Source organism: Notamacropus eugenii, chromosome 5, assembly GCF_028372415.1.
Source record: "Notamacropus eugenii isolate mMacEug1 chromosome 5, mMacEug1.pri_v2, whole genome shotgun sequence".
Taxonomy (NCBI): Eukaryota; Metazoa; Chordata; class Mammalia; order Diprotodontia; family Macropodidae; genus Notamacropus; species Notamacropus eugenii.
In genome coordinates, this window is record NC_092876.1 from 457,023,301 (window position 1) to 457,095,389 (window position 72,089).

Here is a 72,089-nt window from a genome sequence, read left to right on the forward strand (position 1 = left end):
GAGCTAGCTCGGCTAGCTCGGGTATTTCCGCCTCTCCCCGGGACATACGTGATGGGTGGAGTCTCCCTGCCCTCGAGGTCGTCCCGGATTGGAGCACACCTAGTTACCTAACAGCACGGTATTGAGATGCAAACTGTGTGGCTAAAGGTTAAGTAGGATTGAGGAAGCCTGAAAGCTCTCTCTTAGCACGTGTGGAGCCAAAGAGAAAAGTAGGGCTCCGCTTCTTTTCTTTCCTCTCTCCCCTCCCCCTCTCTCCCCGCTTGTACTTCTACTTCCAATCCCTTAAGCTTAGCCTCCTTAGGAAATCTCCCCCTCTTCCTCCTAAGGAAAACCCCCCTGCATTTGTAACCCGGACCCTGAAATAAAGCTCAACCCCTGTTCGACTCTGGAACGTCCTTTCTCTCATACGTTTATCCGGTTTGGCCAACCGAAGACCTGGGACAGGTAAGGAAGACTCGGGTAGCCCAATACAGGCCTCTAGGCTTGGCAATCAACTATGATTAACTTAGGTCTTCTCAGCAATACAATAATCTAAGATAATTCTAAAAGACTCATAATCAATAATTCTATACACATCCCAGAGAAAGAACTAACGGAGTCTGAATGTAGATCAAAGCATACTATTTTCACTTTGGGTTTTTTTCATGGTTTTGCCTTTTGTTCTGTTTCTTCTTTTTCAATATGACTAATATAGAAATATGTTTTATATGATTGTACATGTATAACCTATATATGATTACTTTCTATCTTGTGGAGGAGGGAAGAAGGAAGGGATGATGAAAGGAAGGGAGAAAAATTGGAACTCAAAATCTTTCAAAAGATGAATATCAAAAATTGCCTTTACATGTAATTGGAAAAAATAAAATATAATTATTTTTTTTAAAATACTAGAGATGTTAAAGTATAAAGAGGCAGGTGGTGGTACAGTGCATACAGTGCTGGATCTGGAATCAGGATAACATGAATTCAAGTCTGGCCTCAGACACTAGCTTATGACATCAAGTAAGTCACTTAAAGTGTCTCAGTTTCCTCATCTATAAAATGGGGATGATAATGGCCTCTACCTTCCAGGATTATTGTTAGGTCAAATGAGAAATTAACATAGTACCCGGCACCTAGTAGGTAGTATATAAATACTAGGGAGGACAAAAAAAAGGAGTGGAGGATCTTATAAGAATGCCTGAGGGAAAGGTAAGATTCCAGTATAGCACAGTGTTCTCCTAACAGCTTTCCTTTGGGTCAGTGTACCAGGAGAAACACATGCTCAAATCAGGGAAGTTTCCTGGGGAATCCAGAGGATGAAAACATGTTCTTCCTGAGCCTCAGAAGTTTACCTGCATAAGAACATCACTCAGCAATCAAATCAGCTAAAAAGCACCAGTTACAGCTAACTTAATTACACAGTCATCATTCTTCTTCCTCAGATATTTCATTTGCAGGAAGTGGCATCATTACAGGTAAATTGCAGAACCATACTTCAGCTCAGCTGCTGACAGTCCTGCTGCTTAGGGTGTCAATCAAGTTTCTTTTTGATACATTGACATCTTGATATTGATCTTGATTGACTTACTGATATTGATCTCAATATTCAAAATACACCTATGGGTCAATATTCTCAGTTTTGTTGCTATCACCAAAATGGATTTGATTATGTTAAAGCAACTGGGAAGATTGCTTATCAATATTTAATCTATTTTCTTCTTTCAGTTAATAAGTGATGCAGGGACATTTTAGATTTTGTTTCAGTGTTAAAGGTATGTCTCCCTCAAGGTTTAATGGCTCCTCTATGACCACCACCCCCAAAGGAAGAAAGGCTAATTTTCTGAATTCCATTTATTAAAATTTTAGACTCTCTGTTATTTCATAGGTTGAAAAACATAGGACTTTGAAACCCTGTGTGGTACAGTGGAAAAATCTGGAGTCAAGGGATTTGGATTAAAATTCCTGTTTTACTACTTACTTCTTAAGACTCTGGAAAGGTCATGACCTCTCCAAGATTTATTCTTCTAATCTGTAAAAAGAGAGGACTGGACTAGATGACCTCTAAATTCTTTCTAGTGCTAAATTTTGATTCTCCCCTTCACTGTCATCTTCAGCTCATCACTTTCACTCACTCCACATATCCAATTCTCAACTCTTGTTGTTTCTGTCTTTACCACATGTCTCGTATATGTCCACCTCTCTTCACTCACACAGCCCTAATTCAGGTGGTGCAGTGGATGGAGTGTTGGGATATTAGGAAGACTTGAATTCAAATAGGCCTCAAATATCTGCTAGCTGTGAGATCCTAGGCAAGTCACTTAGCTTTTGTTTACCTTGATTTCCTCAACCATAAATGGGGATAAGATTCATAAAGCTCTTAGCCCAATGCCTGACAAATAGTAGGTGCTATATAAACATACATTCCCTTTTCCTTCCCATAATGAGAAGCAGTCTCCTTCTAGTTAGATCCCAGCCCCAAAGTGCATGAATGTTAATTCATTCTGTAGTCAAAATCCTTCTCTACTCTTTCTACTTACTATAATCATGACCTATAATCTCCCAAAGACTCCCTATCACTCTATAAAAAATATACACATTTCATGATTGCTTTTAAAATGTCCAGTGGGCTAACCCCATTACATACCTGCCCTCATGACCTGTGCACTACAGACAACATCCCATATCTCTGATTTCTCAAATCTGGGCCTTCTTCTTGCCTCCAAGCTTTTCCACAAGTTAACAGCCTTTTTTTCCCATCTGCCACCAACAGATTCCCCCATTAGCCACTTTTATGCAGACCTTTGTTATCAGCACATTTACTTAAATATTACATCGATACATTCATATTTATATTAATCATTCCCTTGGGGTCACAGAGAGTCAGATATTACTGAAACAACTTAACAAAAAATCTTTTTCCTTAATAGATGGTAATTTACTGGAAAGCGTTGATATCCTTCAATACATGCACCTTACTCTATATCCCTCCAACACGACATAGAACACTAGTATGTACTAAGCAAAAGATCTGCGATTTCCTCAATGTGAGCATTCTGAGTCATGACTAAAAGGACAAGACCTAGGGAGTTACCCAAAGTTCAAAAAACTGAAGTGACTTCCCCAGGGTCACATTATTAATAAATATCAGAGGTGAAATTTAAACCCAGGTCTCCCTGACTACAAAGTGGTCACTATATACAAAAAGCCAAATTGTCTCTGTTTCAATCAATCAAAACATTTATTGAGCACCTACTACATACCAGCTATTGTGTTAAATTCTGAGCATAGAAATACAAATGAAAATAAATACAAGCTGGGTTCTCAAGTAGCTTACAATGGATCAAGGGGAAGACAACACACCAAAGTAAGGGGCAGGAGAGGGACCAAGTACTGGGACATGTTGGAGTGTTTCAAAAAAGTTCAAAGTATATTCAAAAGTATGAACCTTTGAAAAGGTATGAAATTGGGAGAAAAACTGTGCTGAGTTCCCTTTTTAAATAGAAGGCCAGTGCTCAAATAAAACTTGGAGTAATGTTTAGAAGAGCTAGCCTAAGAGTCAGGAAGGTCTATCCATATGAGAATCCCTCCTAATATGAAATTTGTTTTCCTGGGCAAGTGTCCTGTGCTTCTCAGTGCTCCAGACAGCTCTCTAAGGATACAAATGGCAGGAGAGCCACATATGTATATTTGTGAGGTCTTCACTGAGAGTTTCTTACTCTAGTGGAATGACAGGTCTGGAAAACACACACATACACACACACACACACACACACACACACACACACACAATTTCCAGTTTTATCAAGCTCTGAATTTTTAAAGGTCTCTACATTTAATCGAAACTATTTGAAGCATGCACTCATTCAAGTTGTTCCTAATTCTAACATTATGAAAACAAAGAAATTAATTGAACATTAACCAACAGGCTTGTACTTTTTCCAGATAATTTTGCTGTGTGCCATTAAATGTAGGCGTCATTATTATGATCAAGGGTAAAGATTTCTTTCAGGATTTTTAGGAGCAGTAAGGCCTACTTCCAATATTTGATAGGGTAGGCTTCTTTGCTGAAATGATCTCTTTAATCACATGTGTGAATGGGCCCTCAAAGGGGGGAAGATTCATTCATGAGCCTAAGGAAAGGCTAGAATGTGATCAGTAAGGTAGGCCCAACATAATGATAACCATATTCGTTCCAAAATTTCCTCTTGGTTTTCTGAAATCTATTCAGAGAAATCCAGACAAACAAATTCCTTTAGGAAGTCTATTCTCACCTAAATGAATGACATGAGAATCTGCAAAGAAGCAGATTATAATGACTCATGCAATGGGACAGAAAAGGGTTGAGGCTCAGCTTCCAATAGCATATGGTTCCTTTGAAAGTTTGCCACTTCGGCATTTAAATAAACCCCTGAGCAAATAAATCCAGAAGTTGCAACAGTGGCACCAATGCAAACAATAACCAGCAAGGCTGGTGATCCTTCCTGGATCACTTCCTATAATGGGCTACATGAGTTTTACTAGAAAAATAAAGCTGCTTTTAATTGCCGGCAGCTGCTGTGGGTATGGGGAGGAATGTGGTTATTATGAAGCTGACACAGCTCCCAGAATTAGACAATGTGTCCCTGAGCCCTGATGCATTCAGAACAGGGATAGAATCCAGGTGTTGTCACATGACCCTGTCCATGTCAAACTGTGATGCAAATATAAGCATGGTGGTGGAACTCAACCCTCTTCCATAGGATTCCCTTCCATAGCTTATAGTCAAGGGTTCTCTTCCAACATCCTTGCTTCTTGGTCCATTACGAGGGAACTGGTTTCAACTACATAGTACTGATGGTAAAGTAGTCAGAAGTCCAGAGTAAGGAAAATGGACTTCCATAGCAGAGTGAGGGGCTGTAGTGGATAGAGTGCTGAGCCTGGGGTCAGTAAGACCTGAGTTCAAATCTAGACTCAGGCACTTACTAGCTGTTTGACTCTAGCACGTCATTTAACCCTGTTTGCTTCAGTTTCTTCATCCATAAAATGAGTTAAAGAAGGAAATGGTAAGCCACTCCAGGATTTTTGCCAAGAAAAACCTAAATGGGGTTGCATAGAGTCAACTGAACAACTAAAAGCCCTTTATGTAAAAATATCTGACGTTATAGCCATCTTCAAATGTAACATTATCAGCAATGACCTAACATCAGAAATGGTGAATCTGGGTCCTCATTATTAAAAAGTGTAACAAGTATGCTAGGCACATTGGCACACACTTGTGATCTCTGGTATGGAGAAGACTGAGGCTGGTGGTTATCTTGACTTTCTGAACTGCAGTGGGGTAAGATGATGGGGCATTCCTGCTAAGTCCAAAGTCAGTATGGCAAACTCAAGTGGAAAGGAAACCATCAGATTGCCTAGGGATGAATAAACTGCCCTGGATCAGAAACAGAGCAGGTTAAGTCTTATTTGCCAGTCATTAGTGGGATCAGATACATGAGTAACCCTTGCACCTCCAGCCTGGGCAAAATGGAAGACCTGGTTTCAAAGGTGAAAAAAAACATATGAAGCACATATAAATGTCCTACATTATGATTTGAGATTTTATCCACGAGACTGTTTTAGTAAATGGGTAGAACTAAGTTAAAGTTGGAAGGTATTAAAAATCAGTTAAAAACCAGATGAGTTCTCACGTTAAATCACGTAGCATACATACCATGCTCATAGGCTAGAAAAGTGCTTGTACAAAACCTCTGCCTTCCTCGACAAACCTTGTCAAGTTACTTCATTTGTTTCAATTCATCTGCATGCTTTATGTGTAGAAGCTTCTCATTTCCTCTTCAAAATCATATCAATGCGCTTAAGCAAAGAGCATGAGCAGCAATCATAACTGGGATTATGTGGCAATCATAAATGTGAACCCTAAACCAACTGGGAACCAATAGAAAGAGAAGATGAAGCTGGAAAGTCTGCTGGAACTTAATCTCTGATTTGCAAATCTGTTTTAGGAATGGACATTAGAATTTCACTTTAGTCTCAAAGTAAGTCAACAGCTCTCCTAAAGCTTTTGCTTTCGTTCTTTTTATATATCTCTTATGTATATTATACTTTCCTAGGTTCAAAAACTGTGATACCTTGAAAATTTTACCAACAAATAGGATATCCTTATTTGACTTTAAACACAAATGTCCTTAGGGCTCTATTTATGTCAGAGTTTCTCAGGAACAAAAATACGAAAATGGGTAAAACTTAAATTTGCTGCCTCTGGAAATGTCTAATTTTCCTGATTGTATACATAAGAGACAAACCCCACCCCCAACTGTTACAATCCTCCAAATTTAAGATCAATGTACAAACATAAATTAATGCAGCTTTTCCTACAATTATTCTGTAACTAAATACAGAAAGCATGAAACAATCATAATTGTTAGTATGTAAACCCTTAAGAAGATAGGTACTGCATGGTCACATTTGTACTTTTAATACTTATAAAGAAAAAAAATTGATAAGGATTCAGTCATGCTCAGACTGAATTAGAAGAGACAGTGTGATGTAATAGAAGAAAATGTCCGACTCAGTATCAGATAATTCAGATTCCTACCCTAGCTCTGCCTACCAACTAGCTCTGGTATGTGTGTGTGTCTGTGTGTGTGTGTGTGTGTGTGTGTGTGTAGGAATACAAGTTGGTGTGGTTTCATCACCTATATGTACAGAAGAGTCTCACCTTTTTTAACATTATAAATCTGTCACCAAAGGGGAGATAACACTAATAGAACCTCCGAATAGAGACCAATTGTGTATTTACATACTTGATATAAGACATTCTCAATCTGTTCACAAAATAGCCTACAAGTCTCTGGGAGGACTTTCTAGGCACTACTGAGCAAGATCACAGTCAGTAGTGACCTGTGCCGGTCCCTGTCTTAAACTGTCCCGGGTTGTGTGTTTTGAGTTCTTATCTTTGGAGTGACCTGACTTCTAGATGGGGAAACAGGGCTCCCTAGGGCTACCAATCTACCCGCATCTCAGATTCCTGAAAAAACAATTCTATTTTCAGTTTTACTCTGAAGGATCATCCCAAACAAGTAGAAGTAAAAAAGAAAAATGTTATTGGCATATAAATATTAATCAGATATGGATCAGATTATTTTATTCCCACATAGAAAAAGGAATACTAAGCAGCAATGAATCATGCAATGATTACAATCAATTAAGAGCCCTTGTTGAGATGTATCCAAATGGTTCCTTGGACAAGGGCTGCTAATTAGCCATTATGAATTTCACGTCCACTGAGTACAGCTGCATCAGAACTTTTGTAGCCTCTTGTACATCATCACTTTTTCCAGTTCCTCAGACAACCAGAAAGTTCTTTGTCATTGCACCTCTACCAGGTGCCCATGGTCTGAAGAAGGCTCACCAAGCCTTCATATATTAAACTAAAATCATACAGAGAATATTTCATCTACTCTGTAAAACCCAACAGGATGGAAAATCTGCGCAGGCTCCAAGGAATGGTCCCTCATGGACTAACTCTCCACTCCACTATACTGAATACTCACAATCCCCAAACTTCATGAACAAAACTCTTCAAAATAAATAGAGATGTCTGACTAAGGAGATCCAAAATAATATGGGAAAAAAGTGAGAAATATATCATTCCTTCTGCCCTCCTATCGGTGATGTTTTCAAGGAGTGTACAGAGCAGGAGCTGATGTAGTAACCCATTTATTCAAGTATAAAAAGCAGTTATTTTATTCACCAGGAGTAACAGAATGATCCCAGGACATTGAACCTCATTGAAAAAGATGAGAAAATGGTGTAATTAATGATAAAAATAATAATAATAATAATGCCACTCTCTCAGTCTATTCTCTCTCTCCTCACTTCACTGCTAAATTATTGAAAGATCAGTCTATACTCACCGTTTCTACTGGCATATTGCCCACTTCATTCCGCTCTGGGCTTTGCTTCAGCCACTGCATCTTTATCTCCACCATGACCCGGGAGCCATCTCACCCTGGAATATCACTCCAGCCCATGAGCCATCTCACCCTGAAGATGTCCTACCCCTGTCTTCTCTTCCTTTCAATCAGTCAGTTCTACCTAGAACTACAATATTAAGGAGAGTCTTCCATGTTCGCTCCTACATTTCTTTCTGGACTCCATTCCTGACTCTGGACATTTTTTTTTTCTCCACCATGATCTCTTTGTGATTCTTTGCTTTTTTTAGGTTCCTTTTAGGTATTGTCTTAGTCCATAAAAATGTAATCTCTTTGAGAGAAGAGTGTATCTTTTTTTTTTTTTGGAGGGGGGTTTCTATTTGTGTTCCCAACTCTTAGCTTAGCAAAATTCCTGACATATAGTAAGCACTTAATAAGTACTTGTTGATGGGACTTGACTTGTTGATTTCTGACCCCAAGACTCTACAATCTATCTCTAACATACCTATTCAGGCACTTCATGCTACTTGCCTGTTCTTTTTAAATTTCAAACCAACTGAACTTTTCTCTGTCCCTCATTAATGTAATTCTCCTTCTTCACGTCCCAACTCAGATTTTACTTCCTTTGTAATATTCCCTCTGTCTCTTTCTGTCTCTCTGTCTCTTTCTTTGTTTCAGTCTCTCTCTCTCTCTCTCTCTCTCTCTCTCTCTCTCTCTCTCTCTCTCTCTCTCTCTCTCTCTCTCTGTTTCATTATCTGTGAGTGTCTCTCTGTCTTTCTCTTTCTCTGTCTGTCTGTGTCAGTCTGTCTCTATCTCTGTCTCTGTCTCTCTTTGTGTGTCTCTCTGTATCTCTGTCTCTGTCTCTCTCTCTTCCTCCCCTCCCCCACCTTTGCATTTCTCTTACTTTCCCTTCTATGATAGTTCTCCATGTACTTGTCTATCTCCCTATTTCCTTGTAAGTTCCCTGAGAACAGGGTCAGGGTCATATTTATCTTTATATCCATAATACCAAACACACCCTCATACACACAGTAGGTATTTAAGAAATGCTTGCATGTTGGCACATGTTGGGCATCTAGTGTCATGGTCTGTCCCTTTATTCAGATCTCAGATAAAACTGTGTAGCTTCTTTAGAGATAAGACATCTCATTCACAATGCAGTGTTTAAGGATTTATTTGAATTTCATATCAGAAAGTGTTCCAGTGTTTTGCTTAGACAGGGGTCGTGCTAATTTTTCTCCTCTCTTCATGATCTAGGAGACTTTCATGGCAATCAGTTTATTTCCTACAAGTTCAATAGCTGAACACTAAATACTATTTGGGGGGAGTGGCATTCAGCGTTGGTTACAACATGAAGAATGCCCCTTTTGTCTGCTTCTTTAGTTATTAACTGCAGGTCCCCCAGCTAACCCCTGATAGGAGTGAATCCTCTCTACAAACCTCCAGCAAAGTCCTATTTCAATGCTCTCCTTTGGCATGGTGATGGTCTTGAGTTATCTAAGCTAGCAGAATGAAAATTTTGATCAACTCAACTCAGCTGAAAAGAATTCAGTTATGAGCCAGGAGATGTACTGGATGTCTATTGTCTAAAGGGTCAGCCAATCAGTCAGTGAATAAAAACTTATTAAGCAACTACTGTGTGTCAAGCACTGTGCTAAATGTTGGGGATACAAAAAAAAAAGGTGAAAGGAGGCCCTCGAGGAGCTCCCAGTCCAATGGGGAAGACCACAAGCAAACAAATGCATACAAGCATGCTAAGTACAGAATACACAGGACATGATTACAGAGTGATGGTCCTAGAATTGAGAGGTTAAGAAGGGCTTCATGGAGAAGATAGAATTGAAGTTGGAACTTAAAGGAAGCCAGAAGAAGCCAATAGTCAGGGATGAGGAGGGAGAGCTATCCAGGAAAGAGGGATAGCCAAAGACCAGTACAGAGAAGTACATGTGGGCTCCTCATCAGGTTAGCCTCAGAGAGATGAATTATTTGGCCATAGTGACTCTCAAAAACCATTAATTAAATTAAATTAAAGAGGTTCCTATCTATGTCTGTGAAAAGAATACTGGCATTTGTTTGAAAAAATTAAAATATTGAGCGTAGTCATAAGGCGAATAGTGCTTGCCAAAGTGTTTTTCTCTTTTCCAGCAGCAGAGATGGCAATTTTATCCTATGTAGATTTCACACTGTCATGATTTTATTATCATAATGGAATTAGCTCCAAGATCTTTTAAGGAGTTTCTAAGGACATTACCTAGCATTTATCTTACTTGCCAAAAGGAAATGGAATCATAGCAAGATATCCCATAGAAAGCATCTAGTAAAATTAAGCCTTAAATTCATAAGTATTATTGGTTATTATTGCTGCGGAAGGTTATAGGATTTTTAGAGCTAAGAGGCACCATAGATATTCTCTAAGATCAGAGAAACATGGATTTAGAGTCATAAAGAACCTTAGAAATCCTCCAGCTCAGCTCTCTCCTTTTGCAGATGAGAAACCCTGGTCTACAGAAATCTGATCATGTCACCCCACTGATCAATACACTCAGGGAACTCCCTATTATTGATCTCTAAAATCAAAATAAATTCCCATTTAATACTTAAGTCTCTTTACAAATTTGACCCCTTCCTACCTTTCCACTCTTCTCATACTCTATTAGCCTCCTCACACCAGACTGATCACGAGCCCTCACACACACAACCGTCTGTCTCTTTTCTCTGTATCTCCATTATGCTTGAAATACCTCTTAAAAGGCCTCAAGTCCCAGTTCAAGTGCTAACTTCCTCATGAAGCCCAGCTGCTAGTGCCTCCCCCCCAAAATTCTCTTATATTTGTTTTGTTTTATTTTATTCGGAACTTAAGACATAAAACAAACATTTCCATAACACAGTACAATTAAAAAAAAATACATGAAACTGCAAATCTATTACATACAACTTGCTATTCCTTTAAATATATTATAAAGTTATCATGCAACTTTCTTTTTTTCCTTTTTTTCTCCCCTCCACCACTCCCAACCCTAGAGATGGCTACCATTAAACACCAATATATGCAAAACCACTCTACACATACTTCTATTTACCATTTTTTTTCTCTGGAAGTAGATAGTGTCTTCCTTCATAGATTCTTTGTAGCTGATTTTAGTATTTATACTCAGAATAACAGTCATTCATAGTTATTCTTCAAAAATAGTCATGTTATAGATGCACCATTCCCTTGGTTCCACTCATTTCACTCTGCATTATTTCATGCAAGTCTATCCATGTTTTTCTAAGATCATCGAACTCATTATTTCTTATAGTACAGTAGTATTCCATCACAATCATAAACCACAACTTCTTCAGCCATTCCCCAACTAACAGTCATCACTGCAATTCCCACTTCCTTGCCACCACAAAGAAATATTCTATAAATATTTTGGAATATATGGGTCCTTCTTTTTCCTTAATCATCTTGAGAAACAGATCTAGTCATGAAATTTCTGGGTCAAAGAATATAGACAGTTCAATAACTCTTTGGGCAAGATTCCAGATTGCTTTCTAAAATAGTTGGATCAGTTCACAGTTCTACTAACATTGAATTAGTGTTTCAATTTTTCCACATTCCCTCCAACATTTGTCACTTTCACCTTCAATCATTTTACCAATATGATAAGGGTAAAATGAAATCTCAATGTTACTTAATTTGCATTTCTCCAAACAATAATTATTTAGAGCATTTTTCCATGTGACTGATTATAAATTGTACTGATTTCATCATTGGAAAACTGCTTATTTATATGTTTTGACTATTTCTCAGTTGGGGAATGACTCATGTTCTTGTATATTTGGCAAAGTCCTTTAAATATTTGAGATACGAAACCTTTAGCTAAGAATATGTCTATAAAAAGTGTTTCCCCAATTTTCTGCTATCCTTCTGACCTTGGCTACAAAAACTTTCTAATCTAATAGAATCAAAATCATCCATTTTGTACCTCACAGTGTTTCTTGTCACTTATTTATTCATAAATTGTTCATCTTTCCATAAGTCTGATAGGTAATATATTCCATGTTCTTCAAATTTTTTTTACAGTATCTTTCTTTATATCTAGGTCATGTTTTTAAAAATATATTCTGGCTATACTTCCATGTGTACATATAATTTTTCCCATTAGAATGTGAGCTTTTTGAGGGTAGGTACTATTTCAATTTTGCCTCTGTATTGTCATGACTGAAACAATTGAATAACAACTACTTAATTCCAAACCCAGCATTCTTTCCACTATACCATAGGACCTGGGCACCATTTTCTATCTTTTTAGCCACAATGATTAACATTGTATCTTGAACAGACTAAACATTTAGTCTTATACTAGGCAAACATTTCAAGATTTGTCATTTAGTTTGGAAATAGAATAAGATCCGTTCTCTCAATAATAAGAAATTAGGAAATACCCTTCTTCCTGTTCCTCAAATTCAAATCAGGACATATGACTAATGTTTTTTTTAAAGTAAAGTACAATATAATAAGCCATCTCATTAGGAGGGGAAAAAAGTCTACCTGAAATACTTTTCATGCTTAAGGCATAAGCTTAAAGAATGTTGAACTCAGCAAAAGTCACCTTCTGCAATAAAAAAAAAAAAAACAGCATGGAATGCAATAAACATATTAAAATGGATGACTTTAAGAAATGACAAACAGGCAGACTTCAGAAAAGCCTGGAAAGACTTACACGAACTGATGCTGAGTGAAGTGAGAAGAACCAGGAGAACATAATACAACGTAACAGCTACAATGTACAAGGATTGTTTTTGACAGACTTAGCCCTTCAGAGCAGTGCAAGGACCTAAAACATTTCAAAGGACTCATGATGCAAAATGCCATCCACATCCAGAGAAAGAACTCTGGAGTTGGAACTATGAAGCAGAGTATTCTCCCTTTTGTTATGTTTGGTTTTGTTTAGTTTTTCTTATGGTTTTCCCATTTGTTTTAACTCTTCTATGCAACATGACTAATGTAAAAATCTATTTAGTAAGAATGTATGTGTACAGCCCATATAAGATTGCGTGCCATCTTGGGGAGGGAGGGGAAAGGGAAGGGAAGAAAATTTAAAACTTATGGAAGTAATTGTTGAAAATTGAAAACAAATAAATAAATAAATTTAGGGAAGCAAAATAAAATGAATAGCTTTAAGGAAAAAAAAACAGATCAATTTAGTGAGGGAGAAAAAATAGTAGAAGTTGCTTGGCATCTCTCCTTCAGCAGAATTCCCACTATTAAACTGTATGAGACTAAAAAAATCAACAGTTACTACAGCTACCACCTCAACTTGCAGATGCAGAAATATTGGAACAAGAAATAGTCATTAGAAAAAAAAGCTTATGAAAATATTTGTCATTTATTTTTCTGGTCTTCCTATTTTCTCTCCCAACCCCCATTCCTCCTCTGACATGCTGTTTGACCCAGTTAGACTGGCTTGTTGGCTGCTCTCAAGGCCCAAACTTCCATCTCTCACCTTTGATGATTTTTTCCAGACTGGTTTCTATGTTCCCCATATTTCCTTTGTCTCCTCTCTTCTGCCACTCAGAATTCTTAGATTCCTCCAAAGCACAGCTCAGACATTACCAGTTGTAAAGCCTTTTCTGTGCTGTCCCTCCTGAATGTGTGCGTGTGTGTGTGTGTGTGTGTGTTATATATATATACATATATATGTATATGTATATATGTATATATATATGTATATATATATACATCAAGTTTCCATGTCTATACATATTTTGTATCCCAGCCCTCAGTAGCAGAGAAATCCCTTGCCTTGGAGGCAAGAACTGTTTTTGTGGTTATTGGGATGTGGGGAGGATTGTATCCAAGCATTTAGCTCATTATATCTGATTCTTCATGATATCATTTGACGTTTTCTTGACAAAGTGGTTTGCCATTTCCCTCTACAGCTCATTTTACAAATAAGGAAACTGAGGTAGACAGCAGTTAAGTGACTTCCCCAGGGCCACATAGCTAGTAAGTATCTGAGGCTGGATTTGAACTTGGGTCTTCCTGACTCTAGGGCCAGCATTCTATCCACTGCACCAACTAGCTGTGCAAGCAATCTAGCATACTCCCTTTAACAAAGGAGATGCTTAATACATATTTGTTGAATTGAATTGATTGTTAATACCTGTCAATGAATTCTTTTTAAACAGACTCAGCAGGTCAGATAGTCCCTGAATGGAGTTTCTTCATTTCTTGGCAATTGGGAGCATGTACAATTTTTATAGATTACAGCACCATTTTCCAAACTGTTTACGTGGGAGGGAAAACTTCCTATGACTGACTGCTCACCATCCGGTGTTGCGTGGGAAGCAAAAATGAGTTCATGGAAAGAGCCCCATATTTGGAATGTCAGGCCTGGGAGTTGGAACCCGGCTGCCCTCATTTCTTGTTGTGTGACCTTTGCTCAGCTATTTGCCTCTGAATTTCAGCTTTATCCTGTAAATAATGCCTAAATAATAACACACAAGTGTAAATGTAGATGATGCCGACATTTGTGCTGCCTACCTCCTAGGGTTATGAGGAACAGATCAGATATGTACGCAAAGTTCTTTGTAAACCTCAAAGCACTTGTAGAAATGTTAGTTATTGTTACCATCCAAGGTTAAACTGCTGAGCCACCAAGTATAGCAAGAACTGTCCACACCTTTGAAATAAATGTCAATTTGCGTTTATCAATAAGGAGAGTCAGATTATTGAAAAACTCAACAACATCAAAATTATCCATAAGAGGAAGCAGAGGGAGAAAGCCATATTTTACATGTGTAAAAATCTACGTAGAATGAGTATTTCAGTAATGCTTGATTTGGCATCTAGAACACCTGGAGGGAAACAATCCTGCTTTCATCGCTTACTAGCCATGTGACCATGGGCAAGCTATTTAACATCTCTGAGACCCACATGTCTTTGAAGACCCATCCATTAAGTTATAAGTGCATTGTGATCCATTTGTGATCGGCAGGTTGGTCATTTCCTCATTTGTACATAGTTGTTTGCATGGTGCCTCCCCATGGCAAAGACTGTCTTTTGTATTTCCAGGGCTTTTCTTTCTTTGTAGGGCTTATCACAGTGCCTAGAACATAGTAGGCAGTTAATAAATGCTTATTGCCTGACTGACAGACCGGGGGAAAAAATTGAGAGTAGAGAGCACCATTATGAATGCAATTCTCAGGGCCAACTAGATGGCACAGTGAATGGTACATTGGCTCTGGAGTCCGGAGGACCTGACTTCAAATCTGACCTCAAACAAGGCACTTCTTAGCTGTGGGACCATGGGCAAGTCACTTAACCCCAATTGCTTACCTTGCTCCCTCCAAAAATGAAAAAGAATGTAATTCTCATCATGGAAGATAATGACTGGGACAATTTATTACAAAATCCAGCAACAAAGAAATAGACATGGGATCCACACTACTGATAATGTTTTTGTTGTCTAGAAAGGTGGATCCAACTTAAATACCCAAAGGATAGAAATGTCTGGTTTTCCTTGAATAGATGATACTGATAAACACTGATGATGGCCTTTCTCTCTCAAGTGTGATCTTAGGCAAAGAACATGACAAATCAACAACTCAAACAACAAGTGTACTACCCAGAGGGAAGAACAAAACTAGAGGCAGAGAAAACATACATTTAAAAAATAATAATAAAATGTCCAGTTTGTCTCAAACTCTATAAAGCTATCATGTTCCTTCTAAATTGTTAAATATTGATACAATCTTTGGCAAACAAACAGCATGAAATGGCTAAGGAACATAATACCAACCCAAGAGCACTTTTTTGGGAATTCTAGCTCTGTTGAACCCTAACAGGCCTGGGTAAGTAGGCCTTGGATAATATCTTAGGAAGTTAGCATTCTGCTAACTCAGAACCCTTATCCAGCCAAGAATCATCAGCATTTTCTTCAGTGTTGCCAATTTCCCTTCAGGTAATGCCAGATTTCTTGGGTGGGATGACAGAACTCAACAGCAGGTACAGAGTGAAACTGGGATAATGATAGCCAGGGACAGAGAAGGGCAGCCCTGAGAGGCAGGGGTCAGCTGTGAGTGTAGATTCTCATTAGTTAATGGTCTTCAAGCAACCTGACTAATGTCCCTGAGACAGTGACTGGCCAAGCACTCACTTAGCAAAGATTATAATCACCACAATAATAACCATAGGCTTATTTATTAGAAGGTAGAATATCTGCCCTGAAGGAAGGGAAAGGTTTGGTGGTTTGGCAGGCGATTTGAGTATGAAGTCATCAGGACCTCCTGAGTGGTCAGAAAAGACCAAGATGAGTTTGAAAGCAGAAGAAAGGAGGAACTAGAACTTGTCTTAGGCAGAGCTGATATACATTGGGTCACAGAGTTGGGATGTAGCAGAGACGAGGCTCAAACCCAGGTCTTCCTGACATTTGAATAGCTCTATCATCACTTTGCAACAGCATTTTTCTTTTTTTAACATATAGGATCAGAATATGTCAATATACATACATATATACATGCATATACATATATATATATATATCCATGTTCTCACATGCATGCTTAAGACAGATTATATATCATGTTTATGGGTGTTAATATATAGACATAAACCCCTCAAAAAAAAAAAAAAAAGACAGTGTGCCATAAAGGACACAAATCTGCCTTCTATGTCCAGAAGACCCAGGTTCAACTCATAGCTCTGATTTATACTAATGGCTTACCCATTTTATTGCTTGCTGGGTTTTTTTGTAAAAACTAACTCCTATTTTATTTATTAATTCAATGGTTTTCTTACACTCAATTCTATTTATCTCATTTTTAATTTTTTTAGGATTTCAAATCTAGTGTCTAATTGGGGATTTTTAGTTTTTTCTTTTTCTTTTTTTTTTAATTGCATACTCAATTCATAAATCTCTTCTTTCTCTATTTTACTGATGTAAACATTCAGAGATATACATTTTCCTCTGCTTACTGCTTATGCTATATGCCATGGGCTTTAATATGTTGTCTCATTATTGTCATTCTCTTTAATGAAATTATTGTTTCTATGATGTGCTCCTTAACCTATTCCTTTTATAAGATCAGGTTGTTCAGTCTCCAGTTAGTTGGTAATCTATGTTTCCATGATCCCTTATTAAATATAATTTTTATTGCATTGTGATCTGAAAAGATACTTTTAATGTTTTGCTTTTCTGCAACTATAAAATTTTATGCCCTAATATACGCTCAGTCTTTGTAAAAGTACCATGAACCACTGAGATAAAAGTGTATTCCTTTCTATTCTCATTCTATTCACTCCAGATAGCTATCATATCTGTGTTATATAAAATTCTGTTCACTTCCTTGACTGTTCTTATTTTTTTTTCATTAGATTTATCTAGTTCTGACAAGGGAAGATTAAAGTCCCCCTCAATTAGCTCTGTGATCAAGGGCAAGTCAGTTAAAATTCTAGTGCTTCAGCTAATCAAGTAAGAAAACAAACTGCAGAGCACAGGCCCCATTTTCATAGGGAGAGGGACCTTCTTTACTGGAAGTGCCCTATGTCTAGTGCAAATAAATATTTGTACATGAAGTCTTTGCTGATATCCCCCAACTGAAGTGTTTTCTCTTTGAAATGAATATGTATATACGTATAAATTCATACACATATAGATATGTATCTATACATGTGTTTCTGTATGTGTGTATGGTTCTATGTGAACATGTAGTCTCTCTCAAGTGCTAATTAATATCAGAGAATGGAATAGATATTGGAAGGGGTGAAAGGAAGGGACGTAACAACAATAACTAGGGGGAAAGCCCAATATCCCATAGACTTTTTACCATTTCATACAAGTTATGTATTCATAATCAAGTCAAGGGAATGCCTTAACACATTTTTCCCATAAATATTAAATTTTAAATGTGGCAAGTATGAAGAGCCAACCTTTGTGCTCTGGAAACACATACCTAGTTGCTGTGACAGACTGGGTAGAAGATTGCCTGTAAAAGAAGCGATGTCTGTTAAGTGCTCTACAAAACTTAAATCATCATATAAATGTTGGCTACTATTATAAATAATGTAAAAAACCCAAACTTAAGGAATTGAAACCTCTAATTGTTGTTGGTTAGACTTTCAGTTGTATCTGTCTTTGTATGACCCCCATGAACTTGGTGCAGGGGATTTTCTTGGCAAAGACACTGGAGTTGTTTTCCATTTCCTTTTCCATTTTATAGATGAGGCACTGAGGCAAATAAGGATTAAATGACTTGCCTAGGGTCACATAATGAAGAAGTATCTTAAGGAGGAGATCAATGACTTGGGCATGCAGCTGAAAAAGCTAGAAAAAGAACAAATTGAAAATCCCTAAGTAAATGCCAAATTAGAAATACTGAAAACCAAAGGAGAGATTAGTAAAACTGAAATTAAGAAAACTATTGAATTTATAAATAAACCCAATATTGGTTTTATGAAAAAACTAATAAAATTGATAAACCTTTGGTCAATTTGATTTAAAAAAAAAGAATAAAATCAAATTACTAATATCAAAAGTGAAAGGGCTGAACTCACCTCCAATGAGGAGGAAATTAAAACAATAATTAGAAATTACTTTGCCCAGACTTATGCCCACAAATTCGATAATCTAAATGAGATGGATAAGTATTTTTTAAAAAATACAAATTGCCCAGATTAACAGAAGAGGAAGTTGAATACTTAAGCAACCCTATCTCAGAAAGAGAAATTGAACAAGCCATCAATGAACTCCCCAGGAAAAAATCTCCAGGGCTAGATGGATTTACAAGCGAATTCTATCAAACATTTAAAGAACAGTGAATTCCAATACTATATAGAATATTTTTGAAAATTGGGAAAGGAGTCCTCTCAAATTCTTTCTATGATACAAATAAGGTTTTGATACCTAAACCAGGAAGAAACAAAACAGAGGAAGAAAATTATAGACCAGTTTCTCTAATGAATACAGATGCAAAAACTTTAAATAAGATTTTAGCAAAATGAATACAGCATCTTATCACGAGAATAATACATTATGATCAGGTGGGATTCATACGAGGAATGCAGGGCTGGTTCAATATTAGGAAAACTATTAGCATTACCAATCATATCAACAACAAAATTAACAAAAACCACATGATTATCTCAATAGATTCAGAAAAAGCTTTCTACAAAATACAACACCCATTCCTATTAAAAACACTGGAGAACATAGGAATAATAAAATAATAAGCAGTATCTACCTAAAACCTTCAGCAAGCATTATATGCAATGGAGATAAGCTAGATGCATTTCCAGTAAAATCGGGGGTGAAACAAGGATGACCATCATCACCGCTATTACTCAATATGGTACTAGAAATGTTAGCTGTAGCAATTAGACAAGATAAAGAAATTGAAGGAAAAAGAATAGGCAAAGAAGAAACTAAGTTATCACTCTTTGCAGATGACATGATGATATACTTAGAGCATCCCAGAGATTCAAGTAAAAAACTACTTGAAATAATAAACAACTTTGGCAATGTTACAGGTTACAAAATAAACCCACACAAATCTTCTGCATTCCTATATATTAGCAACAAAGTCCAACAGCAAGAGATAGAAAGAGAAATCCCATTTAAAGTTAGACACTATAAAATACTTGGGAGTTTACCTGCCAAAGCAAAGCCAAACCCAAACAATTACAATATGCTTTTTGCATAAATAAAGTCACATCTAAGTTTGCTCATGAGTAGGCCAAGCTAATATAATAAAAATGACAATTCTACCCAAATTAATTTACTTATGTAGTACCATACCAATTAAACTATCAGATATTTATTTTCTAGAGCTGGATAAAATAATATCAAAATTAGTGTGGAAGAACAAAAGGTCCAGAATATCAAAGGGACTAATGAAAAGAAATGCTAGAGAAGGTGACCTAGTGCTACCAGATCTCAAGTTGTATTATAAAGCAGCAATTATCAAAACTTCTTGGTACTGGCTAAGAAACAGAGAGGTACACAAGTGGAATATACTAGGCACCCAAGACACAGTAGACAAGGAATATAGCAACCTCCTGTTTGATAAACCCAAGGAACCCAGCTTCTGGGATAAGAACTTTCTGTTCAACAAAAATTGCTGTGAAAACTGGATAATAGTGTGGCAGAAACTAGGAATAGACCTATACCTGACGCTGTGCAAAAGAATAAAGTCTAAATGGGTACATGATCTAGGTATAAAGATTGATACCATGGACACACTGGAGGAGCAAGGAATTTATTTATAATATTTATCAGATTTATGGAGAAGGGAAGAAGTTTTGGCTAAATAAGAGATAGAAAGCATTATGAAATGCAAGATGGATAATTTTGATTACATCAAACTGAAAAGTTTTTGCACAACCAAACTCAATGCAACCAAAATTCAGAGGGATGTAGTATATTGGGAAAGAATTTTTACAGCTAATCTCGAAGATAAAGGCCTCATTTTTAGAATATATGGAGAACTGAGTCAAAATGTACAACAAAACAAGTCATTCCCCAATTGATAAATGGTCATAGGATATGAACAGGCAATTTTCAGAGGAAGAAATTAAAGACATCTATAATCATATGAAAAAATAGTCTAAATCACGTTTGATTAGAGAGATGCAAATCAAAACAACTCTGAGGTACCACATCACACCTATTAGATTGGCAAACATGACAGAACAGGAAAATGATAAATGTTGGAGAGGATGTGAGAAAGTTGGAACACTAATTCATTGATGGTGGAGCTATGAACTCATCCAACCATTTTGGAGAACAGTTTGGAACTATGCCCAAAGGGCTACAAAAATGTGCATGCCCTTTGACCCAGCAATATCACTTCTAGGACTGTATCCCCAAGATATCATAAAAATGGGAAAGGGTCCCACATGTACAAAAATATTTACAGCAGCACTCTTTGTAGTTGCCAAAAACTGGAAGTCAAGGGGATGTCCATCAATTGGGGAATGGCTGAATAAATTGTGGTAGATGAATGTAATATAGTACTATTGCACCATAAGAAACGATGAACATGAAGACTTCAGAGAGGCCTGGAAGGACTTACATAATCTGATAGTGAGCAAAAGGAGCAGAACCAGGAGAACTTTGTGCACAGCAATGACCACAGTGTGCGAGAGTTTTCTCTGGTAGACTTGGAACTTCGTAACAACACAAGAACTTAAAAAAAAAATTCCCAGTGGTCTTCTAAGACAAAATGCCTTCCACACTCAGAGGAAGAACTATGGAATTCATTCACAGAATGTAGCATATCATTTGTGTGTGTGTGTGTGTGTGTATGTATTATGTTTTGATTTGTTATATGATTTCTTCCATTTATTTTAGTTTGTCTATACAGCATGACTATAGTGAAAATGTATTCAATAGGAAAGTATGTGTAGATCCTATATAGAATTGTATGCCATCTTGGGGAGGGAGGGGGGTAGTAGAGGGTAGGTAAGAGGGGAAAAATCTAAGTTTTATGGTAGTGATTGTAGAACATTAAAAAAAAAAAGTGTCTTAGGTCAGATTTGAACTCAGATCTTCCTTACTCCAGGCATTGTACTCTATCCACAGTACTACCTAGCTGCCCCTGCTTCATAGTTAGCAATTCAAAAAATTCAGCATTTACTAAGTACCTATCATATCTACTAGGCACAAGGGATAAAAATGTTTTCAGAAATTGAAGTCTCTGACCTCAAAGAACATTAGCAAGGCCTCTGCTCTTTAGTGACTATTTCCTTCTATTTCAAATTATCCAGTCAAGAGACAAGGAAGAAGTAAAAAGGTTTTTATAACTAGAAGAGATCAGAGTTTATAGTATATAGAAATGCCTCTTATTCCAAAATCGATTTAATCTTCATGCATAAGATGACAAACTTGGAGAGAACATTGAGAGATTGATTATTCTCCAGGAAGAAAGATAGCCCTAACCCTTCAAGAAAAATGCTGTATCCTAATTATCTATTGAGCAAGAGGGTCACTCTCTCATTATCATCTATCACTAGTGTGGCATACTGGAAAGACAAAGGACAACTGGAAATTGCAGGGATGCCCATTAACTGGAGAATGACTGAATAAGTTGTCGTATGCAGCTGTGATGGAATACTACCATGCTATAAGAAATGATGAGCTCAATGATTTTAGAAAAATAGGGACAGACTTGCACTAAATAATGAAAAGCAAAATGATCAGGACCAAGAACACATTTCATACAGTAACAGCAATATTGTTTTAAGAATGACTTTGAGTGAATAAGTCATATTTGACTATTATAAATACCCAAATTAACTCTAAAGGACTTATAGAGAAAGACACTATCTGCATCCAGAGAAAGAACTGATAAATAGAAGTACATATAGAATGATATGTGTGTGTATGTGTGTGTGTATAAATATATATACACACATATCCCTGAGGTGAAAGGGGAGAGAGAGAAGAAAAAGGGGGTAGGAAATTTACAAAATAACTTTGTTCTGTATTTCAAAGGAATAGTAAGTTGTACATAGTGAATTTACAGTCTTTTCATTGTACTATGTTATGGGAATGCTGTTTTGTTCCATAAATTTAAAAATTAAAGAATTTTTAAGTGTTGAACTGAATAGATGATGAGACTTCAAGTCCTTAACCCCCCATTCACTTACTGTGAGTTCACAGGCAGCTTATTTAACCTCTGAGCTTCCATTTCCCATCTTGTAAAATGAGGGTAGTGATGAACTATCTTATGGGCTGTTCTGATTGGTGAGTCACTGGACAGAGCTACCATTTCTTGAGGTCCTATTCATGCTCACTTCACTTTCCATTCAACCAACTCTGTACAACTCCATGTTCTCCCCAGCAACCTTCCTCCTTTGTAGGGGCTGTCTCTCTCCTCCCTGCCCCCTTTCCATATAATCTTTACATTGTCTCTTCTCCTAGTAGAATGTCAATTTTTTAAGATCAAGAACCATTTTATTTTCTTGTATCCCCCTGAGTTTAACACAAGGACTGTTATATAATAAGAGCTTAATAAATGTTCTATCTAGCTGTAAACTGTAAAATCTTATAGAAATAGGAACCATGATCGTATTTTTGGTAATGAAATAATCAAGACGATAATAATCTTGCTCTGAAGAAAATGATGACAGTGTAATGCTATGAAATTAATAGAAATAAACCACTTTTACTTTATGTACTTTGTGTAAGAGTTGTAGCAACTGCAGTGACTGAATTCAGGCAGGATTCAATTCAGTGAAGGCTGAATTTTGACTCAAGTCTAGAAGAGAAAAAATGTACATAGTTTAGGGGAAAGGAAGGATGATATGTTCAGGCCAAGAAAATGGCACAAAACCTGACACATGAAGAACCAGTCAGTCAACAAGTATTTAGGCTTACTATGTGCCAGGCGCTACACTATATACTAGGGATACAAGAAAGGCAAAAGACAGTCAATGACCTTGAAGAACTCATAGTTTGATGGGAGAGACAACATGCAAATAAGTATGTACAAAAAGCAATACACAGAATAAATAGGAAATAACTCAGTCCATGGTGGTCTAATATTTGATGCATATTTCCCAGATCCATGGGATCATCTAAATTATTTGGCCACTCAAAGGCTTTAAGGAATCATTTACATTGTTTTAAAACAGCAAGAAGGCAGTGCCCAAATGTCTCATTTTCTGAATTACTCACATAGTAATTAAGCTCCTATCAGTAGTTTTCTAACTCCTGTTAATAAATAAAAACTATGTGGTTCTCGCCCAAGTCATTATTGTTTGTCCTTTGTTTTTGAAGAGGACAGATGATATCGTAAGAGTGATGTTTTGGCTTTCAGTGAATTGGACGTGAGTGGGGCACAACTAGGCAAAGTCATCAGCCTCACTCTCTCCTCTAGAGTCATCAAAGTCCAGGGGCAAGAGAAAGGTCAAGATGACTGGTAGTGGCCCAGGATGCAACAATAAAGCAAAGAAAATAAATCTTTCCAGGAGTTGTTGAAAGAATATTGATTGTTCTCTAAAGGAGGACGTGCCAAAGCCCAGGCCTCCTATTCCATTGGCAAGGGTGGAGTTTGTTTCTATGTATGCTTCTTTTACTGAATTTAAAGTGGCTTATTTAGAAGGGTACTCCATGCAAATGAGTTGGAGAATGAGTGAAGGAATACTAGTTTTTTAATATAATGGAATATTATTGTGCCATAAAAATCAATGCAAGGAATTTAAAGAAACAAGAAAGATTTATATGAATTGATGCAAAGTGAGGTAAACAAAAGCAGAAAAAACAGATGCACAACGATTATAGTAAATTAAAATTAAAATAAAACCATAAGGCATACTAACTCAAATTAATTGCTATGACCAACATTGGTCTTCTAGGACAGATGCTAAAATACACTTCCGTCCTCCCTGAAGAGAGTTAGGGGATTATAGGCACAGTGTTACCCTTTTTGCAAGAATAATTTTCTCGGGTTTTTTTTTTTAATTTTTTTTCTTTATTAAAAGAGAAGATTCAGTAACTGAGGTCATGGCAGTAGACTGGAAAAATTAATGCCATATAAAAAAGGCATCCATAAAACAAATTAAAAATGTATCCACCAAACACTTATTCTTTAATCTTTTGGGGGGAAGGGAATGAAAAATACACAGAATGTAATATATAATCCTTCATTAAACAAACAAAAATTTCATTCGGGATCCTCACATTTGTATACATTGAAAAGTCCCCTATAAATACAGGTTTAATCTCAAATCCTGGCTCTGACACTGAACAAACCCTATGTAAATTTCTGCAAATAACTTCACATGTCTGGGCCTCACTTTCCTCATCTGTAAAATGAAAGGTTAGATTAGATGACCTCCAGCTCTAAAATTATGAGCCATCTATGATGTAGGCGTGAGACCTCCAGAATGGCAAGTTCAAATCTTTTTTTATAAGATATTTCTTGGACCACAGCCGTGACAATGACAGGTGGGGTCAGGCTGAGAGCAGAAGGGCCACTGGCCTGGGCATGCTCGCTTCTCTCGGGACCCCTGTCCTCATACGGTTCCCTCCCACCCCCCACTACTCTCCAGGAGGGTCAGGGTGTAGTGTGGCTCTACACATCATCCACAATGTCTGTGTCTGGACTGAAGAAGCAGTTCCACAAAACTAGTTACTTCTTTAGTGAAAAAATCAGTCGAGTAGAAAGAACAAAACTAAATGAAGAATTCCTAGAAATGCAGAGGAAAGCAGAAGTAACCAATAGAGCAGTTGTAGAACTTCTTACAAAATGCACTGATTATCTTCAGCCAAATCCAGCATACAGAATGAAGCTAGGAATGCAGAATACCATGTCCAGGATCACAGGACAGATGGGAACCTCAGGATACCCACAGCCTGAAGAGTTATTGGGAGAGGCCATGCTGCAATATGGAACAGAGCTTGGAGAAGATGCTACGTTTGGCCAGACATTGTTGAATATTGTTCAATCAATGAAGTTGATGGCTGATATGAAAGACTCTTTTGATATCAATGTGAAACAAAACTTTATTGATCCACTACAGTTATTACAAGAGAAAGATTTAAAAGAGATTGGGCATCATTTGAAAAAGCTGGAAGGCCATTGTTTGGACTATGACTACAGAAAGAGACCAGTTTCTAGGATATCAGGTGAAGAATTATGAAAAGCAATCAAAAAAAATGTCATTAGTCAGAGGAGTTGTCTAGAAAAGGCATGCTTAATTTGTTAGAAAAGACTATATAGCAAGTAAGGCAGTTGGCAGCATTTATAGATGCCATGCTAGACTACCACAAACAATTCAGAGACATTTTACAGGAACTGCATAGGAAGTCACAGCACCAAATACATACACCAACCACTTTTTCTAATTATAATTACAAGCCAAAGATTGCATTCAAGACTTTTAATGCTGATAATGAGTGCAATCAAATTTCACTCCATTCTCCAGCAGATTCAGGTCCTCCACTTCTACCAGATCGTCCATGCTGTGGTGGTCTCTTCGACTTTGTTCATGAAAATGGAGAACTTGGATTTAAAGTGGGGGACATCATTACACTGACAAGTCAAATAGATGAAAACTGTTATGAAGGAATATTCCAGGGGCAACCCATATTCTTCCCCATTAATCATGTCTCTGTGCTAGTGCTTTTGCCTTATTAGGTTAGTCACTCCAGCTGTGGACCTCAGTTTGTGACTGAAATGATTTCACTCAAGTGTTGTCTCACTGTGGCATTCTGTGAAAGCCCTGATATGTTTGACCGACTAAATGACTTTTGTATACGTGTTTTCTTTTTAATGAGTTTTGCATTTCATTTGTACAAATATTTTGCTGTTTTGGCCACTTAGAAGTGCAATGTTTTTTCTCTTCAAGGTCACTGGTTAGATGTGCATGGATCCTGTTTTTTTGTTTGCTTGTTTGTTTGTTTTTTTATTGTATCCATTGCAGAAATTCTTGGCTGGTTTTCATCGTCTGTTAGATGCAATGACTCTTAAAAACACAAAATGTAAAGCTAAAAAACCAATGTTTCCAAGTTACTGAGGCAACTGAGTCACAATGTAACATCTCTTAACAGGCTAGTAAATATTGTTCATTCTGTGTAGTCAAAAGTTAAAATTTGGTGTCCTCAATATGAAGATGCTTTTGTACAGAATACAGTCCGCAGTTGGTAGCCTGTTCCAGCTTACTGAGGCTGACCCAGCTTGATAAATATTAGAGAAAACAAAAATTAAATAAATAAAAGAGAGTTTGAATGCCTCTCTGATACTACGGTACCTTCTTCACTTTTTCCTATGCATAGAATTCCCGAGATAGATGGAAATCCTTTGAACATTTATAGGGAGGAATGTTATAAAGATAATTCATCATTTGGGTAAGGCGTTAGACTGGTTCCTTTCTAACGTTCCCTACAACTCTAGAATACTCTCATTTCTTGGTGTACCTTTATCAATTTAATTTTTTTTTCAAGGACCGACTGGGCAGTTCCTAAGGTTGTTGAGACAATTATATGAGAAAGAAAGCAGCTTTTATCAGAGTAGTTTGCAGCAGGAAAATCAGCTTCAAGAGAAAACTGCATCGACCCTCCAGATCAATGTTGGTCTCTTCCACCATGAAATCAACTATAACTTCCTTGGGCAGTTACGGCGCAATGAGAGAAGCTGTTCTTGAGGTGAATAGATTTAATTTGATGAAAACAGCACAAATTCCATCTGACATAAATTCTCATTAAACTGACTTCAGATTGTAATCAGAAAAACAAACTCTTCTCAAGCTATAGAAAATGATCAACCTGTTGTTTGTTCATTTGTTTTCAGAGGGAAGCCACTCAAGAGAAGGGTAAAATTACTCTGAACTTGATTTTTCCCCCTAAAGCTTATGCCAAGGGCATTGCTTTGTGTTCAGATAAAATCCTGGATTTGGCCCAGCCTTTAGTCTTTCAGGAGTGTTGGCCATAAAGAGCTACAGAGGATATTAGGTGGAAATTTGTCCTTTTCATATAAGACAATCAGTGAACACTCTTGTTTTCAAATAGCCTATGATTTCCAATAATGGGAATCTATTTTGCTTGGCTCTGTATATTTGTAACAAGGCTTTTCTTTTTTTCTTTCTTTTCTTTTTTTTCAGTCACAGGTAAGAAAAAGAAATGCTTTTTAATCTAAAAAATTAATTTACAAAAGAAAAACTCCTCTTATTTCCTAGTTTAAGCATCCTAATTTAATGACTTGTCTTTGTATGGCGGTGGTCCTGGAATTCAAAGGCCATGTCCACAAAGCACAAGATTAGACAAGTCTTATAAAACTAAAGTGTATTCCAATCTGGGCCAGATGCCATATCTCAATACAAGAAATATTTGTTACCCAAGCATAGGGAAGACCCTATATTAAGCACTAGTGATACAAAAATGTGTGAAATCAAGGTAGTAAGACTTTTTACTTTGCTGTTCTACAGAGCTTGGTACTACTTCATAGGCTTATGGGTAGGCTAAGTATTGCAACCCTAAAGGGCTAGGAGAAATTCTCCCCCTGCTCAACTTGCTGTAACCATATTATATAAATACATTACCATTACCTTCATGGTCTTCCACATCTGTAGTACCCCTATTTGTTTTCATCTTCTCAACATAGTTCAAAAACTGATCAAATGTTCAGAATTTGCCCAGTTCAGTGGATAGCTTGGCTATGTAAGGCACTCTTTATTCTATCCATAATATGTCTTTTCCCTTGTAGCTACAAGTAATTAATGATTTTAAGCTAAGCTAAGAAAATGCAGAATACTACACTTTACTTCCTTTATAGACAAGGCTAAAACAATTTCTGTCCTCAAGGGATTTAAATCATATTGGACAATATAACAGACACTCAGATAAAAATTACAAACCACAAACTAAACACAAAGTGAATTCTGAATAATTTCAAAGTGGAGCATGGCATCTGGGAGAATCAGGAAAGCTTCTTGCTTCTGAGGTAAGCCCAGAAAAAAGCAAGGAATTCTAAGAGGCAAAAATGAAAGGGAATATATTCTGAGTACAGGAAACAGTCTGAGTAAAGGCTTTGGGGTAGGTGATGGCATGTTGTATGTGGAGAACTACAATTTTGTCAATTTGTCTAGAAATTAGTGTTTGAGGAAGAAAAATGTTATATATCTGGAAAGGTAGACTAGAACCAGTAACAAAGGGCTTCAAATGTCAAATAAAGGAATTTGTAGTTTATCTTAGAGGCACTAGGGAGCCATTGTAGTTTCTTCAGTGGAAGAGTGAAAAATTATGAGAATTGTGCTGTAGAAAGATAATTTTGGCAGCTTTGTGGAGGATAGTTTGGAGAGGGGAGAGATTTAAAGCCATTAGATAAATTAAAATATTCTGTTACAACATTCTATTGTAACAGACTATTCTAGTTGGAAAGTAATGAGTTACTGAATTAGGGTAAAAGTCATATGAGTAGAGAAAAGGGGACAGATATGAGAGATATTGTAGAGGTAAAATAGACAATCCTTGGCAGCTGGTTGAATGTAGTAGCTAGGGAGTGGTAAGAGCCATGGATGACATTGAAGCTATATTGGTAGAGCTGTCAATGGAAATAGGGATGTTGGGGAGAGAGTTACATACTGGAAGGAATGTTCTACAATCATTGTCTCTACTTCCTTACTCATTTCTTGACCCCTATTTATCTGGCTTCCCACCACACTACTTGACTGTAGCTGCTCTTTCCAAAGCTCCCAAATTCCTAAATCTAATGGATCTCTTTTTCTCAGTTCTTATCTTTTGTGACTACTCTGAAATTTTTGATATTGTGGGCTACCCTCCTGGATACTCAATTCCCTGGGGTTTCCATGAATCTGCTCAATTATTCTGGTTATTCATTTGTCTGTGACTTCCCAGTCTCCTTTTCCTAGATCTTCATTCATGTCTTGCCCTTTAAGTTTGGATGTCCACCATGGCTCTGTTCTATTTCTACACCATCTCTCAGGGAACTTCTCAACTCCCATGGGTTCAGGGATGATTTTTATTCACATGATACTCAAATTTACATATTCAGTGCTCATTTCTCTTTTGAACTCCAATTTCATATCTACAAATGCCTGTTTTACATATTCTTCTGGTGTCATATAAGCAACTTTGGGGCCATCTTCACTTGTACTGATCTATATCTTGCCACTGGACCCAGATGACTCTGGAGGAAAAAGTGAGGCTGGTCTCTGCACTTGGACTACCACAATTGATTTCTAGCTGTTCCCCTGTACTCCCTTCTCCACTCAGCAGGGCCAGTCATTTTCTTAAAACACATGTGACCATGTCACTTCCTACCTAATAAACTGCAGTGGCTATATTATCACCAGGATAAAATATAAAATACTCTAATTGACATTTTATTTATCTGTTTGTTTGTTAATTTTAGTTTTTAATATTCACTTTTAGAAGATTTTGAGTTCAAATTTCCCTCCTCTCCTGCTCCCTCCCCAAGACAGGCACGCAATCTGATATAGGTTATACATATACAATCATATCTAATTATCATTTAAGACCCTTCACAACCTAGTTCTTTCCTTTTTGTTGTCATTCAGCCATATCCACCTCTTCGTCACCCCGTTTGGAATTTTCTTGGCAAAGATACTTCAGTGGTTTGCCATTTCCTTTAGTTCATTTTACAGATGAGAAAACTGAGGCAAACAGGGTCAAATGATTTGCCAAGGATCACACAGCTAGCGTCTGAGGCCAGATTTGAACTCAGGTCTTTCTGACACCTGGCTTGGCACTCTCTCCACTGTACCACCTAGTTGCCTGTCTATTTCCCACCTTTCCAATATTCTTAATTTTATTCACTTTCAAGAACTACAACAACAACCATCCAATCACACTCGTCTATTTTTTCTCCCACACACATTCCATCTCCATCTCTATCTTCTTTGTCCTTCCTCATCTCCCCTTAGCTGTCTTTAAGATTCAGCATAAATCCCATCTTCTAAAGGAGGCCTTTCTATCATGAGCTGCTGGTGGGTATCTTAACTCTGAGGTTGCTTTCCACCTATTCTATGAATATATCCTGAAGTAACTTGCTATATATGTTGTCTCTTCCTTGAAGAGAAGGACCATATACCCTTAGTATTTAGCCCAGCTGTTGGCACTTAGTAAACAATTAATAAATTGACTGATTGATTAACAGACTATTCATGAATTACTAAGATGTGGTGGGAGTTGTGAACTACCTTCCTGGAGGAACCTAACCCTTGGAGTGGAGGTATTAGTTTTTACAATGACTGAGATGCTCAGAGATTACAGCTAAATCTTCTAGGCATGTATAAAGCCATTATAGAACCAAGAACCTCATGGTCAGTCCTCATTTTTCTTCTTAGTAAGAAAGTACAACATCCTTCCCATTTCATTAAAAAATAAGACTTCTACGATCCTAAAAGAACCACCCCCACCACCATATCCTTCAACCTACTCTTCACTCAAACTACTTCTCTTGCTTTCTCCACCTTTCACAATCCAGTTTACCTAAGGAGCTTGCTATACACACTTGCTTCCATTTTTCCACCACCTACTTGTTTCTAAGTCCCTTAAAATCTGACTTACGTACCTACAATCTGACTAAAATTGTTCCCTCAAAGGTTTTCAATAATTGCTTTATGTCCTTCCTAATCCCCTTCATCTACTTTAACCTCTGTACCATTTGATATTTTTTAAATCTTTCCTATTGGCAAAGATGGGCCACCTAAGTGGCAAATCTTCCTGAGTTTAAATCTGGACTCAGACCTTTATTAGTTGTGTTACTCTGGACAACTCATTTACCCTTGTTTGTCTCAGCTTCCTCACTGTAAAATGATCTGTAGAAGGAAATGGCAATCCATTGAAGTGACTGATCCAAATGAATCAGACACCACTGAAAGGACTGAGCAACAAAAGAACTGGTAAAGAACTGGAAAGAAAGAAGGTGCCATCGTAAGAGAACGGCTATCTGAACAGTATTGAGTCAATGTAATTGAACATTAGTGTGACACAAAAAAAAAAAAAAAAACAATGCAGTGGAAATAGCACCAAGTCTGAAATTAGGAAGACTCATCTTTGTGAGTTGAAATCCAAACTCAGAACCTAACTAGTTGTGTGACCCTGAGCAAGTAACTTAACTCTATTTGTCTCAGTTTTCGCATTGGTAAAATGAACTGGAGATGAAATGGCGAACCACTCCAGTATTATTATCAAGAAAACCTCAAATGGGATTACAAAAAGTCAGGCACAACAGAACAATAACAAGCCAGGCTTCAGCAATATGTGAACCAAGAATTACCAGAAGAACATATTGGTTTTCAAAAAGGTAGAGGAGCCAGAGACCAAATTGCCAACATTCACTGGACTGTGGAGAAAGCAAGGGAGTTTCAAAAAAAATCTACTTCTGCTTCATTGACTACACTAAAGCTTTTGACTGTGTGGATCACAACAAAACGTGCAAGTCCTCAAAGAGATGGTAGTACCAAATCATCTTGCTTGTCTCCTGAGGAGCCTGTCTATGGACCAAGAAGCAACATTCAGAATCAAACATGAAAATAATTTATTTAATATTGGAAAAGGAATATGACAAGGCTGTATGCATTGTCACCTTATTTATTTAACTTGTATGCAGAATACATCATGAGAACTGCTAGACTGGATGAATCAAAAGCTAGAATTAAGGTTGTTTGGAGAAATATCAACAATCTCAAATGTGCATATAACACTACTCTGATGACAGAAAGTGAAGAGGAATTAAGAGGGTTCTTAATGAGAGTGAAAGACGAGAGTATAAAAGCTGACTTGAAGTTTAACATAAAAAAAAACAGAGAGCTTTGCAATTGATCTCATTGCTTCCTGGCAAATAGAGGGAGAAGAAATGAAAGCAAAGTGAGATTTTTTATTCTTGGGCTCAAAGATCACTAGAGATGGCAGCTGCAACCTTGAAATTAAAAGATGCTTTCTCCTTGGAAAGAAAGCTCTGACAAATCTGGACTAAAAAGCAGAGCCATCGCCTTTCTGACAAAGGTCTTTATAGTCAAAGTTTGGTTTTTCAGTTAGCAATGTAAGGCTGTGAAAGTTAGACCGTAAGGAAAGCTGAGCACCACAGAATCAATGCTTTTCAATTAAGGTTCCTAGAGAAGACTTTTAAGGGTAACTTGGACAGAAAGGAGATCAAATCAGTAAATACACAAAGAAATTAATTCAGGCTAGAAGGTCAAATACTGAAGCTGGAGCTCAGATACTTTAGCCCCATAATGAGAATATGGGAATCGTAGGAAAAATCCCTGATACTGGGAGTAAATGAAGGCAAAAGAAAAAGGGGATGGCAGAGGATGAGACGGATAGAGAGTCATGGAAAGAATAAATATAAACTTGGACAGACTGTGGGAGATAGTGGAAGACATAAGGGCCTGGCATGCTGTGATGCATGGGGTCAAAAAGAATGGGAAACAACGAAACAATTGAATGGTAACAACAACCATGGAATTAATTATATGACACCCTGTAACAGTTATTTCTGGATATAGGTATACATGTATGTACATATGTGTGTACACACACATGCATACACATATAATCTCTAATATTGGATTATGAGCTCTTTGAGGAAGGAAAAAGGTAGGGAAACAAGTCAGCCATTTTTTCATTCCCAGCAAATAAAGCACATATAGGCATAGAATAAATAGTTGGCGAATGTATAAATGGTTGAATAAATAACATCTGTAAAATGATACAAAACTGTTCTCTAGGTCCAATGATGCAGGACATATTTCTGTAAGAACGAGCTTCCAAAAAAAGTAATATATAAAAAGAAATTGCCCATAAATTCCATATTACATAACACAAGAATGCTGAGAGCACCGAACTTCTGCATTGTTCAAGAGGTCATTTTTTCCTATCCCAGTCAGATTCCATAAATGGGGGAGAATAGTCAGAAACCTTTTCCTAGCAGAGATCTCAGCAGAGTTGAATCTCCCAGAACATGAAATATTCTGTCATGCCTAGATAAAAGGAAAGAGTCCTGACCCTCCTTTCCTACAAAGACTCTGAAAACCTTTGAAGAATTCGAGCAACAGGAGATGCTACTGCTTCATAATCAAGAAAAAATTTGCAAAAATTCCTTATTTTTAATCTAGCGCAGGTTGAAAGAGAGCCACAGCTGTTACCACCTGGCAGCTGTCTAGATTTAGGGAAACAAATTGGTAGCACCAGACCCATTCCCCAGGGAAAATAGCTTTTGCAATCCTATCACAAAAATCATCATTGCAATTAGTGCTCCCTGGCAGTCTCTGAAGAAAGGACAGAGATGAAAATCTGTTTGGAATTGAGAATTGAGATCACTGCCCTGTCATTTTTTAAATAACTCAGACATATTCACAGAGATCTGTAGAAAAGCAAACAAGCATTACCACTGGTCATGTTTATATTATTCTCTGGCTAAAAAGAAGGTATGGTTTTGTTTTCCTTATAAATGAGATATTGAATGAGTTTTCATCAAAGTCCCTCAATCCTAGGGCAGAGATCTTAAAATAAAGAAATATAGGCCCGGGGCAACTAGACAGTGCAGTGGATAGAGTACTGGGCCTGAACTACCAAAGACTCTACTTCCTGAGTTCAAATCTGACCTCAAACACTTTCAAGCTATGTGACCCTGGGCACATCAGTCACTTAATCCTGTTTGTCTCAGTTTCCTCATCTATAAAATGAGGTGGAGAAGGAAATGGCAGACCACTCCAATGTATCTGCCAAGGAAATCAAATGGGGTTGAAGAGGTTTTGGGGTGCTGGAACTCTGAGAATGCCAAAGCAGGGTTGCCTGGAATGAATTCACACTCTCAAGCTTTCTCTTAGCCAAGTGGCAAAAAGTGTATTGTAAAACTTTAGCAAAAGCAGGCATGGGGTCCTTAAGGGAACCTGTGAGACACTAAGGATGGTGCTGGAAAAGCCAGGAATACTAATTAGGTCATCTAAGGGGTCCAGGTGTCTTTGGGAGTTATGGAAGGGAAAGTGAAGGGAAAGTAGCTGTCAGAGGCATGGACCTTGGGGAATCTGCTGCCAAAAAAGAGAGAGAGTCCTTGGGCCAGCCAGGGATGAAAATTCTTGAGCCAGGCATCCCTCTGTCTGTTCTGATAAGAGAATGTGTCCTGCAACAAGAGAAAAATTCCTCACACTAAGAAACTGGGAGGCTTCATGAGATAAGGGCTGGGGCCCAAGCACCCTATGAGAGGGTCACAGAGAGTCAGATGTCTCTGAGAAATGACAATAACAATACAGGCCTTCTCCCAGCCAAGTCTACCTATTATGATTTTCTCAATCTCAAAATTATTTACCTTTTTTTTTCCACCAAGACTTAATTTAAATAGAAAGGAAGACTATTTAAGGATTGTTACTTAGAAAGTATTGTGGACAATTTTCTATTTAAAGATTTGATCCTTCGTGATAATAAATACCCTTATTGGCCATCCTCCATGCCTACAATTCTCCCCTTTCTTCCCTTCACCTAGAATCTCCTATTTCCTTTAAAATAAATATAACCCAATCACTGTCTTCCACATGAAACCCTTCCTGATCTCCCCCAAACGCATATGCTCTTCCTCCCTTCCCTAACTACCCTGTTGATTTTGTGGCATTTAAAAGGTTCCAGAGACAAAATTTCTGGGTAATTTAATCATTTTATTAATCATGTCAGAACTCATTCTCGAATGTCCAAGACAATCAAAGCGGTAGTTTAACAGCTTATATGCCTTTGGAAGAGGGGTGTTCTCAAGAGTGGCAGTCAACTCTGATTGGTTAACAATTAATTAGAGGTGGACCTTACAAAGAGAGGTGAGCTCTCTCCAGTTAGGGGCTAAAACTGACATCATGTCACTCTGGGCCAGAGAGACTATCCCCATACCCAAATCACCCCTAGCCTTGGGCCATCTAGACAAAGAATTTCTATCCCCCACTCGAGCCTGAGCTAGTTGGGTGGAGTAGTAATACCCAGAAGGAGAAGACCATTCATCCTTTCTTCCATCAGCCCTGTCCTGGAGACATTGGACAAGGAAGTAGAATGGAAAAAAGTTGGGATCTCCCTTATTTTAATAATTGAATATCAATATGAGAGAGAAAAGATCATTTCTCTCAGTTTTGTACTTCTGATACATGTGTATACACACATACACTAACTATTCACATGTTATCTCCCCCAGTAGAATGAAAGCAGGGAAGGGATTATTTCGTCTTTGTCTCTGTAGCCACTGCTCACAGTATCTTTCCTAGGATACGGCATGTGCTTAATAAATGTTGCTTAATTGATCGATTTCTATTCTCCCTGGTCTAAAGGTCATTAAATTATATCCCTTCTTTGAGAATTCTGCCGTAGTCAGAATACATCTGGAGTACTGTGACTAATTCTGTGCATCACAAGACATTAATGGGCTGGAGTATATTAGAGAAAAATTGGTGAAGAGATATACAGCAAAGCCATCAGAGGACTGAATTCAATTCTCTAGCATTTATTAAATGATACTGTGTTACTGTGATACATTTATTAAATGATTGTGATGACAGGCATTCTGCTAGTCACTGAAGACACTTTGCATCAAAAGAAATCCCTGCCTTCAAGAAGCTTATATTTTACTCAGAGTCAAATGAAAGAACTAGGGATATTTAGCCTAGTATAGATAACATTAAAAAAAATATGACAGCTAGATGGCACAATGGACCCTAGAGGTTGGGAAGATGAGTTTTCCTCAGTTCAAATCTGGCTTCAGACACAGGCTAGCTGTGTGACCTTTGGCAGGTCACTTAATCCTGTTTGCTTCAATTTCTTCATCTGTAAAATGAGTTGGAGGAAGAAATGGAGGACCATCCCAGTACCTTTGCCAAGAAAACCCTAAATGTAGTCACAAAGAGTCAGACATGACTGAAAAATGACTGAACCACAAGGGAATATGATTGCTGTCTTAAAAAAATAGTTTAGCTCACATTCATAAAGCACTTTAAGGTTCATACATTATATGATGTACATCTCATTTGATGCTCACCACAACCATCTGCAGTACATATTCCCATTACAAAAATGAGGAAGATGAGTTTCAGAGAGGTTAAAGGATTTTTCCCAAGATTATACAACCATTAAGTGTAATCCAAAGAAAGATTCAAACCTGTATTCAAACCTAAGCCTGATATCAAATCCACCCTATTTCCCACTGGATCATGTTTTCTCTCAAATATCTTAAAGGACTTCTATGTCAAATAGGGATGAAATTACTTTGCTTAGTTTCAGAAGCCAGAATTAGGAAGTTATCATCCAGGTTTGTTGAGAAGATGAAATAAGATCAGTAAAAGTGAGTACAGTGCATGTTAGACTAGATAGTGTCATTATCATCCATACTATTATGGCCATCTTTACAAGATGCTGTTTCATAAGGCAGGCATCTCTGGCTTTTCTCTAAACTATAGGTGAAAAAAATTAAACAGGTTTCTACTAGATGCCAATTTCCATATCATTTGGACTCGTCAATATAAAACTGAGAGATCTGATGATTTAGGAGTGGAAAGCATTCACAGCAATAACTCATTTATTAGGTGATCTAGCTGATACCTTAGACCCCAGCAGGATTAGACTGAGGACAGATAAGCTTCAAATGATTGAGGTGGGAGGACATGCGACCAAATGTGATTAAAGCAGCAATTAATACCTGAACCTATATATTATAAATTATATAAATATTATATTATGCATATTATATAATACAATTATATGTTTTATATATATAAATTTATAAAAATATTATAAATATTTTGTTTTTAAGTCCTTTTCAATTTCTAAATGTATTTGCTCCTGAAGGTATCAGAACAGAGAAAAGACATAGGAAAACTACTCAAGCATATTTTTATAATCTAGTAACTGAGGAAGGTAGTCATAGGATCATGGGATCACAGATTTAGAGCTGGAAAAGACTCTTGACTCCATCTAGACTAGATCCCACTTTTACATATGAAGAAACTGAGGCATAGACTGAGGTACAATGAGTTTCTGAGGATCATCCAGTTACAAAGTGTCAAAGGTGTGACTAGAACCACGGTCTTCCTGACTCTAGTTATAGTCATCTACAGTGACCTAGAAATATTGAACTAATGACTTGTGGGCTATAACTAGCCAGCCAAACTCTGCAGTGAAGCCCCAACCAGATTAAAATATAATTGGGAAACACTTATCAAAGTAAAGAAAAATACAATATCCCATAGACAATTTCAAGATACGATTTTCTAAGGCAAGATTTAGCCAACAGGAATCCCTCTCTATTTGACTTGATACCACTGAAAACTATGCTCACTCTGAAATGTGTGCTATCATTCATTTTATTTTTCTGAACCTTGTTTTCCTTATTTGAAAGATAAAAGAGTTGGATAAGGTGCCTCATAGCTTTAAACGCCATGATCTCCATCTTATAACTTAAATTAGATTCTAAGCAGGAAAAAACCTGTCTTGTCTGTTGCTCTCAAGAGTTAATTTAAGAACTTTGATACAGGGGTACTTTGACTATTTCATATCTATGTGATTGAAAATGGCAATACTCTGCAGAAAATATAGCCAATAGCAAGAAATATTGCCACGAGCAAATACTTACCTACCTAACCTCAATATGTAGGAAAAAAGCATTATAACAAATTTAGGCACAATGAAACTCTCCAACAGATTCAGCAGAAGGGGGTGGGGGTGAGGGGGGACCACACATATTTTCTCTAAGGGCAGCTAGGTGGTACAGTGCCTAGAGTTCAGGGCCTAGGGACAGGAAGACATCTTCCTAAATTCAAATCTGACCTCAGACGCTAAGCTGTGTGACTCTGGGCAAGTCACTTTACCCTGTTTGCTTCAGTTTTCTCATCTGTAAAATGAATCGCGGAAAGAAATGGCAAATCACTCCAGTATCTTTGTCAAGAAAACCACCAATGAGGTCATGAAGAGTCAGACATGGCTGAAACGGCCAAATCCTAACAAATTTTTACTTTACTCCTTGGCACAATAACTCTAGTCCCTGGCTCCATTAGGAAAGTGCGATGGTAGATTTATCCAATCTAGACATAAGCACAACAGTCAGAGCTTAGCAGAATATTGCAAAAGTTGAAGTTTGATAGTGAGGCATATACCACTGAATTTGCTTTCCAAAGAAGTTGGAGCAGGGGGTATGGGGGAGAAGGAAAGTTATCGATAAATTTAAAGAGTTTGCTGCAGGTTGCCGATCTTCACACTTCAAGAAAACTGACGAGATTTTATTAATTTGATTATATTTAAGGAGAAACTGTATTGAAATTTTTGGAGGAACCTTCTGTACTGGGTATGTAGTAAACTAAAGAATTTTCTTATTATTAGAGTATTAAGTATGCAATTGACTTTTTTAGAGTAAGATGACAGAAAACCAATTCAAAAGCAGTGATAAAAAAATTCTCAAGAAGGATGAAAGTAGATCACAGAACACTGTTAGAAAGGTCATTTAAAAATATGTCTTAATCAAAGAAGGGATGGAGGTGGCCACAAAAGAAAAAAATAGATAATTTTGATTATTTTAAATTGAAAAAAACAAAATTAATTCAAATAAGATAAGAAGAGAATCTATTAGTTACGGGGTGGGGATAGGGAAGTACATGTATCAATTATTTCTGATCAGGGCAGGAATGACAAGATATTTAGGGAATCAACATAAATATATGACAAAGATTTATTTTTCAATGAATACATGGTCAAAAGACACAAACAAAAAGTTTTTCCCCAAAAATGGCACACTATTAACAACCATATGAAAGATTTCTTCAAAATTCTACTAATAAGAGAAATGCAAATCAAAGCAACTCTGAGGTTTTATTTTATACCAAGACTCAGTGAATGTGTTGGGCCACATTGTTGAATTCAGTGGAGGGGTGGGGGGGATGTATCTTTATTCCTTGATACAAGGGATGCCTCAATGATTAAGTGATAGATATATTTGGACATGAATATAGCATAAAAACAAAAATATATATAATTTTAAGTAATGCAAAAGTAATGTGCCCTCTGAGACTAGAAAAAATGAAGAGAGGACAGCTTAAAAAATTAAAGTGATGGCTTTCCATTTAAGATTATGACATGGAAGGTCACAGAGGAGCCAAGCTCTCTCCCACATCTCCTCCAGAAGAGAGCAAAAAAAGGTACCAAATCTAATACTGATACCAGAGAAACAACAGTCATCTCCTCCATGTAGCCCAAGACTACACAAAAAGACAACTAGAGGTCTGGAGGCATGGAAAGAGAAGACATGACAGTGAAGCCAGCATAAGCCCAAGTGAAGTTTACAGGAGTCAGACCAGGCATGTTCTGGGAGTCCTGAAGTCCACAGTGCTCTGACAGGTTTAATCCAAAGGTCCGTGAAGCCTGAACAGCTCTGAGTATAGACATGCTGGAGAGGGCAGAAGCTAGATGCAATATCCTGGCAAATCAGACATAGGACCAAAAAGTGCTTGACAAATCCATATTCACCTAGGTATATGAAAGGATGCAAAAACTGGCCCTGGCTCAAAGTCCTAGATTTGAAACTGAAGCTGTAAACATGGAGAAATGAAAGAACACATTAAACACAATAGGGGGAGAGAGGTTAAAAATGCCCAAGGGATAAACCCAGAAGAGAGTGACTCTACACATACAAATAGAGCTTGTTTGTTTGTTTTTTGGTTGTTTAATGGCTTGCCCAAGAGAATTTTAAAAGAAAAGACAGAAATAAGCATTTAATCAAGATATTCTCTATGCCAAACCTAGTGCTATTAGCTTTACAAATACTATCTCACTTGATCCTCACAACAACCTTGTGAGGCAGGGGCTCTGATTATCCCCATTTTACAGTTTGAGAAACCAAAGCAGGCATAGATTAATTGATTTGCCCAGGTTTACATAGCTAGTAAATATCTAAGATTGGATCTGAACTCACATCTTCTTGATTTCAGACTCAGCAGACTATCTATTGTACTAATGACTTTGCCTTCAAAAAATAGGCAGAAGAAATGAACCAAGAGATATAATAAATAAATAAATTATAAGTGAAGTAAAAACTCTGAAGGAAACTATTGGAAGACAATTAAATAACATAGAATAGAAAATAGAAAGACTTCAGAGGTGAACTCCCTAAAAAACAGAATGGAGTAAACAGAGCTCCATGAATGACTCCAGGAGACAACAAGAAATACGAGGACAAAACCAAAAACTGAAAAAGAGAATATAAAGTACCTCCGCTCAAGAAAAATTGACCTCGAAAATGGATTGAAAAGAGACTATTTAAGAATCAATGAACACTCTGAAAACCATCACTAAACAGCAAAACTGGATACTATATTTAAAGAAATAAAAGAAAATTGTTCAAATATTTTAGAACCAGGGGGGGCAAAAATAAAAAGAATTCAGAAGTCATCTCCTAAAAGAAGTCATAAATTAAAAGTAACAGCAAGAATGTTACAACCAAAATCCAGAATTTTCAGTTCAAAAAGATATATAGTAAATAGAGCTGAGTCAGGATCATACAAGATAGTGCTACAACTACTGCGCAGGAGAGAGCAACATCAGGCTGCATCAATCTCTATAGGTAGACAGGTGGGTTCAAGAACAAGGGAGGGGCAACATAAATTTAAGGAGAGTGGAGTTGTGGATGAAACAGGCATAAACAAAACAAATTTCAACTTCAGAGGAGGAAATAATAAAGAAATAAAAGGGGCAAAAAAGCATAGAAACCAGTGACTAGGGAATGGGGTAGGTGATGAGATTGGAGGTACTGGAATGAGAGTAAATTGTTTCAATTATATATTATTAGTGTGGATCATATTCCTTTTTATCTTGACTTTCTGAGAGGAGCAAAGGGCAAAGAGGAAAAAGTTATGAGAGAATGTGATATAGGGAAATACATAATCAATTATCACAGCTCTGAAATTAAATGAAATAACCTTGAACATAAAATGGAGGAGGGCAGCAAAAGGGATTAGAAATCAGAATCCAGTCACATATTTGTTTAAATGGTGCATACTGGAACCATAAGAATTTATGACTGTGTTGAACTAAAAGAAAAAAGCAAGGATAGCAGTCGTGATCTCAAACAAGGCAACAGAAAAATAGACATGTTTAAAGGAGATTAGTCAGCAAATTAGACTATGCTTTAAGGTTTAGTGAACCAACAGCAGGACTTCATACACACACACACACACACACACACACACACACACACACACATATATTGAATGGTATAACATCCAAGTAATTAAAGGAAAAGTTCATTGAATTGAAAAGAAAAATTGAAACTTTAAAGTAATTTCCATTCTTAAAAACCATAGAATTAAAAGCATAGCAGAAGAAAGCGTTGAAACATCTATGTTCAGCAGTCAGCTGACAAAAAAATTACTAAAGATGGGGAAATTTATCTCAATCTTGCTTCACATGGTCATGGTTAGATTTCTGTGTCAGCCTACCAGCAGAAGCATACACACTGACTGCTGTCATAAATTGCAACCATATCAAAATTATAGCTTGTCTGATGCAATTTGCTTATTACTGTAATGACCTTAGCAAAGTAGAAAGATATAAAATAAACTGACCTTATGTGTGTGTAGTAGCAGCAGCAGCAGCAGCAGTAGTAGTTGCTTATTTTGCTCAGACTATACCGCTTTTCAGAACCTTGCTAAGAGTGGCTATGTGTTAAAAGCACTTAAAATTCTTTTTAACAATTTTAATTAAAATTCTTTTAATTCTTTGCTACTGAGAAGTAGCAGAGGAAACAGTTTTGCTCAGTCAGTGAAGTGTGGTGCAGACTGTTTTCAAAGAGACTAGAAATATTGAGGCCTGCCATCAGAGCAATGATTTGACCCAGACACATGGATTTACCTATTCATGTGACTCCTCATCTACCCTATCTATCCCCAGTGCCATTACTCTAGGATAAGTCCTCTTTACCATCTCCCTGGGCTACTCTAAGAACTTTCTTATGAATCTTCTCCCTTCCATTTCCACTTCCACACATGTACACACAAACATTTATCTCACTAATTTATCCTAAATATTGTTGCCAGATTAATTTCTTTTTCTGGGTCAAAGCCTTCAACAAGGAAGTCCTATCTGAACTCTCCAGATTTTTCTCATGTTACTCTCCTGTACAGCTGTTGATGCCCCACCAACTCTCTGACCTTTGAGCACTGCCCTCTCATACTTCTCTCTTATTTATTCATTCTGTTCCCTTGCTTGGAATAGCCTGTATTCAATCCAACAAATGTTTAATAAGCATCTACAATACACAAGTTATTCTAGTAGGTGCTAGGTATACAAAGACAAATTTAAAAACATCCCTGTCTTCAAAAAGCTTGTAGTCTGCTAGAGAGATGCAAGTATACACCAAAAGTATATACAAAGTAAATTCAAGGGAAACAGACAGACAGATCTCATGTAGGATGTGACACCTCAGTTGTGCTTTTAAAGAAGAAAGCAAATCTACTAACTGCGGCTGAGGGAGGATGTACATTCCAGACATGAGAAACCTTTTGTTCACAGACAGGGAGGCAGAAGATAAGTTGTCATTCCAAATTAGGGTCATTCATTATAGCTTGTATAAATACCTATTTTGGTTGGCAAAGATCTCTCTAAATGAGTGATTATAAGATGTTCAATATCCACACAAGGAAAGAGAAAAAAAAAAGATCCTGGGCATGACATTTACATATCCAAAAGAGATATGTTGAAGGGTATTCTTTACAGGTAGCTGAAGCTGGGAATAAAATATTGTCCTCCAAATCTCCATTCAGATTAAGGTGGTGATATGGCAGCTTCCTAAAAAATAGCTTTTCAGATTTCACCTTTGGTGTAGAAGAAAGACCCATTTCTCACATAACTGAGAAATGCTACCTCCTTTGAAGAATTTAAGAAAGATCTAATAGAGGACCAAGATATTACCTATTACTTTTATTTTCAATTTGTTTTGGGATCGTTGAGCATGGTAATTGCTTGAGGAGATAAGAATGTGAGATAGATTTATTTCTTAATTTACTTAAGATTAGTTGACCATGGGGATGTGGAGAGTGTGGAGAAAGAGAGAGAGAGAGAGAGAGAGAGAGAGAGAGAGAGAGAGAGAGAGAGAGAGAGAGAGAGAGAGAGAAGGGCCATGGATAGAGTTTCGAGGTACACCTGCATTAGAAACCAGGACAAAGATGATAATCCAGGAAGCTGAGGAGTGGTCAGTCACATAGGTAAAAAGAAAAACAACAAAGCAATGTCACCAGAGAGAGGAAAGGGGTGAAGAACATCCAAGTAAAAAGAGTGAACCACAGTGTTAAATGCTATGGAGATATCTAGGAGTCTGGAGAGTGAGTATGTCGGTTACGAGCAGTCTATACATTTCTTTTATTTCCTACTCATGAATCGTATTTTCTAACTTTTTTGCTGTCTTCTTCTATGTCAAACATTTCAATTAAAATTTCAATAAAAATGACCAGTTCAGAGGGTCTTATCCAGATCTTTATAGAATTTCTCTACTTTCTTATCCTTAGCTGCTGATGTCAGAGCATAATTTTATTTCATGATGATCTTGCAAAGACCTATTATGGACATTATAGTACAAGATGACCAAATGTCACAGGTAATGATGATTTATTTTATTTTAAAAGGACTCCAGAGAAGTGAAGCCCAAAGCATCCTTATCTATTAGTAAGCTTCTTTTTGTGTTTAATTTAAATCTAATGTTCTGCAGTTTAAAACCACTTCCTCTTATCTATCTTCTCTCAAAGTAGAGAAGAGCAGGTTCCCATACGATTTATGATAACATGTCAATTACTCTTTTTTCTTTTGGGGCTTCTTCACTGATTTGTATCTTTTTATTACTCCTCCTACTCCCCATCTTGACTTCCATCTAACCATACTATCCTGCTCTTTGGAATTATCAACTTGTAGTCAACAAACTCCATTGCACCCTTTAATATTTCAGCAAACAATCCTTCATCTCTTTGCTTTAATATTCACCTACTTGTCCCATTAGGATATCATCTTTTCCACAGTCAACCCTCTCCACTATTCACTCCAAGCTGCATCCCTCCACCTCCCATTCTGGCTTCAATCAAAAAATGAGGAATGTAGGACTACATGTAACTTATTTGTCCAATTCCAGCCCATCCCTCTCAATGACTTTTTCTTTCTTGAGATACATTCAATCCATGTCTATCACCTTCTGTTAATACTTGTTGGCATCCATTACTTGTTTGCAGAACATTTTCTTCATCTTTGTAATGAATCGTAATAGTTAGCTGGTTCATAATATTTCTCTCTCCCTCACATCTAGCCATCATTTTGGTGGACTTCAATATTCATAAAGGTGATCTCCCTAGCTCACTGACCTCTCATTTCCTCAGCCTATTTAACTTTAACACCCTTTTCCTCCTCACTTTAGCTACATATTCGCATGTTTCTACCATAGATCTCACTACCTGTTGTAGTCTTGACACCTCCATGTTCCGATTATTTCTTCACTCCCTGTGCCTCACTCCCCCTAAATCTAGTGATCTCATTGTGACCTCTAGTTGCTCTGACTCCTCAGTATTCTCCCAAAGTATCACTGTATTTAGGCTTCAATTTCTTGCCTAATCACCCATTTAGGATTAAAGAAAAGCAGATAAAAAATAGTAATTTGTCAGACTATGATGTGCAGTTGAATGGGCAACCCATATAGCTTGTCCATAACTACATATACCTTGGGCAAATGTTACAAAATGACAAGGGATTTAATAAGAGGAATAAAGTGGCCTGGATTATCTTTATGAAATAACAGTTCTTTTGATGATCCCAAGATTTTTGCTAAAACAATAGATCATCTTTTTAACATTAAAATTCTTTTGATGGTGTTTTTATAGCTGCAAATAATCTCTAATAAACTGAAAGTTAAAATTTCCCAAAGAGTAATTGAGAGGTAGAGTGTTTGGTGTGATCAGGCTGAAAAACATTACAAATAATGAAATTTGGTGTGAAAGATGTCACCATGAAATGTATGACTTTAAAAAAAAGTGAACAGGTCTTGTAGCAAGAGCAAGGAATAATTAACAGCAAGTCAATAATCTTGTACCATGTGCTAGGCACTATGCAACTTTGTACTCCATTGGTGTCCATATAATGTCAGAAATCAAAAAAAAAAATCTTGTCATATTGTTTACCAGTTTTGTGGGAAAGAGCTGCAAAGGTTAGGCAGGAACAGAGGGATTGTTTTTTGTCCCATTAGAAATAGTTCCCACATTTATTTATGAGATCACATATCCATTGCAATATAAATCATCATCTATCTGAAATTGTGTGAATGTGAGCATGTCTGAATCTAGGGGGATGGAAGGAATAATTCTGAGTTTCCTTCCAGCCTTATTAGTCTATAAGAATTCCACCTGCAGAAAGTTATTTTATTCAAAGGCTCTCTCAAATTCAATGAGAAATCATCAAGTTTAAAACAAGCTTAATATTATGATAATTCTTTAATATTCATAACTAAGCACTTAATAAATGTTCATTGAATGAATGAATGACTATACTCTATAGAAGCAGCTGTTCTCTGTCTCCTCTGTAAATGGAAAGAATGGAAAGAATGCTGCCAATTAGATGTTCGTTCAATTCTGGCCAAATCATTGCTTTTCTCACCATTATTTCTACAATGTACACAGGAGCACATCTGCTGCAGAAATCCCTCGCTTCCTTCACTGATAGTAAAGAGAAATTTGAAGTAAAAAAGACAAAATTTAAAGTGAACTTCAAGAAATGTAAGTCTGGGTTGTTATTCTTGGGGTTGAAAAATACCTATATTTGCTGTAACCTGCAGTTTTAGAGATTGGAGACAGTCAAAGTTCAAGAAGTTTATATCAAACTAAAGAGCATGGATGGATCCAAGAACACATAATGAAGTATCACATACATAAGTGAAGAGTATTTCAACATCATAATAGAAAATGGAAGGAATTTTCAAAGAGGGAAAAGAGATAAATTCAACCTCAAATGTATAGCTTACACTTGGTAGAATAACTAGGATATGGCTATGGAGGGTTATTTACATCTCACTTAAATTTAAGGCACAAAATGAAGGGATGGTGGAGTAACATGATTGTATTTAAAAGATATTAATATGTGAGGAAAATCATGAAGTATAGTCTGGAAACAGAAACAAAATTATTGTGGCAGTATACTACAGACCACCAGGCCAGGGAGGAGATATAGTTAAAGAATTTGGGAGAGGACAAAATTACCTCAGAGACATAATGGTGATAGAACTTCAATTCATCATTCTCTCTCTCTCTCTCTCTCTCTCTCTCTCTCTCTCTCTCTCTCTCTCTCTCTCTCTCTCCCTCTTTCTCTTTCTCTCTCTCCTTCTCTCTCCTCAAATTTATAATATAAATATAATGTGGAAAGAATACTTAACAAATGGGTTAACTTGAGACCTAAAAAGATCTCAACAAAGATGACAGGTCAAATATTCTAAGTTGAAATTTAATGGAGATAAGTTTAAAGTCCTATGCTCCTCCTCTCAATCACCACCACCACCTAAAAAAAAACAAACTATCCAAGTGCAAGATGGAACAAACCTGACTAGAAAACAGTTTATATGAGAAAGTTCTGGGTTTTTAATATACTACAGGCTCAATATGAGTCAACAATGTGATATAAAAAGCTGATGTGACACTGGACTGTATTTTGAGAAGCAGGGTGAAAAAATGCTTGAGAGGTGAACATCCTGCCTATTCTTCCCTATTTAGACCACATCTCAAGTATCATTTTCAATTTTGAGTATTATATTTTAACAAGGACATTGATAGACTGGAACATATCTTGGGTGGGGTGATGAGAGTGGACAGAAGAAAAGACAGGAAAGGCATAACAGCTATCTTTAGATTATTTGAAATAATGTAATTTTTCCAATAAAAATGCGGAAGACAGGTTAGATTTATTCAACTAGACCCCCATATTAGGAGAAAGAAGTAGAAGACCTAGAAAGACAAATTAAGATCCCTTCTAAGGAAAAGCTCCTTAGCAATTAGAGCAGCAAAAAGTAGAATCCAGTATTCACCTCAGCAACACATATTCTCCAAATGGATTAGTACAAAGTGGATTAGCATTGACCCTCAGAAGGATGACATGCCAATTTATGAAGAATTCCATATACTTTAACGTTGGTGAAGATGAAAATTGATGCAAACATCCTAGAAAATAATACACAAGTAAAATTACTATATGATTCAATGTCCTTTGACCCAGACATCCCACTCCAAGGAAGTTATTTACAGCAAGACAACTGTATGGAAATATTCATAATAAGACTGTGATAACAAAAAAAAAAATAGAAACAAAATATGAGCCCAAAAGTTGGAGAGTGGCTGAATAACTTGTAGCATATGAGTGTAATGGAATATTACTGTGCCATGAAAAGTAATGAACATGAAAACTTCAGAGAAACTTGAGACCTGTAAGCCATGATGTACATTGGAGAAAGGAGCTGAAAGAATGTTGTACACAAGATCTTCAACAAGGTAAATAAAACTCATGAAAAGCAATAAAACTAGGATCAAATACATCCTACAATGCACTGAGTACTAATATATCTAAGCCAAAGTCTACCTCTTTCTTTTCTGTTAATAATTAGGAAGCTATTGAAATGGAAAGTGACATATGTCATCATTATAGTCATGCTATTAAGCAATTTTGCTTAACTGTGCTTGAGAAATGTAAATTGTAGGAGGTTTTGTTTGGATGTTTATTGAAAAGTATCTGTTGAATGATGTGCACCAAAAAATATTTTAAAATAATTAGAATGGGAACCTTCGAAATTACTGGGCTTCCCATTGACAAACTAAGTCTGAATAACCACTGCCATTGATGTCATAGAGGGAATTCCTATTCAGGCAGGAGTTAGAGATGATAATCTCTATGATTACCTCCAGCTCTGAAATTCTTCAATGATACAACTGTCTTAATATATTTTGAACCATGCCAAATAATGAACAATTTGCAAAGTGATACATGCAAATGCAATAAAGGAGTGGCCAGTTTGTCCAGGTATTTCATCCAAAGAAGGGAAGGGAAAACAAGACAGTGATACAATCTTCCCTCTTTAACAAAAATGAGGGCAATAAGATAATAAAACTGTCTCTTTTTTACAGATGATATGACAATATACTTGGAAAATCCTAGCAATTCAACTAAAAAGCTGGTTGGAACAATTAGTCATTTTAGCAAAGTAGCAGGATATAAAATAAGCCCACAAAAATCATCAGCATTTCTATATATCCCCCACAAAACTCTGCAAGAAGAGATAGCTAGAGATACCCACTTAAAATAACTAGACAACATTAAATACCTGGGAGTACACCTGCCAAGACAAAACAAGGAACTACAAGAACATAACTACAAAACACTTTAAAGTCAGATTTAAATGATTCAAAAAATATTAATTGTTCTTGGGTAGATAAAGCCAATATAACAAAAAATAACAATTCTTCCTAATCTACTTATTCAATTCTATCCCAATTAAATTTACAAAAAAAGATATATTATTTAATTAGAAAAAAACATAATTTTAAAAATTCATTTGGAAGAATAAAGGGTCAAGAATATGAAAGGAATTGATGAAAAATATAATAAAGGAGGAGTTTTAATAGAACCATATCCTACAGTGGTGATTGTCAAAACTCTCTGGTACTGGTTAAGAAACAGAAGGGTGGATCAAAAAAACAGAGTAGACATACAATGCTCAAAAGCAAACGATTATAGTAACGTTGTGTTTGACAAATGTAAAGATTTAAGCTTATGGGATAAGAATTCACTATTTGGTAAAAATTGTTGGGGAAACTAGAAAGCAGTATGACAGAAATTGGGTATAGGCAGAGCCAAGATGGTAAAGTAGAAAGACACACATACTCTAGCTCTTCCCACACAACCCATAAAATAACTGTGAAAAATGACTCTAAACAAATTCTAGAGCAGCAGAAGCCACAAAAAGACAAAGTGAAAAAGATTACCAGCCTAAGATAGCCTGGAAGGCCAACAGGAAAGGTCTATCACACAAAGCATGGAGTGGAGAGCAGCCCACAGAGCTCAGCCCAGCCTTGACCACACAGCGCAGTGGGGACAAGACCAGAACAGTCGTCTGGGGCAGAATACTCAGCAGCACTGGCAGTTCTCAGATCCCTCTTCCAACAAACACCAAAGACACTTCAAAGGTCAGTGAAAAAGCTTTTTCTCCTGGGTGAGAAGGGAGCAGGGTCCTCCTCTAGCCCCAGCCCCAGGCAGCAGAGGCAGCAGCAGGAGCAACAGAATCCTCCATTTTTGGAGCCCTAGGTGTAAAACCCCTGGGGGAACTGAGTTGCTAATCTGGGTCTCAGTCCTGAGTGGTGGTCTCAAGGTGAGGAAGAGTGCTGGCTTGTGTGGTGGAGCTGGTAGAGGCTCTGGAAAGGGAATTCTACTTGTAGATCCTGGGAAGAAAGTCTTTGGTAGCTCACAGACCAAAGCACAGGCCAGGAGAGGAGTAAACTCCTCTCCCTTGATTGAGCCACGTTGGAGGAACTGAGAAAGTACAGGTCCCCAGAGTGTACCTACCTCTTGACAAAGAATGCAAAAGTCAAGTAATTGGCTGGGGAAATGCCCAAGAAAGGGGGAAAAAATAAGGCTATAGAAGATTACTTTCTTAGTATTTTCTTCCATCTTTTCTGATGAGAAAGAACAATGCGTACCATCAGAGGCCTCCAAAATAAATATGCAATAGTCTCAGGCCATGGAAGAGCTCAAAAAGAATTTCAAAAATCAAGAAAGAGAGGTGGAGGAAAAATTGGGAAGAGAAATGAGAGTATATGTAGTGTGTGTGTGTGTGTGTGTGTGTGTGTGTGTGTGTGTGTGTGTGTGTGTGTGTGTATGAAATGGTGGCCTTCTCTAGGATGGGATGGGGATGGAGGGGAAGAGACTGTTCAGAACTTAAAATGTAACAAAAAATATTAATTTATAAAAAACACAAGAATACTTGTTTGACCATCATCTAAACAAAAGGCAACAGTAGCAAAAAGCAACAGTTCATTGATTTCTTAATTCCTTCACAAGACAGAAAGATATTTTTAAATTCTGATAACTTTTCAACCTGTTCACAGAGACTCATGGCCATAGAATCATGATGCACAAACCTAAACATTGAAGAGACTTCCAAAACCATTAAGACCAAAGTCTTGGGGCAGAGCCAAGATGGTAGAGTAACACCTTTCTAGAGCACTGCCCCCAATCCCAGCCAAATACCTGTAAAAATGGCTCTAAACAAATTCTGGAGCTGCAGAACCCACAGAATGTTGGAGTGAAGCACATATGCAGCCCAAGACAGCCTGGAAGGTCACTGGGAAGTGTCTATTGAACCACACAGGGGGCAGGGAGCAGTCCAGTGTGGAGCTCTGTCACAGGCATGACCTGAGCAGGCCATGGAGAGAGTGAATCTTTCACACCTGTGGCAGTTTCCAGACTTCAGGACCCCAAAACACCTAGGACAAATTGGAAGGTCAGTAGAAAACGCCTGTGGGACTGGTGTGGGAGAGTGGAGTGGTCAGCCCCAGCCCCAGGGTGACAGAGGGGAAAGGGGGAATAGGAATCCACAGCAGCCACAGCAGCAGCAGAGCCAGACACAGCAACTATATTTGGAGCTCTAGGTCCACAGATTGTGGGGCAATTGAATAGCTGACAGTATACCCCTGAACCCCACTGGAAGCAGAGCTCTACCTTGACAAAGTGTTCAAAAGTCAAGTAAATGGCTGGGGAAATGAGCAAAAACCAGAAAAAGAATCAGACTATAGAATCTTACTTTGGTGACAAGGAAGACAAAAACATGCAAACGAAGACAATGAAGTCAAAGATCCTCCATCTAAAACCTCCAAGAAAAATATGAATTGGTCCCAGGCCATGAAAGAGCTCAAAAAGGATTCTGAAAATCAAGTAAGAGAAGTAGAGCAGAAATTGGGAAGAGAAATGAGAGTGATGCAAGAAAATTATGAAAAACAAGTCAACTGTTTGCTAAAGGAGACCCCAAAATGTTTAAGAAAATAACACTGTAAAAAATGCACTAACCCAAATGACAAAAGAGATCCAAGAAGCCAGTGAGGAGAAGAATGCAGAATTGCATTAAAAAGTAGAATTGGCCAGATGGAAAAGGAGGTCTAAAAGCTCATTGAGGAAAATAATTCCTTAAAGATCATAATGGAGAAGATGGAAGCTAATGACATTATGAAAAATTAAGGAATTATAAAACAAAAGCAAAGGGATGAAAAAATAGCAGACGGTGTGAAATATTTTATTGGAAAAACAACTGACCTGGAAAATAGATCCAGGAGAGATAATTTTAAAATTATGGGACTACTTGAAAGCCATGATCAGAAAAAGAGCCTAGACATCACCTTTCAAGCAATTATCAAGGAAAACTGCCCTGATATTCCAGAACCAGAGGTTACAATAAATAATGAAAAAATCCACTGATCATCTCCTGAAAGAGATCCCAAAAGGAAAACTCCTAGGAATATTGTAGCCAAATTTCAGAGCTCCAAGGTCAAGGAGACAATATTGCAAGCTGTCAGAAAGAAACAATTTGAGTATTGTGGAAATGCAATCAGGATCACACAAGATCTAGCAACTTCTACATTAATGGATCGAGGGTGTAGAATATGATATTGCAGAAGTCAAAGGAACTAGGATTAAAACCAAGAATTATCTACCCTGTAAAACTGAGTATAATACTTCAGTGGAAAAAAAGGTCATTCAGTGAAGTAGAGGACTTTCCAGCATTCTTGATGAAAAGACCAGAACTGAATACAAAATTTGAGGTTCAAACATAAGAATCAAGAGAAGCATGAAAAGGTAAACAAGAAAGAGAAATTATAAGGGACTTACTAAAGTCATACTGTTTATGTTCCTACATGGAAAGATAATAATTAAAACTCTTGAGACTTTTCTCAGTATTAAGGTAGTTGGAGGAATTAAGTGCATACAGACAGAGGGCACAGGGTGAGTTAAATAAGAAGGGATGATAAAAAAATAAAATTAAGGGACTAGAGAGGAATATATTGGAAGGAGAAAGGGAACAGTAGAATGGAACAAATAATCTCTCAAATAAAAAAGGCAAGAAAAAGCTTTTTCCAATGGAAAGGAAGAGAGGGGAGGTGAGAAGGAAAAAGTGAACCTTACTCTCATCACATTTGGCTTAAGGAGGGAATAACATGCATACTCAATTTGCTATGAAACTCTATCTTACACTAGGAATGTAGGGAAGAAGGAGATAAGAGGATAAGTAGGAGGATGATAGAAGGGAAGGCAAATGGGAGGAGGGTGTAATTAGAAATAAATACTTTTGAGGAGGGATAGAGTCAAAAGAGAGAAGAGAATAAGTGGGGGTGGCAGGATAGGATGGAGGGAAATATAGTTAGTCTTATACAACATGAGTATTATGGAAGTCTTTTGCAAAATGACACATGTATAGCCTGTATCAAATTGCTTGCCTTCTCAGTGGGAATAGGTGGTGAGGGAGGAAGGGTGAGAAGTTGGAACTCAAAGTTTTAAAAAGAAATGTTAAAAATTGTTTTTACAAGCAACTGGGAAATAAGATATACAGGCAATGGGGTATAGAAATCTGTCTTGTCCTCCAAGAAAGTAGAGGGGATGGGGACAAGAGAAGGGAGGGGTGTGATAGAAGGGAGGGCATATTGAGAGAAAGGGCTATCAGAATGCACACTCTCTTGGGCTGGGGGAGGGGAGAGATAGGGAGAAAATTTGGAACTCAAAATCTTGTGGAAATGAATGTTGAAAACTAAAAATAAATGAATAAATCAGAATTTTTAAAAAAGATCAATATCTTCATTTTACAGATATGGAAACTGAGGCCCAGATTTCCTAAATGACTCACCCATAGTCACACAGGTAATAAGTAGCATTCATATCAATGAACATTTTAAGTTGACTTTCTAGGATTCTTTAAGTATACCAATGACCTTGAAAACTGTAGTGTTTTACTTAAAACAGGGAAGTTTGCTGACAAATATTTCAGTTCCTTTACCATCTCTATACATAAATAAAGCAATTAATAACCTGAGAATTGGTCTAGAGGTAGAGAATATTTAGAAAAAGGGATAATCATAATTAACATTTATATAATACTTAAAGGCCTGATAAGTGCTTTAAGTGAATTATCTTATTTGATCCTGACAACAATCTCAGGTCTAAGAGTTTCAAGTACTTTTTATTCCAGTTATATAAATGAAGAAACTGAGGATAAGACAAGTTGACTGAGTTGCCCAAGGTCATCAGGTAGCAAGTGTTTTCAGTGGATCAATAGGATCATAACATCTTAGTATTACTTAGTGTGGGTTGAGAGACCTCAGAAATTATTTCCAACCCCTTTGCTTTACCAGTGAGGAAACTGAGGCTCAGAAATGTTAAGTAATATGTCCACTGTCACACAAGATCCAAACTCAGGTCCTCTGGTTCCAAATCCAGTACTCTTTCCACCATACCACAAGGATGCCTCCATTGTCCATCTCTATAAGGGTAAAGGGAATAGATTGTCCTGCAACAATCACAGGGTGGGGATCTCTCTCTTAGTCATTGCTGGCAAAATTCTTGCTAGAGTCCTCTTTAATAGGCTGATCATTTACCTGGAAGATGGTCATATACCTGAGAGCCAGTGTGGCTTCAGAAAGGGCTGAGGAACAGTCGATATGGTGCTTGCTGCACAACAACTCCAAGAGAAATGCCAGGAGCAGAAGAGAGGCCTATACACAACGTTTGTAGATATGACCAACGCTTTTGACACTGTTGGTTCTGAGGGCTTATGGAAAATTATGTCAAAATTTGGTTGCCTGGAGAATTTCATCAATATTGTACATCAATTTCATGATGGCATGTTTGCCCGGGTTTTGGATAATGGACAAAGCTCTTTTGCCTTCCCATTCACCAATGAAGTGAAACAGGGCTCTGTGCTTGCTCTCATGCTTTTTAGCATGATGCTTTCAGCCATGTTGACAAATGCTTTCAACATGGCATCAAGGTCAACTACTGTACTGATGGTAAGTTCTTCAATTTGCAAAGGCTACAAGCCAAGACCAAAGTGGAAGGAGTGTTGGTGCATGATTTTCTGTTTGCAGATGATTGTTCACTCAATGCAGCCTCTGAAGCAGAGGTGCAACAAAGTATGGATGAATTCTCTGCTGCCTGTGCTCATTTTGGCCTAATAATTATTATTAAAAAAAAAAAACACACACAGGTGCTCCATCAGCCACCACCACACCATCCATACATGGAACCATCAGTTACAACAAATGGAGAAGTTTTGAATGCTGTGGATAAGTTCACTTCCCTTAGTATTATACTTTCCAGGGATGTACACATTGACAATAAGGTTGATGCACACATTGCCAGAGCTAGTTCAGTGTTTGGGAGGCTCTGAAGAAAAGTTTGGGAGAGAAGAGGTATTAGACCAACTACCAGATTGAAGGTCTACAGAGTTGTTGTGTTGATCTCATTGTTATATGCTTGTGAAACATGGACAGTCTACCAGGGCCATGCTCAGGAAACTGAATCGCTTCCATTTGAACTGTCTTAGGAAGATTCTGAGGATCACCTGGCAGGATAAGGTACCAGACACTGAAGTCCTTGTTTAAGCTGAACTGTCAAGTATTCAAACTGTTCTTCAGAGAGCACAACTCCGATGGGCTGGTCACATTGTTTGAATGCCAAATGTACCCTTGCCAAAAAGACTATTTTATGCAGAACTTGCAGGGGGCAGGCGATCACATGGTAGCCAGAAGAAACTATACAAGGACACTCTCAAGGTCTCTCTCAAGAACTTTGGATTTGACTGGGCAACATGGGAGACACTGGCATAGGACTGCTCAGCATGTTGTGAACACACGAGAAAAGGTCCTGTGCTGTTTGAGCAAAGCAGAATTGAGGCGGCACAAAGTAAACACAGGATGTGCAAATTTGGGATATCCACCCCAAATATTCATAGGGACTAGCTGTGCCCAACCTGCAGTAGAGCACTCTGAGCTCATGTTGGTCTGATCAGCCACACTGGGACACACTGAAATTTCACTTTACAATGGTGATGCCATTTTGGTCCTCTTTGAAGAAGAAGGATAACAACCAACTACAGACTATACTTCATCTTAGTACCCCACCCAGGGAAAGTGACCAGGGTGATGTAAGGGCAAGCAAATTAGGATCTTTTGCTGTTTTTGTTTTAGTATAATCAAGAAGTATGATGTTTCTGATTGAATCTTGCCTTTATCAACCAAGAGTCTTTACTAGGAGTAAAGTACAGAAACATAACAGTATATGTATTTGTATTGTTAATGTGATTAAAGATCTTCCCCACCCATTAATGGGCCTGTCCATTAAGTGGAGCTTGATTAGGGAAGATTTGTAGGAAGCCCCATATCTTTTGTTAATGAGGCACTGGTTCTCAAGGGTCAGGATGCCCTCTGGCTCCAAAAAAGGTATAAGTACTCTGAGGGAGAGGTTTTACTTTGGGGCTTATTTTTTGGAAGAAACTTTGTGTGCCAGAGGAGATTCTGGGAAGCCACTAAGGAGCCCCTTGACTTTGAAAACCCAGATATCGGTGCTGCCTCTCTGGTAGCTATGTTCAGACAGTTGGACCTCTCTGTTGATTTGTGATATACATATTCCTTATGTCAGACAGTTTGGAAACACTGTCTGTTGATATCCTGAACTAAGTGAATGACATACGTGCTTGATTAAAGGAGATTGTTAACCCGTCTAAAGTTGCCTTTCCTTTTAGAAAAGCAGATCAAAGAACTTGTGATAGCAGGCTCCCTGTGTATGTCAGGTACTTACTGTTACTGATGGTAGATGGCATAGGGGATACATTGCAGACTTCAGTGATATTCTGGTAAATGTTTAATATCTGGCACTGGGGGTGGGGGGACAGAGTACACTAACCCATTTTTAAGATTAATTTCCATAGTTTTTTCTTCTTCACTCCCTTAAGTCTAAACAATCAACAATCAAGGCCTGATTTGTAGTGTTTGAGAACTTCTGCATTGTAGATGCTCATACTGAAAATTTAACAATCAGTTCTTGCAAGTCTATGTGAGCTGGCTCCAGCACACCACTGATTTAGAGTCAGAAAGACCCTCCCTTTCCCAGCTCACTTCCTAGGTGTGTGACCCTAGGTAAGTCATTCAGCCCCTTTCAGTCTCGGTTTCCTCATCTGTGAAATGAGAATAATAGGCCATGCCATGCTGTTATGAAAGTCAAATGAAAGAAAATATGTGTGTTTATAAATTAGAGGAGCATATATGTTATAGATATTCTATGTAATATATAATATAATTATATAAAATTATAGTATGTTGTTATGTATAATACATTATATACAATATCTAATATACAAGATATATAATTTTACATATAATGTATATAATACATATTATTGTCTATATAACACGTCGTATTACATTTATGCATTTTATGGATTTATAGATGTGTTATATAATATGTATGATGTATAAGAGTTGATAGAGTTCCAGATGGGAAGTCAGGAAGATACATCTTTCTGAGTTCAAATCTGACCTCAGATACCTACTAGCTTTGTGACCCTGGGCAATAACTTAACCCTGTTTGTCTCAGTTCCTCACCTACAAAATAATCTAGAGAAGGAAATGGCAAATCCCTCCAGCATTTTTGCCAAGAAAACATCAAACGAGGTCACAAAGAGTCAGATACTATTGAAACAACTGAATAAATACATAAAATTACACCTACAACATATAGTATATGCTTATAATATACTATACATACATATTTGTGTATATAAGCCCCTAACAAACTGCAGGATGTTATATAAATGTTAGCTATTGTTGTCATCATAAACAATCTAGAAACCACATCATGGGAGGACCTGTGGCAGAACTGGTGATGTGAAGCCTTGAGAAAAGAAGACTTAAAGACCTGGGGAGAAGGAATAGGACTTCTATCTTCAGATATCTGAAGGGCCATCAAATGGAAGAGATTAGACTTACTCTAGAGGGCAGAACCAAGGATTCAGTGCTTCTAGGTGAAAAGTACAAGGAAACAACTTTTTGACTCAATATATGGAAGACTTTTGTAAAAATTAGAGTATCTATAAATGGAATATTTTTTCTGAGATAGTGAATTCCCTGCCTCTGGAAATGGTCATGGACGCTACCAGACATGTCGCCACAGAAATTCACACTCTCAGCTAGAGTTTGGACTAAATATCTCAGCTTCCTTCTACAACTACATAATATCTTCCTGTAGAATGCACATAACATCAGTAATAATGGTTCAATTATGGGGAAATAGGACCTTTAGTCGTGATAAGAACACACTTTTCTTTGCATTACTCCTATTTCACACTGTGTTCTTTCACTTCATTTCTCCTCCTTGACTTAAATTACCAAGTCATTCCTCTCCTCAGCTTTGCAACTCCTACCTTCTACTGCCAATTTTTTAATCATTTAAATTATAGTCAGTGAAAGCCCAACTTTGCTTTGGGGGAAAAATAACCTCTCAGCTGGGCAGGGGGCCTAAACCTGGACTAGCCCCTCACAGTTTTTTTCTCATCTAATACCTCTGTATTAGAAAGTAATATGAATAAATGTTGTGTTGTCAAGCGAGAAGAGGCTCTGGTAATATTTTTTTCTTTTCATTAAAAGTCTAATAAGCAGGAACTAAGCCAGAAAGGAGGGGATGAGTGATTGTTTTTCAATCTGTTTTAATTTTGACTACATGTTTATAGCAATCCCCTGAAAGTTAATGCTGTTGAGACTTTCCTGAATGTAAATACTTAATTGTGAATAAAATTCTGATGAAGAGGAGTCCACTGGGTTTTGCTAAAAAATAAGCAAACACAGAGTCTCTCTGCTGCATTCATGTGAGGGAGACTGATCAGCAAGAGCTGCTCTAAATAAAGGAATTGCTGTCCATGGTAGACATACATGTTAACAAAAGAGATGATTTTTTTTTAAAGCCTAAATTATTTGAATTTTTTCCTCCTACAAAGCATAATGTCAGATTTTGATCACCAAATAGTGCTATGTGTGAAATCCGATGATCTAGATCCAAATCCAAACCCTCGCTCTACTAGTTATATGACCTTGTGCAAGTTATGTAACTACTTAATTTTTGCACCTTCTCTCTAAGGCTTATTTCCTATTTCTTGCTTATAAAGTTTGTTCATACACAGTTGTTTGCATGTTGTCCCCCCTGTTAAGGTGTAAGCTGCTCAAGGATAAAGAGTGTCTTTTGCCTTTGTATCACCAACATTTAGCACAGTGCCTAGCACATAGTAGGCCTTTAATAAATACTTATTGACTGGCTGATTGACCTCAGCTGGACCTCAGTTGTAAAATGAGAGCTGAACTAGATGCCCTCCAGGCTCTCCACCAGTTCAAAATCTATGACACAATGACCAAAATAGTCACAGAAATATTATTTCCAGGTTAGTTGTAATAAGGAAAATATATTTGCTGGACAGTATTACCCTAAACCAATTCTATCTTGATAGGAAGGTCATTTACTAATAGGACCAAAGTTTCTAAGAAACATCTTTGTGACCTTGAGGTTACAAAGGTTAGTCAGTCCAACCAGAACCTCTGAGTACTACTGAAAGGCATAGAAAAAACCTGAATATTACCCAATGCATCTTTTGGAGGACTGAGTTAAAACTTTGCCTTCTTAATAGCACATGCTGCAATCGTTTTTCTAACTTCAAAATTCACAGATTGCTATCAGATTGATCTATCCAAATTGCTTTTATAAAGATCTGTAAACCAATCAAAAGGGAAATTAAATTAGGTGGTAATTTTGCAAGATTCTAAATGACATTAGTTTCCAAGAAAATCAAGGTATTCCAGTTGGAGCCCATTATACCTTGGCCCTGGCAGGGTGCAAGCATATTCACTAACCTTCCAAAGAGACTGAAACTTGACTCTGAGACCCCTGTCTACTACCCATTTGGGTAGCTTGCCACTTTGTGAGTCTGGAGTGTCTGATCATTCAACAAGATGAAGAATGCCCAAAGTAATTCTGTATTCAGGTCTGGACGAGGGAATACTTCCAACCCATAAATATAGCTAGGATCAGCATCAAAATGGGGAAAAGCAGTGATCCTGGCTACCTCAGAAACAGATCTGAGTTATACAGATAGCCATGGGAAGAGAAATAGCATAGCAGCAAGTTAAGAAGGTAGAAGCAGGGATGATAAATCTCAAAGAAATTAAATTCAGTCCAACAAGCATTTATTTATGCCTATTTTTTGCAAGGCATAAGCATTATAGATATAAAGGACGCATACAAAATATTTCCTGTCCTCAATAAGCTTCGATTTAGAAGGTAAAGATTACAAAATATATTCAAATAAGTATAATCTAAGGAAAGTCAAGAAAAATAATACTAGTAACTAGAGAAATCAGAGAAAACTTCAAGGAGGAATAAAACTTGAGCTAAATTACCTTGAAAGAAAAACAGGATTGTGAGATGTTGAAAGGAGGAGGTTATACATTCCAGGTAGGTGAGGGGGACAGCTCAAGAGAATGCAGAGATTTGGAGAATCAAAAGGCCATAGAACTACAGGTTTAAGCCTGGAAGGGATATTAGCAGCGACAGGTGGATAGATATATATATGAAGAATGAGTTATTGTATGTGGTCAACTTGGGGGATTCCTAATATTCCCCAAGCTCATTATCTGGAAGAGTCATAATAGATTAATGGATATCCATTAACACAAAGTGGAACACACACACACGCACACACACACACACACACACACACACACACACACACACACTCACACACACCCTATACTAAGAGCCAGTGTGGCAACAGAAAAAGCATCCTAAAAGAAAATAGAAATATATGAGCTTCTAAGACCCCAGAACATTCCTTTTCTATGAGGTCAATACAAATTCAAATACAATAAGCACCTATGGTATGCAAAACACTCTAGTAAGAACTCAGGAAGAAGCAAATTTTAGCAAAAACGCAGTCCCTTCCATTAAAGAGCTTACAATCTATCAAGTTAAGAAACTACCATTGTATCATGATGTTACATGACAAGTGGCTGCTAGCAAGGCAGTCCTCCATAGGGGCTGATTATGGGTACCCATCTCTGCTCTCTACCTGCCTTCACTGTTTGCCCAGGTTCTGCCTGGGAACCTTGACCCCCTCAATAGGGTAAGTAGTCACACCATTCTAATAGTAATCAGCTTATGTCTCCACTTTGGCTACTTCAGGGGCAATCTTGGTTTTCCTCAGAGAGGAGGAAAATTTTAAAAAGTCCCCAGAGTATAAACAGAATCAGAAATGCAGCAGGTAATGTTATTCCCATAGAGAAAAGGAAATGCTAAGCAATAACAAATCACAGAAAGACAAAAATCAGAATCTATTAACTTGTCATTACTAGAATAACCAAGTGGAAGACTAATATTCAGACTTCATCAGGTCACTTACAATCAATGTCTTTGCGAGAACTTCTCATTAGCCCTTTTACATTTAACCACTACCAAGCAGTCTGCTCCATACCAAGTGGGCTCTTTTTTTTCTAATGGTCCCTCCCTTTGCAGGTGACACTGATCATTTTTAGTCAGTTTCCTTCTCCAGTAACTAAAAGAACTACACTCACAGTCATTCCTCTCCTCCTTGGATATCCCAAAAGGGACAGACATTAGGTGCCACAAAAGCTTATAACCAAAGGAAAGATGACAAAAATGGGAGAAGACCAAAATTTCCTAGGAGGAAGCTATGAGCTCATGGCTTGCCATTAAGTGGAGGAAAGTACATGCCTCTCCCTACTCAACCCTTCTGAGAGAGGAATAGCTACTGCCTCACATATACCTTGAAACAAACCTCCCTCTAATTTCCATGATCTTTCCTTGAATGCAAGCTAAGTATAACCTGGGGGAGGAGGAAGCCTTCAAGAGAGACTATAAGTGCATCAAAGAAATTGAAAGCACACTGCTTTATGATGTCTTGGAAGAAGGGGAGAGGTAGAGAATAGTTTTGTGGATGCATATTTCAAGAAATCTTGTATGATTTCAACAAATGCATAGAAGGAAAGCCTTACTAGAAAAAAGCCATTTAGGTGGCCCTTTACTAATCAAATGTTTTTTTTTCTTACCAACAAATAATGAGTATGATTCTAAGTGTTCTAATTCTTTCAGTCAAATGAGTGACTATCAAGATGTGGTCTGCCTTAGAATATCATTTATGAAAAACCTACCTGTTCCCTTTTCATACTTTTATCAAGTATGAAACTGATACTCATGCAGATAATGTTCATACTTTGCATGATCAATAGTTTTAATGCTTTCTCAGTCACCTTCTTTTGGTTGTAATACTGACTATGGCTTTTTGTCTAAGCACTTGGAATCCTCTCTTCTTTTAGATACCTGTAACACCACTCATTGCAGCATACCTGGGGACTGCTGCTGTGAATAATTTTAAGGATCTGATAACATAGTATAATGAACTCTCAATTTATTCAGCAATAAACTAAACATTGTTCAATAAAGTAAAGCATAACATTTGGAGCAACATCCTAACATATCACCTAATACATATATGTATCTCATAACACTCAGTATGACATAAGGTACATAGAATATATTGTTGCATCTCCAAAGACAGGAGGTCCCAGGTTAGGGTCTTCCCTAGCACTCTGCATCCTTAAGGGGTAGCAGAAAATACCACAACATCCATCCCTATGTCTCTGTAAGAAAAATCTCCTTAACCAATACACAGTGTCCAAGTAAAGTCCTCTCTTATCTTGATTCCAGGCTGGCTTCTCCTCCACAGGCCAACCATTCCCAGCTCTTGACTGAGTTCACATGCAGGCAGCTGTCTGGTTCTGCTCTTTGTCTCAGCTCATGGGGACATTTCACTCCAAACTCTTTCTGCTTCTACCTGATAGCAGGCTGCAGGGGCTCCTGCTTGCAGCTTCTGTTTCTAGCAAAACAAAGCTTAACAAGGCTATAACAACATTACCAGTGCCATCATCTCAGTTCACTCATAAGCACCAACTGACAGGGCTTCTGTCTGAGAAATTAACACAGACCAACAGACAGGACTTCTGTCTGAGAAATTAACACAGATCAATGGAAAGAACAATGACATCATAAACATTCTTTCTATTCGGTCTCCCCACAAGAAAGTTCCCCTACCCTGTTCATGGTCACTTCTCAGCTCTGCTTCTCCCTCTTCTTCTTCAGCTCTGCTTCTGACTGCTTCACTCACTCACTCTCTCTCTCTCTCTCTCTCTCTCTCTCTCTCTCTCTCTCTCTCTCTCTCTCTCTCTCCAAGCAATACAATATATATACACTTTCCAATCAAGATTCTTGATTGATTCACTCAAAAGCAACATTCAGTCAAAGGCACTTGATTGGCTACAACTCAATCCAGAGCAGCAGCAAAAAGTCCTACTTTGCTTACTGTTACAATATCTTAACAAATAATCCCTCAATGTCCTCAAAACTGACCAGCAGCATACATGATATCAAACTTACATTAAAAAAGGAAAAATAACACATCAGTTTATAGTAAGGCTAAATATTTTAAATATAGTAGAGTTCACATTTTATGTGATAGGTCAGATGACTAAAACTAAGGCTAAAAAACAATATTCACCAAATTACAGCCACAACTCAGTTTGCTCATCAATAAAAAAGGACGGCTAAGTGAATGGACCACAGAGTGATTTTTGGCTATGGATATTAATAGTTCCTTCAGAATATTTTTGTCTGAATGTTCTGTCACTGATACACAGAAATATTAACAGGACCTGGAATACTGAACCAGAATTAAAAGCTCTGGTGATATCAGATTACTTCTGAGTTCCTGTCTTTCTAACTCCCAAGACACAAGTAAATGTTTTTCCTCCACTAAGAAATTAAAATGACTCAATGTGCACTCTTAAAAATTCCCTAAATATCTTGGGACTTCTCAAACCAGTTTTTGGTGTCATATGACTTCATTGTTTCATGAATAACCATGTATAATTTTGTGATATTACTATGCAGCTGCAAATAATGGAATACGGTGACATCAGAAGAATCGAAATTGCAGGTTAACTAAAGGATGGTTACACACAGAAATTAAAAGAACACTACAATATACTATCAATAAATTGTGTATGATCTACACATGAACAATGACATAAAAGAAGTCTATGCTTAGAAAAGGAGATGAGCGAGTCATGGATTAGGAATGAGAGATAACAGATGGGAAGTTGGGTAACCACTAAGGAGAGAAAATCGTGTTAGAAGGTGGTCTCTACTGCCTTCCTACAACTGGGCATGTACAATCAGAGTATATTCATAGACAGATAGTCACAAATATTGCATCACTAAAGACAGCAGGGCTGTGTTGTGACCTACACTGATAAAGAGAGAGTTCGTATTGAGAGAGGAATGACTGCTACATTACACATATCTTGAAATTAAACCTCCTTCAAATTTCCATGATCCTGCCTCGAATGCAAGATAAGTATAATCTGGGGGAGGAGAAAGCCTTTAAGGGAGACTATAAGTACATGAAAGAAATTGCACTGGATACACTAAAGTGTGGATGCCATTATGCTAAGCCATAAAAATCTCATGCTAGTATATAACTGCCCTCTTAATATTTCAAGCTACACTAGCCACCCATGATAATTTGGGGAACTACATCTCAGTGTGGATGGCACCTAATAGATACCCCATGAGAGGCAACATGATAAAAGGAAGAGAACACTGGCATTAATTGGAGTTAGGGAAATCAGGTTCAAATTCTGACCCTGAAACTTGGTGCCTCTATGACCTTGAGCAAATCACTTAACTACTCCAGTCCTCAGTTTTTTATCTGCAAAACAAGGAGATGGACAAATTGATCTCTGAGGATCCTTCCAGCTAAAGATCTGTGATCCTATCTTTCCATGAAGAAAATTTCCTAACATCTGGATTTGGGCAGAAGTCCTTCTTTCCTATTGTTCTCTTTTATTAGACAATGGCATATCTATAATTTGAGACCCATTCATCAAGTAGCATCACTTGAGGTAGCTAAATGGGATCATTATATGACAAATGAATATTTCACATTTTTCCATCAGACCTGTTACAGATCTATTATTACCCTAATTTAACACCAAAAAAGGGAGCACTGTTGTGACTTGAAATATTATGTTATCTTTGGGAACCTTGGGGAGAGGATAATAAAGCTATCAGCTTAGACTCCACAGACTTCTCCATCATTAGAGGTTCTCAAGCATAGAGAGGCTGTATAATCACTTGTTGGGAGAGGTTATAGAGGTCATCAAAACTTTTTCAATGTGAATTAGATGAACTCTGAGGTCCCTTCCAAATCTGAGATTATTTTTTAAAATTAAACTATCTTTTTCAACTGGTAAAAATATGCTTTTTTCTCCTCCTCACCTCACCCTAAATGAAAACAAAGGAAACAAAAGCAAACCCCTGTTACAAACACTATAGTTAAGAAACCTCATTGATCATTCTGCATCTTGTGCCTCTCTCTATGGAGGTGGTGGCATCTTTCATCATTAGTCTTCTGGAATCACAATCGGTCATTACAAAGATCAGATATACGTCAGACTTGTTGATTCCATGAGCTCCCAAACCAGGAAACATTGTCACCTATTTGTCATGATAAAAATAAAGTAAATGCATTGTATAGTTGAGCGAAAATGAAGAATGGTTCAGATGAAGAGCTAGACCTGAAAATGTTATTTGGTGATATTCCTAGAATATCAGAAACCCACTAACACCAAATAGATTCACAGTCAATCATTATATTAATATAACTGATGTTCAGTGTGGCACAGTTTATCCTCAAGCATGTTATAAATTTGAAACAGAAAATGTAGCCTTTGAGAACGTGCCACAAAAGATGATCCATTAATAGCACATAAATTCTTATTCTGAGAGATATAAACACTCAGGAAGTCAGTCTCCAGTGAACTGATAGGAGATTTCTCCAGGGACGTTGGTTCAAGCACATTTTATGGACAAGAGACTTACTAGGACAAGATTGTGATTAAAAATCTCCAGTTCACCAGTAAAAGAAGAAAAAGGTAAAGATAAACTGCCACAGAATCAGTACATGGTCAAGGATGGAGGAATAATATAAAGATAGTTAGAAGATAGAAAAATGAAAGAACGAGGGTAAAAAGTATTGAATGAAAATTCAAGCTATGGCTTCTACAAACTACTGTCAATTTGCTTTCATTGATAAAGATCTTATTGATTGGGATCAACTTGAGCTTTAAAACTATCCTAAAAATAACATGAATGAATAATTGAATATCCATTTATTAAGCACTTACTGTGTTCCAGGTACTGTGATAAGTACGGACATAAATAAATAATTTTAAAAAACAGACAGCCCTTCCCTTCAAAAAGTTTATATCCTAATGGGGGAAATAATATATAGAGAGGTGGTGGCAGGGAAGAATAGAGGGAAGGGGAGAGAAGGGGAAGGAAGAGGGGCTGAGGAGGTGAGGAAAAGAGGATGGTAGCAGGATATAAATTACTATGTATTACTTTTTCCTTATCAAAGTAGAAGGAGAAGGAGGAGGAGGAAAAAAAGGAGGGGAAGAAGTAGGAGAAGAAGAAGAAAATAAGGGAAGAAGAAGGAGATGGAGAAGAAGAAGGAGAGAAAAAGAAAGGAAGGAAGAAGGAAAGGAAGAAAAAGAAAGAAAGAGAGAAAAAAGAAGAAAGAAGAAAAGAAAGAAAGAAAAGAAAGAAAGAAAAAGGAAGGAAGGAAGAAGGAAGGAAGGAAGGAAGGAAGGAAGGAAGGAAGGAAGGAAGGAAGGAAGGAAGGAAGGAAGGAAGGAAGGAAGAAAAAGAAAGAAAGAGTAGAATTTCCTAACTTGTGCCTGAATGGGCAGGTTGAGTTCCCAGAGGGCAATGACTACTATAATATGGTGAAGACAGTCAGTACACAGGGCAGCTAGGTGGCGCAGTAGATAGAGCACTAACCCTGGGGTCAGGAGGACCTGAGTTAAAATCAGGCTTAAGATACTTACTAGTTGCATGATCCTGGGCAAGTCACTTAACCCCGATTGCCTCAAAAAAAAAAAAATTGTACAAAATGTTCTCCTAAGAACCTAGTTCACTCCTTCCCACAAATACAGCTTGCTTGGGAGGAGTAACTTAAATTTTCATCACCATAACTGTAGTGAGACACACATTTAAGAAACATGTGTGACAAGGTTTTTTTTAACTCACAACACCTGTTTGGAAGTCCTTCTCTCCAGGAAGAGGTTTTATTCAGAATCCTTTTTGGTGATGGTGGTGGTTGTTCGTTCTTGAAGAGGACCAATGACATCATGAGGGTGATGTCTTGACTTGTACATGAATAGGATATGAATGAGACAGAGCTGCACAAAGTCTTCAGCCTCAGTCTCTCTTCCAGAGTAATCAAAGCCCAGTGGCAAGACAAAGATCAAGATGACTGGCAATGGCCAAGGATGCAGTGGGTGACCTTGGCCTTTCCAAATTAAGGTCTTTCCCAGGCCTTAGTCTGTGTGAGGCCACAACCACTCAGTGACTATGGACTGGTAAGAAATGAAATAAAGTGCACCATCCCCACCACAGCAGGAAGCCCCAGACAATATGAAGCTGCAGACACACTGCAGATTCTCAAACAAATCAGCTCAGATGGGAGTCCAGTGGAACTAAGGGAGAGAGAAGCTCAGAACCCCAGGTAATTGCAGCAGCTGCTCCTGACACTATCAGCCCACAGATTAAAATCTATAAGTCACCTACTTGAACTTCTGGGAGCCAAGATGGCAGAATGATCTGTAAATGCTCTCTTCCCCTCCCCTTGTTGACCTTGAAAGATCCCTGAAATATTTCCCCAGAAAAATCCTGGAACACTAGGATCAGCAGAAGGGGCAAACAGTCTCATAGCATGTGAAGCAAGGGAAATCTATAAGGAGGATCCCTCTTGCGGTGGCTGAAGGGGACCAGTGCAGGACCGGAGCTGTCACAGACAGCCCCACCTCAGCAAACCAGGAGGAGATCCTGAACCCTGGGGGGTGCAGCCCAAAATCACCTCAGCATCCTAGGGGAATTGGGAAGACACTGGCACAGACAGGATCACCAACCACTGAGCTTGCTTATGCTCTAGCTCAGCAGAAGAGACCTCCTGTGGCCAGACCACCCCTTCCCCACATTTAACACAACTAGCTCCAGGGTAACTACGGGGAAACCCAGAAAGACTTCACCTGGCCTCTGCTTTCTCACACCAACCACCTCAGCACCAGGTAAGCTGCAGCATTTTAGCTTCCAGCTGTGAAAGTATACAGATACAAAAGTGCATCCTAAGTCATCTCTAGTCATCCTGATGAATATCTGGTCACTGAATTCAGATGGCTCTGGAAGAAAGTGAGGCTGGCGACCTTGCACAGCCCTCCCTCACTCAAAACAAAGTCACATGCAAGTCATGTCATCAGTTCTCTGATGGCATGGTCTTCTTTGGCAATGAAGGACAAACATATTCAAAAGAAACAGAAGCCACATCACACAGTCTTAAGTTCAAGGCACAAGAATTGTGGGACAGAGCCCCTTGTCCCCGAGAAGCAGGCATCTATTTTAAAAACCAGGAAAAGGGTGATCTCCGTAAGAAAGAAGCAAAGCATAAGGAAAAGACCATACAATATTTGTATGGGAACAAGGACCAAATCACGAATACCAAAGAGGTCAGCATTGAGACTGTACTCCCATCTGAAACTTCAGAAGGGAATATGAACTGGTTGCAAGCACAAAGAACACTCTTGGAAGAACTCAAGAAGGATTTTAAAAGCCAAATAGAAGAAAAAATGGCCAATGAATTTAAAAATTTGAAGAAAGAATTCACTGAAGAAAACAGCTCCTTAAAAAGGAAAATCGGACAAATGGAAAAGAAGCACAAGACCTAACTGGGAAAATTGGACAAATGGTAAAGGAAGTACAAATACTAACTGGAGAAAATAACTCCTTAAAAGGAACAATTGAACAGATGGAAAAGGAGATGCAAAAGTTAAGTGAAGAAAACAATTTGAAAAAATTAGAATTTGGCAAGCTAATGATTCTATGAGACATCAAGACTCAGTCAAACAGAATCAAAAGAATAAAAAGATAGAAGAAAATGTAAAATATCTAATTGGATAAACAACTGGTATCAAAAATAGGTCCAGGAGAGAAAATCTAAGAATTATTGGTCTACCAGAAAGCCACAATGAAGAAAAGAGCCTGGACAATATCTTCCAAGAAATCATCAAGGAAAATTGCCCAGAAATCCTGGATCCAGAGAATGAAATAGTAATCAAAAGAATCCCCCGTTCAGGTGGATCCCTCCTGAAAGGGATCCCAAACTACAAACACCGAGAAATATTGGTGCCAAATTCCAGAACTATCAAGTGAAGGAGAAAATACTACAGGCAACCATAAAGCAACCTTTCAAATATCAAAGAGCTACAGTCAGGATCACACAGGACCTTGCAGTTTCTACATTAAAAGACTGAAGGAATTGGAATATGATATTCTGTAAGGCAAAGAAACTGGAACTACAACAAAAGATCAATTACCCAGCAAAGCTGAGCATAATATTTTAGGCAAGGAGATGGACATTCAATGAAATAAGGGATTTGAGACCTTCCTGATGAAAAGGCCAGAGCTCAATAGAAAATTCGATCTTCAAACACAAGTCTCAAGAGAGTCATAAAAAGGTAAAGAGAGGAAAAAAATTTGTTATTCAATATGCGCATACTGTTTACATCCCTATAAGGGAAGATGATGCTTGTTAATCTTGAGAATTGCATATTTCTTATGATATACAAAAGGGATATACATAGATAGAGGGAGAGGATATAAAGTAAATGATGTGATATTAGAAAAGGTGAGTTAAGGGTGGTAAGGGATTGTAACAGGAGATGTGAAAAGGAGAAGGCAGAAAAAGGTAAATTTCATCACAGGAAGAGGCACAAAATTATATTACAGTAGAGGGGAAGAGAGGAGGGAGATGAGCATTGTCTGAGATTTACTCTCATCTGATTTGGTTCAAGGAAGGAACAACAACCTCAGGTAAAGAAATCTAACTAGCTCTATAGGCAGCAGGAGGGGAAGGGGGAAAGAAAAGGGAGGGGAGGCTAAAAGGGAGGAAAGAAGGGTAAAGGGGAATAAAAAGGAGCAGGGCTGAAAGAAGGAAGGGAAGACTGCGGGAGGTGGTGGTCAAAAATTGAATGGAGGGGAATGGAGAAGGGAGAGCTCAAAGAAGAAGTGGGGGAAGGAAGAGGATGGAGGGAAAGACACATATAGTAATCACAACTGTGAATGTGAATGGGATGAACTCTACCATAAAATGGAGACAGATAGTAGAAAGGATTAAAAACCACAATTCAACAATATGTTGTTTACAAGAAACACATTTGAAATGGGGGGGAATACACACAGGGTAAAGGTAAAAGGTTGGAGCAGAATGTATCATGCTTCATCTGATGTAAAAAAGCAGGGATAGCAATCCTAATCTCATGCAAAGCAAAAGCAGAAATAGATCTAATCAAACGAGATAAGGAAAGAAATTATATCCTGATAAAAGGAACCACAGACAATGATGCAATATCATTACTAAACATACATGTTCCAACTGATATAGCATCCAGATTCTTAGAGGAGAAGTTAAGGGAGTAACAGGAAGAAATAGACAGAAAAACTATATTAGTGGGGAACTTCAACCTTCCCCTCTCTGAACTTGACAAATCTAACTTCAAAATAAGTAAGAAAGAAGTTAAGTAGGTGAATAAAACTCTAGATAAAGTAGATATAGATCCTGGGAGAAAATTGAATGAGGATAGAAAGGAATATACCTTGTTCTCAGGTACATAGCACATATACAAAATTTGACCATGGACTAGGGCATAAAAAACCTCACAATACAGTGCAGAAAGGCAGAGATAGTTAAAGCATCTTTCTTGGATCATAATGCAATAAAAAGTATATGTAATAGAAGACCATGGAAAGATAGACCAAAAATTAATTGGAAGCTAAATAATCTAATCCTAAAGAAGGAGTGAGTTAAACAACAAACAGTAGAAACAATCAATAACTTCATTCAAGAGAATGACAATAATGAGGGAATCTATCAAATCTTATGGGACACTGCAAAAGTTTTATATCTTTGAATGCCTACATGATTAAAATAAAGGAAGAGAAAATGAACGAATTGGGCATGCAGCTGAAAAAGCTAGAAAAAGAACTAACTCAAAATTGGTAAATACTAAATTAGAAATACTGAAAACCAAGGGAGAGATTAATAAAATTGAAATTAAGAAAACTATTGAACTAATAAATAAAACTAAGAGTAGGTTTTATGGGGAAAAAATCAACAAAATCAATAAACCTTTGGTCAATTTGAATTTAAAAAAAGAAAGAAGAAAACCAAATTACCAATATCAAAAATGAAAAAAGTGAACTCACCTCTAATGAGAAGGAAATTAAAACAATAATTAGAAACTACTTTTCCCAACTGTATACTCATAAATTTGACAATTTAAATGAGATGGATGATTATTTCTAAAACTATAGATTGCCTAGATTAACAGAAAAGGAATTTGAATGCTTAAATAACCCCACCTCAGTAAAAGAAATTGAACAAGCCATCAATGAAATCCCTAGGAAAAAATCTTCAAGGTTGAATGGATTTAAAAGTGAATTCTATCAAACATTTAAAGAACAGTTAATTCCAATACTGTATAAACTACTTGGGAAAAATAGGGAAGAAAGAGTCCTCTCAAATTCTTTCTATGATACACATATGGTTCTGATACCCAAACAAGGAAGAGCCAAAACAGAAAAAGAAAATTATAGACCAATTTCTCTAATGAATATAAATCAAAAATTTTAAATAAGATTTTAGCAAAAAAAATACAGTAACATCAAGAGAATAAAACATTATAATCAGGTAGGATTTATACCAGAAATACAGGGCTGGTTCAATACTAGGAAAAGTATTAGCATTATTGATCATATCAATAACAAAATTAATGGAAACCACATGATTATCTCAATAGATGCAGAAAAAGCTTTTAACAAAATTCAACACTCATTCCTATTGAAAACACTCAAAAGTATATGAATAAATGGAACTTTTCATGAAATAATAAGCAATATCTACCTAAAACCATCGACAAGCATTTTATGCAATGGGGATAAGCTAGATGTATTTCCAATGAGATCAGGGGTAAAACAAGGATGTCCATTATCACAACTGTTATTCAATGTGGTTCTAGAAATGTTAGCTTTAGCAATAAGAGAAGAAAAAGAAATTGAAGGAATTAGAATAAGCAAAGAAAAAAACTAAGTTATCACTCTTTGCAGATGATATGATGGTATATGTAGAGAATCCCAGAGAATCAAGTAAAAAAGTACTTGAAATGATAAACAACTTTGGCAAAGTTGCAGGTTACAAAATTAACCCACAAAAATCTTTTGCATTTCTGTATATTACTAACAAAGCCCAATAGCGAGAGACAGAAAGAGAAATCTCAATTAAAGCTAAGGTAGACACTATATTTGGGAGTCTACCTGCCAAAACAAACCCAGGGACTATATGAACACAGTTACAAAATACTTTTAGCACAAATAAAGTCAGATCTCAGTAAGCTGAGAAACATCAGTTGCTCGTGGGAAGGCCAAGCCAATATAATAAAAA

At 37.4% G+C, this 72,089-nt stretch overlaps 1 non-coding gene and 1 pseudogene across 1 annotated transcript; both read left to right on the forward strand.

The window, feature by feature from the left end:
* Positions 1 to 24,978: 24,978 nt before the first annotated feature.
* On the forward strand, positions 24,979 to 26,027 carry LOC140503137 (endophilin-A3 pseudogene; annotated as a pseudogene).
* Positions 26,028 to 47,415: 21,388 nt separating this feature from the next.
* Positions 47,416 to 47,521, forward strand: LOC140509356 (U6 spliceosomal RNA). Its single transcript, XR_011968684.1, has one exon. It is a non-coding gene; the product is annotated as a U6 spliceosomal RNA (small nuclear RNA).
* Positions 47,522 to 72,089: the final 24,568 nt, after the last annotated feature.